The 70156-nt window shown below is 53.6% G+C and overlaps 1 protein-coding gene and 2 non-coding genes across 3 annotated transcripts; 2 read left to right on the forward strand and 1 right to left on the reverse strand.

Annotated features, from left to right (window-relative positions):
• Window positions 1-33907: 33907 nt before the first annotated feature.
• On the reverse strand, window positions 33908-33989 carry TRNAS-GCU (transfer RNA serine (anticodon GCU)). The gene has a single exon. It is a non-coding gene; the product is annotated as a tRNA-Ser (tRNA).
• Window positions 33990-43764: 9775 nt separating this feature from the next.
• On the forward strand, window positions 43765-43846 carry TRNAS-GCU (transfer RNA serine (anticodon GCU)). Its single transcript has one exon. It is a non-coding gene; the product is annotated as a tRNA-Ser (tRNA).
• A 12-nt stretch (window positions 43847-43858) lies between these two features.
• Window positions 43859-58737, forward strand: LOC128150645 (ubiquitin carboxyl-terminal hydrolase 42-like). Its single transcript, XM_052807004.1, has 13 exons — window positions 43859-43903; window positions 44001-44102; window positions 45084-45272; window positions 54004-54190; window positions 54627-54737; window positions 54813-54915; window positions 55063-55130; window positions 55293-55363; window positions 55923-56005; window positions 56258-56369; window positions 56704-56844; window positions 57063-57158; window positions 58666-58737. The coding sequence occupies exons 1-13, from the start codon at window positions 43859-43861 to the stop codon at window positions 58735-58737; spliced, it is 1380 nt and encodes a 459-aa protein (XP_052662964.1).
• Window positions 58738-70156: the final 11419 nt, after the last annotated feature.

Raw genomic sequence — 70156 nt, forward strand, 5'->3', positions numbered from 1 at the left:
CTCTCCTGAGGAGAAGCAACGGCTCAACGTGGCCCTGGAGAGCAGTGAAGGAGCCTGCTGACTCGTGCCTGAAAGTGAGCCATCACCAAGTGGACCGGTTTGCTTCGGCGCAGTCTTCCCAAACAACACTCATCTTTGCATCGTTGCTGGGTGCTCGTTCAGGTCACTGACCCAGAGGGTCTGGCTTGTTTTTCCTGGCTCAGGGACGGATTGGCACATTTAATTGCAAGGTGGCACCAGCAGAACACCTCGGAGTCACCTGTGAGTCACCAAAAAGTGCCGAGGCACTATGAGAGACCTCAGCTCCACCTCGGTGCGAATCATCCGTGCACTGGCGTGAGGGGCTCTGGGGGAAATGGATTCAGACGTGCAGAGGACCCTAGGCGCAACCTCATGTCCGCATTCCTGCAGAAATGCAGCTTTTTGTACAGTGTTGTCATCACATCATGGCTGTTAGCATCTTGCCCAACCGCTTGGTGACTCCTTGAAATCCTGTCATGCTCCTTGGTGAAACTGCAGCCAAAGGAGGACATCATGGACGTGCCCTGACGTTCCCACTCCCGGACAATTCTGGAGCACAGACCAAATTGAGGGAAGTTGCCGCCCCTATGTGTCCAGGGCCTGGGGAGCCTGCTTTTTTGACGGACCGGTGTGACAGACCACCGGACTGAGGCTGCAGCCACTGAGTGGCACCAGATGGTGCTCCCTGCTGCCCTATGAGACATAGAGGAGACTGGGCCAGTCGGTCTGGGAAGGTTGGGGGGGAGCTCAAAGGCCAGGCACGTGTCGCCAGCCCTGAGAGCTGCCTGGAAAAGGCCTCTGACTACCCACGCTGCTTGGGAAGGTGGGCCACGCTCTCACCCGGGCGGCTGTGCTGTTTGGGGGAAGGGTCTTGGGAGGGGATCGTTGTTTTGTCCTGCAGAGGACAGATGGCTCTGTCTCGCTTCTGCTGTCATTTCCAGCAGGGCCATGCTCTGGGGCTGTTGTGCCATCCTGCCAGGACGGTCAACCCAGTGCCGCAGCTCACAGCAGAAACGCACTCACTGCGTACAGGCAGAAACAGGTCCCAGGAGTCAGTATGGCACCAGAGCCAAGGAGTGATCAGCAAAACCCGCTCACCTTTTAATAGTCCCATATGGCCCGTGTGAAAGTCTAATGGGGAGTGGAGACTAACAGTTGACTATCGCGGCCTGAATGAAGTTATGCCACCGCTGAGTGCTGCCGTTCCAGATATGCTAGAACTTCAATACGAACTAGAGTCAAAGGCAGCCAAGTGGTATGCTACAATTGACATTGCTAATGCGTTTTTCTCAATCCCTCTGGCAGCAGAGTGTCGTCCACCATTTGCCTTTACTTGGAGGGGTGTCCAGTACACTTGGAATCGATTGCCCCAGGGGTGGAAACACAGCCCCACCATTTGCCATGGACTAATCCAGACTGCACTGGAAAAAGGTGAAGCTCCGGAACACCTGCAATACATTGATGACATCATCGTATGGGGCAACACGGCAGAAGAAGTCTTTGAGAAAGGGAAGAAAATAATCCAAAACCTTCTGAAAGCCGGTTTTGCCATAAAAGAAAGTAAGGTCAAGGGACCTGCACGGGAGATCCAGTTTTTAGGAATAAAATGGCAAGATGGGCGTCGTCAGATCCCAATGGATGTGATTAACAAAATAGCAGCTATGTCTCCACCAACTAATAAAAAGGAAACACAGGCCTTCTTAGGTGTCGTGGGGTTTTGGAGAATGCATATTCCAAATTACAGTCTGATTGTAAGCCCTCTCTATCAAGTGACCCGAAAGAAGAATGATTTTCAATGGGGCCCTGAGCAACAACAAGCCTTTGAACAAATTAAACGGGAGATTGTCCACGCAGTAGCCCTTGGACCAGTCCGGACAGGACAAGATGTTAAAAATGTGCTCTATACTGCAGCTGGGGAGAATGGCCCTACCTGGAGCCTCTGGCAGAAAGCACCTGGGGAGACCCGAGGCCGACCCCTGGGGTTTTGGAGTTGAGGATATCGGGGATCCGAAGCTCGCTATACTCCAACTGAAAAAGAGATATTGGCAGCATATGAAGGAGTTCGAGCTGCCTCAGAAGTGGTTGGTACTGAAACACAGCTCCTCTTAGCACCCCGACTGCCAGTGCTGGGCTGGATGTTCAAAGGGAGGGTCTCCTCTACACATCACGCGACTGATGCCACGTGGAGTAAGTGGATTGCACTGATCACACAACGGGCTCGCATAGGAAACCCCAGTCGCCCAGGAATTTTGGAATTGATCACGGACTGGCCAGAAGGCAAAGATTTTGGAATGTCGCCAGAGGAGGAGGTGGCACGTGCTGAAGAGGCCCCGCTGTATAATAAACTGCCAGAAAATGAGAGGCAATATGCCCTGTTCACTGACGGATCCTGTCGCATCGTGGGAAAGCATCGGAGGTGGAAAGCTGCCGTATGGAGTCCTACACGACAAGTTGCAGAAACTGCTGAAGGAGAAGGTGAATCGAGTCAGTTTGCAGAGGTGAAAGCCATCCAGCTAGCATTAGATATTGCTGAAAGAGAAAAGTGGCCAGTGCTCTATCTCTATACTGACTCATGGATGGTGGCAAATGCCCTGTGGGGGTGGCTACAGCAATGGAAGCAGAGCAACTGGCAGCGCAGAGGTAAACCCATCTGGGCTGCCGCACTGTGGCAAGATATTGCATCCCGGCTAGAGAATCTGGTTGTAAAAGTACGTCATGTAGATGCTCACATACCCAAGAGTCGGGCCACTGAAGAACATCAAAACAACCAACAGGTGGATCAGGCTGCCAAGATTGAAGTGGCTCAGGTGGACCTGGACTGGCAACATAAGGGTGAGCTATTTATGGCTCGGTGGGCCCATGATGCTTCAGGCCATCAGGGAAGAGATGCAACATATAGATGGGCTCGTGATCGAGGGGTGGACTTGACCATGGACACTATCGCACAGGTTATCCATGAATGTGAAACATGTGCTGCAATTAAGCAAGCCAAGCGGTTAAAGCCCCTGTGGTATGGAGGGCGATGGCTGAAATATAAATATGGAGAAGCCTGGCAGATTGACTATATCACACTCCCACAAACTCGCCAAGGCAAGCGCTATGTGCTTATGATGGTGGAAGCAACCACTGGATGGCTGGAAACATATTCTGTGCCCCATGCCACCGCCCGGAACACTATCCTGGGCCTAGAAAAGCAAGTCTTGTGGCGACATGGCACCCCAGAACGAATTGAGTCAGACAACGGGACTCATTTCCGAAACAACCTCATAGACACCTGGGCCAAAGAGCATGGCATTGAGTGGGTGTATCATATCCCCTATCATGCACCAGCCTCTGGGAAAATTGAGCGATACAATGGACTGTTAAAGACTACATTGAGAGCAATGGGGGGTGGAACTTTCAAACATTGGGATACACATTTAGCAAAAGCCACCTGGTTAGTCAACACCAGAGGATCTGCCAATCGGGGTGGCCCTGCCCAGTCAGAATTTTTACATACTGTAGAAGGGGATAAAGTCCCTGTAGTGCACATAAAAAATATGTTAGGGAAGACAGTCTGGGTTACTCCTGCCTCAGGCAAAGGTAAACCCATTCGTGGGATTGCTTTTGCTCAAGGGCCTGGGTGCACTTGGTGGGTGATGCGAAAAGATGGGGAAGTCCGATGTGTGCCTCAAGGGGATTTAATTTTAGGTGAGAACAGCCAGAATTAAACTGTACATTAGTTGCTATATAACCCTGCTACTGTATGTTATCCTTACTATAATTATGTGCTATATCCATAGTACTATAGTAAGAATCACTTAGATCAAGCAAGAAAAGAACTGTGATAAAACTGAGCAAAGCGCAGTAGTGATGGAACCAGAACTGACTCCAGCATGCAACAATCCAACGGTGCACACCATCCTCCTGCTGCGCCAAATGTCACCTGCTTGTCACACTGCACTGAAGCCCAATTCTGCTCTACCGACTGAGAGGACTTTGCACCATCCCTCCTGCCCAGAAAGACTGGTATGACAGATGGAGCCCAGAGTCGGAAACTAAATGAACTCAATGAACGTTTTATGAACATGACCCATGAACTAAAGGAATGATATCTCTGTGTGTGTATACATATATATATATCATTGCTCATATGTCTTAAAGGAATGGAAAGGTGATGATTGATCAGGATGTAACTAAAGGTATGGGAACTGTGCATGATGTCAATGGTATAGAATAAGGGGTGGATACTGTCCTGGTTTCAGCCGGGATAGAGTTAACTGTCTTCCTAGTAGCTGGTACAGTGCTATGTTTTGAGTTCAGAGCGAAGAATGTTGATAACACTGATGTTTTCAGTTGTTGCTCGGTAGTGTTTAGACTAATGTCAAGGATTTTTCAGCTTCTCATGCCCAGCCAGTGAGAAACCTGGAGGGGCACAAGAAGTTGGCACAGGACACAGCCAGGGCACCTGACCCAAACTGGCCAACGGTGTATTCCATACCATGTGACGTCCCATCCAGTATAGGAACGGGGAAGTGGGGGCGGGGAATCGCTGCTCGGCTCTTTTCCAGGTGGAACTGGAAGCGCACTGACAAAGCAGCCAGTGATGCTCCCTCCTGAAAGGCTCCGAGAGGAACTTGCGAGGCACATGCGAGGCACTCAAGCCCCAGCGTGTCCTCAGCTGAAGGGCAGGAAGCAGCTGCCTATCTCTTCCAGCCCCCAGAGCCCCAAGGTGTGGCCCTTTGAGATGTGGCCCAGCCCTGCAGAAGAGGCACGGGTTGCCCACAGCAATCTCCACGGGGGAAGCCGCCAGCAGGAACCAGCCACGAGGGGAACTCCCCGAATGGGACGACCTGCCTGTCGTGGCTTAACCCTAGCCGGCAACTGAGCACCACGCAGCTGCTCACTCACCTCCCTCACAGTGGCATGGGGGAGAGAATCAGAAGGGTAAAAGTGAGAAAACTCGTGGGCTGAGATAAAGGCAGTTTAATAGGTAAAGCAAAAGCCGTGCACGCAGGCAAAGCAAAACAAGGGATTCATTCACTACTTCCCATCGGCAGGCAGGTGTTCCGCCTCCATCTCCAGGAAAGCAGGGCTCCATCACGCATAACGGTTACTTGGGAAGACAAACGCCATCACTCCGAACGTCCCCCCCTTCCTTCTTCTTCCCCCAGCTTTATATGCTGAGCATGACGTCATATGGTCTGGATTATCCCTTTTGTCAGTTGGGGTCAGCTGTCCCAGCTGTGTCTCCTCCCAACTTCTTGTGCACCCCCAGCCTACTCGCTGGTGGGGTGGGGTGAGAAGCAGAAAAGGCCTTGACTCTGTAGAAGCACTGCTCAGCAGTAACGAAAGCATCTCAGCATTATCAACGCTGTTTTCAGCACAAATCCAAAACATAGCCCCATAGTAGCTACTATGAAGAAAATTAACTCTATCCCAGCCAAACCCAGCACACTGCCCTACGGCTGCTCTGTTCCGGGATGGTGCACTAATGGAGGAGCGCTCAAACTACTGATGTGCACCAGCACGTGCCAAAGGCCACGGTGGGTGAGGGGAGAAGTTGAGTACAGCCTTGCTGTTCGTCCCTCCCTGCTCTCCCTTCTGGCAATTGAGAGGCCATGCAAAGAGGAGCAGACGCCAGGACAGACACTCTGCTCCTCACGTAGCCTCCTTTGCCACCAGACAGGAGCATGACACAGCCCGTCACACCTCCGCTACAGCAGGCAGTGAGTACCATTGCTGGGCTGCTCTCCTCCTTGGCCTGCCACCCTGCCCCGCTGCTGGATGCGGGAAGGGTGGCGAGGCATTCCTCTGCCGCATGAGGAGCCTGGCATTTGCTGTGCCTGAGCAAAGCTGAGGCAGCGGGAGAGGGCACATGCATCCACCTGCCTCAGCAGCCATGTGGTAACACCTGAGGGCAGGAAGCGGACAGCACAGGCCCATCCTTGCTCCGCAAGATGCCTTCTGCTTTGAACTGCAGCCACAAGAGGACATGTCCTTCCCAGGGCTGGCAAGGCAACCGAAAGTGAAGAGCACCCTCAGTCAAATGCCTATGAGTTTACTCCTCAGCCACTTTGACCTTGCACCCTTGGGGCTGACTACCCACTTTGAGAATGACAGTTTTGAGAACGAGAATTGACAGATTTCCACAGAACAAGATTCCCCCCCCCCGCCCCCTTCCCCTTTTTTCCTTTGTTTTGGGGCCACCGGGCCACCTCTAGGAATGCTCCCAGTGCCCCCACCCCTTCACACAGCGGCGCTTCTCTCCATCTCACAGAGGGTCCTTCCTTGGCCTTCACCTTCCAACCACCTCTGGGCTTCTGAGTCCCCTCCTTTCCGTCTCCCTCGGCCAGACAAGCATCCAGCTGGGGCTTGGCTGATTGCTGAGCCCTTCCGTGGCCCTGCGGGGCCTTGTGTTTCTCAGGGTCAGCCTCAGCCCTTCAACAGGAGACCCACGTGAGTGGCCTTCATCAGGAGTGCTCCGCAGCTGAAGGCCTGACTGAGAGTGGTAGTCACGTTCCCCAGCAAGGATGTGCACAACCCACACACAGGCCCTGGAGCTACTGAAACCCTTTCCTGGGAACTGGCATGGGACCTCAAATGACCCTTGCTTTGAGGAGCCAGCATCTAATGCATCACTGTGCTCTCGCCCAATAGGGAAATGCAAGCCAGACCTTTCAGATGAAAGAGACAAGCTCTTCATCTCTTGGCTGCGCTTTGCAAGCCTCAAATTGCTGTTGGTCAAAGTGCTTCACGCAGAAGGTGTGTTCCAGCTCTCCTGAGGCGCTGGCTCGCCATATAAAAAGCCTGTGCCACTCCGGGCCCTTCCATCCAAATCTCTTCCCTTGCTCTCCACGGTGAACGTGGTAAGTCTGAACTCACTCCTCTTCCTGCTGCTAGGATTTCTGTCACGGGAACTGCTTCCCTTCTGTGCGTGGTCCTTCTGATATGTGGTCCAGGCTTGAAAACACATTGTGCTTCCCTCTTCCGGGAGGTGAGGTGGTGAGGGAAGAGGGCAGGCTTCAGTCCCTTCCGAGGGGGACTGGGCTCTTTTGTAGCAGCGGCTCGGCTGAAGCCTGAGGCTGAACGACCAGTACCATCTAACCGGTCGTCAGGTACTTCCTCCCCCAACGACAGTGCAGCGACATGCCTTGGTCACCCTTGGCGTGGAAAGGAACTTTGCAGGGAGATCTGGCCCTATGCAGGCGCTGCCCGTTTTCAGGGGAGCCGAGCTGGGGGTCCGAAAGGGCCCAACAGCTAATGCCCTCTGCTCCCTCCCGGTCTTACAGGGTCGCCTCCCTCCGCGAGACATGTCGTGCTACAGCCCCTGCCTGCCAGCCGCCTGCGGCCCAACCCCGCTTGCCAACAGCTGCAACGAGCCGTGCGTCATCCGGTGCGCCGACTCCAGCGTTGCGATCCAGCCCTCGCCAGTCCTGGTGACGCTGCCGGGCCCAATCCTCAGCTCCTTCCCTCAGAGCACAGCTGTGGGATCCACCGCGTCGGCTGCCGTGGGGAGCTCTCTCAGCGCTGGCAGTGTGCCCATCGCTTCTGGGGGCTCCCTGGGGCTGGGGGGCTTTGGGTGGTCCGGTCTGGGCCGTGGGCTCTGTGGGCCTCTGGGACGGGGCAATCTCTTATGCTGAAGCCTGTGGATTGCCTGCCCGTGGCCGAGCGCCAGGAGCCTCGAGGAAAGCCCTGAGAGCGTGGCCATGGTCTGCAGAGGAGCTGAGCTCCCGCTTCTCCGCCTGCGCTGGGAGGAAGGGGCCTGCGCTGGCCTTCCGTCTCTTCCAAGGAAGCCTCTCTCTTTCCCCCTCTTGCTCTGCTTTACCTCATGCTCCCCATGAAATACCTCCTCCTTCCTTCTGTAGCAACGGGTCCAGGTGATACGATACATGATTGCCAGAGCCTTGAAGGGGAATTGGAAAAGAAGCATCCCTGCCGTGGAGGTTTTCCTTCAGATGGCAGCACTCCTCGGAGCTTTACTCAGCCTCCCAAATGCTCTCGTCTTTTCCTTTCTCCTTTGATTTTTCTCATTAAAGACATTGGGCATCAGCTTTGCAAGGGAGTCGTGTTTCATTCTCCCCTCTTCTCCAGTCCCAGCCAGCTGAGTATCCAAAAGAGTTCCTCCCTTGGTAAAACTACGGTTTTCTCCGTAGTTCCTGGGCTTGAGAGGGCCTCGTCGTTTGCCCCTGACATCCCATAGCAATGGAGACAAGGCCGGTTTGGGGCGAGAGCTCTTGTGGAAGGAGCCCCATTACCCATCGGGACACCTCGAAAGCCACAAAACAAAGAATGAAGGAAGGCCAAGTTTTCATGGAATCGTAGAATCACCCCGACTGGTAGGAACCTCAGCAGATCATCTGGTCCAACCTTTTGTGGGAAAGGGAGCCTACATGAGATTACCTAGCGCCCTGTCCAATCGCACCTTGAAAACCTTCAGTCTTGGGGACTCTACCGCGGCTCTGGGGAGGTCGTTACGGTGAAGGATTGTTCTCACTGTAAAAAAAGTCTTTCTTATATCGAGGCGAAGCCTCTCCCGGTTGCTCCCTGTCCTCTCCATGTGTCTCACTGTTAAGAGAGAGTCTCCGTCGTCTTTGTAGTGGCCTTTAAGTACTGGAAAACTGTGATGAGTGCAGGAACAGAGCACCACAGGACAGCACGAGACTCAGTATGGGATGTTTTGGGGGAGGAACCAGAGGTGGGGGAAGGGAGGGTTCAGGGCAGCCCTGGGAGGAAGAAACGTGAGAAAACTAGAGGGAAGATGGGATAACATGGCTGTCACTCAGGAAATGGTTGCTGTTTGGGATGCTTGCCTGGCCATGCCCTGCTTCTGATCAGTGCAGCCCGTCCTGGCTTCTTCTCAAGTTCTATTCCTAACTAATTTCCCTGGCGAGGGGCTCTCTATTTTGTGTGTATGTGTGTGCGCGTGCGCGTGTGTGTGTATGGAAGTCTAGGGGCCAGCAACTGGAGTCAAACCACAGGTCGCCGTGGTTCCTGTGTTGGTGGTGCCAGTCACTGGAGTGGGACCAGAGGTCATTGGGAGTGTTTGTCTGGGGTGCCGGCACCTGGACAGACCAGGGTGAGTGGAAATAATGTGCCAGCAAGTGGAGCATGTCTGGGTATGCAAGTCAGTGTGCCCGTCTACCCTGTAGCTGCTCCCTGGCGCCAGTTGGCCTGGACACCGTGGTCCTTCTGGTAGCCAGCTCCTCCAGTTCTCTCGCCCCTCGAGACTCGCACACAGACACAAACAGGCTCTATGGTGTCTCTGGCAGTTGGCCAGGACTCTCTGGTACCTCTTGTAGCCAACTCCTTCTGTGACCTCACCCTTAGAGGCACACACCCGTTCCCCCAGAGCTGCTGTCCCCAGTGCTTAACAGGCAAACTGCCCAGTCTGTGTGCAGCAGTGGCGTGTCGAGCAGCACCAGACTGAGGGGCAGCTGAGGCAGGAGAGCAACCCTGCATTCAGCAGGATCAGGCTGCTCTTTCCTCTGCCGCCATCAGCAGCACTGGCAGGATGAGCCCTCCCCAGCCTCTGGCTCAGCTGCACCTGGCAGCCAGCAAGGGTGGGAAAAGGGAAATGGGTTTGTGCTGCTCTTACCAGGGGTGTCCTGAATCAGGCTGGGAACAGGTTTCAGCTGGTGAGCCAGGAGAGCAGGAGAACTGCAGTAAAACCAAGTGAAAACAGCTTCCCCCAGCCCCGCACTTCCCAGGCACAGCCTCACTCCTCCCATTCTGACTCTTTGGCCCCCTCTCACCTCCAGGTGGCACAGGGGGATGGGGAATGGGGCTGCAGGTGGCCCACAGCACCTCGTCTCTGCCACCCTGTCCTCCTCCCGCCATTCCCCTGCTCCTGCCTGGGCCCTGTGGGCCACAGCTTTGGCCAGAGAACCTGCTGCTGAGTGGGCTCCTCCCTAGGGACTGCAGCTCCTGCCAGGAGCCTGCTCCAGCCTGGGCTCCTCTCCACAGCCTGCAGCTTCCTGGTGGAGTGGTAGATGGCCGCCTGAGGGTGACAGCGGCGGTGGCTGGATCCTCTTGTAGGCAGCCATTTCAGAGAATGACAGGCTACTTGAAGCTGGCCAGGAGATCACCTGGAGGGTGAAGTCACCTGGCCCCAGCCCCCTGCTCAAGCAGGACCACCTGCAGCTGGTTGTCTACGACCATGTCGAGAGGGCTGTGGAACATCCCCAAGGATGGAGACTCCACAGGCTCCCTGGGCAGCCTGTGCTGGTGCTCGTCACCCGCACAGTACCCTTTGCACTTCCCCTTGCTGAACTGCATGAGGTCCCTGTCAGCCCATCTCTCCAGCCTGCCCAGGTGCCTTAGGATGGCAGCACGACCCCCTGGCCTAGGCGCCACTCCTCCCACTTTGGTGTCATCTGCCAACTGTCACATCCCAATTTCTCGGGACGATGACTCAGGTTTGCTGATTCCCAGGTCAGGATTAAGGTGAAACGACACCAGGGATCCTTTAACTCACAAACCTCAACTTTTATTCGCTCACAACAAGAATTGCCATGGTCACAAGAATTGGCATGAAACTACATCAGTAAACTTTGTAACACGCTAACCACACGTCACCAAACATATACTACAGGCCTTGCTTATTTGGGGATCAGTTCAGGGAAGAAAATAAGGAAAGCACTCCTGTTGAGTCACAAGGTTCGGAGTGGACCCCCTTGCTTTCTAGACTCCTTCTCAGAGAGGAGCCCAGGGGTGGCTGGATCCACTCCTAGTCCCAGACTTGGACAACGGTTTATGTCGAAAGGATGAGGTATAGGGATTATGGAAAAGAGAGAGAGGGAAGAAAGATTTCACCAGTCCTGGGTCCAGTGTTGGTCCAGCCAGCCTAAGGGTCCAGTTCTGGAGAGCGCACGCAACCGGGGCTTCAGTTTGTTTCCTTTTATAATCTCCTTGCCCCTCCTTCGGGCGGGCACTTGAACTCATTAGGCTAATTAGGTATCATGCACGGTTTGTGCTTCCAGAACCTTCAGGAAATGGGTCGGTGGGCTCGAGGGTCATTTGGGGAGTAACTTCTCCCTCCCAGCAGGTACGACTGTTCTTTGACCTTTGGCCATATATGGTGAGCTGCCCCGCTCGGGCTCGGCGTATCAGAACACAGAACTGCCTACCCTCTGGCACGCCCTCCATGCCCTGTTGCTAATGGACTTCTCACCTGCCTGCAGTTCATTGCTATGCAGGGTTCGTTGTTATGCAGAGTGCACCATTAAGCAGAACTTGCCCCACCACAATGGTTGAGACATTAACTCCTTCAGTCTCTGACACCAACTTGCTGAGGGTGCACTCTGCCCCATCATCCAGGCCGTTCATTAAGGAAGATGTGCAACAGGATCGGACCCAGTGCTGGCCGCTGGGTGACACCGCTAGTTTGTAGCCTCGCACTAGACTTGCTGCCACCGAGCAGCACCCTCTGGGCCCAGGTGCTCAGCTGGTTTTCAGTCCAGCTCGCTGTTGGCTCATCCAGCCCATTTCCTTTCGAGTGACTTGAACTCCATATTTAAAAAGAAGAGATTGCAAGATGGGCATATGCAAGCGCACTGCTTTCAAAATCCCAAGACATAAACCTCCCACACCGGGTATTTCCACCAATTGCCCCAAAACCTACAGAGAAGGAAACACCCCATAAATTACACATGCAAGGCCAACAAGTGTTTTTAATTCTGGCTTTGGCTTTTCTGCCTATTGGCTCCAAATGAGTGCTGGTTTAGCAAGGTGATCCCAAAAGCAGAAAACAGATTGAAGCTCTTCCTTGACACCAGCTGGCAGAGCTGTCCGAGTCTCTGGAAGGTCTCTCTGAGCTCCTCCTGGCCAGAGGCAGCACTGGGAGGAGGGACAGGGTGGGCTGCTGGTGCCCTTTGTGCAGCTTGGTCCCTGAGGGGGGCAGTTTTGGTACTTCCTGGATTCTTCTTCCTCCTCCTCCTCCTCCTCCTCCTCTCCAGCATTGCAGAAGTCAGATGCTGTGCTTCTCCCTCATCCAGGGTCACAATCTGGCCCTGTCACCACCACAGTGCCCTGAGTGTTTGTCTGACCTGTATCTCTGGGGCACTGAAACCCTCCTCCTCCTCCTCCTCCTCCCTGCTGAGGGGTCATAGTCTGTGGTGTCCACAAACCGGCTGCAGACATCATAACCCTGCCACAGGGATCTGCTCCGCTCTCTCTGCCTTGCCAGGGTTTGGTCCTGAGCAGCCCTGAGTGCTGGAGCCTGCCTGGAGCCGGCACTGGAGGGCCCTGGAGCTGCATCATCCCTTGGGCCTCGGTCACAACGTGGAGGACTTGTTTTCACATCTCCTCCTCCTCCTCCTCGCTGAGCAATGGTAGTCTGTGTACTCCACAAACCGGCTGCGGAGATCATAGCCCCGCCGCGGCGATCTGCTCCGCTCTCTCTGGCGCAGCTGAGTTTGCTCCTGGGCAGCCCTGGGTGCGGGAGCCTGCTTGCAGCTGGCGTTGGAGGGCCCTGCAGCTGCATCATCAATTGAGGCTCGGTCACAATATGGAGGACTTGTTCTCCACCTCCTCCTCGCTGAGCGATGGTAGTCCGTGTACTGCACAAACTGGCTGCGGAGATCATAGCCCTGCCGTGGGGATCTGCTCCGCTCTCTCTGCCTCAGCAGGGTTTGCTCCCGAGCAGCACTGGGTGCGGGAGCCAACTGGGAGCTGCCGTAGGAGGGCCCTGGAGCTGAGGCATCCCTGGGGGCTTGTACATGACTTGGAGGACTATTTCTCCTCCTGCTCCCTGCTGAGAGGTTGTAGTCTGTGTTGACCATGAGCCAGCTGTGGAAATCATTGCCCCACTGCGGCGATCTGCTCCGTGTCCTCTCCCTGGCCCCATTCCTCTGGCAGCAGGAAGAAGAGCTGAATCCGTGCTCCTCCTTGTCTTGTTGCACGGTGTGCAGCACACGGTCAAATGGTTGACAGCAGAACGGGAAGTCAGGTTGCGTTCTGGACACATTAGAGGTGATGCTGAGCCTGCCTGGCCAGATGGGGCACGGCCTGCCTGCAGATGCCTCTTGTGCACCTGCCCAGGTTAGCCGGCTGGTGCTGGCTCTTGCAGAGGAGCTGCTGTCCTCTGGAGAGTCCTCCATGTCCACTGCCATGTCCTGCAAAAAAAGCTGTGAAAAGGTCCTGACCTTTCCTCATGAAAGGACCAGAACAGTGGGGAACCCCCAGAAGCTGTGGCAGGGGACAGCTAAGGGCCTCCCAAAGACTCTCCTGGAGGGCTGCAAAGGCAGAAGGGCCAAAGGCGGACAAATGGGATGACTCTACGTGGGATGCTTTGAGAGGGAGCAGCGTTGCAGCTTTGAAGAAAGCTGCAGTGTGGGAGGGAAAAGAGAGCAATGCCAAGATCCCAGAAAGAAATCCAGTGTCCAGCTGGTGCCCTGATCCATCTCCCCAGAGTTACCTTAGTCCAATGAGGCAGACCCCATGGTCCCACAGGACCTGCCTGCTTACTGCCGGCTGCCCGCTGACTGAGGAAGGCACGGGCATATGATGGTACCTGTGAGGAAGAAGGCCTTTCTCCAATTGAATCAGAGCTCCTGGAAAAAAAAAGAGTGATTTCCATTTAGGGCTGTTCTTGCAGCTTTCTCTGGGGTTCAGTCATTTTCTTGGAGCGGTTTCTATGACAGAGAGAAGATGTATCCAAAACTACAAATTTGAACTTTGATTGGGGTCTTCCCACCAGCTCTGCCCTTGTCGGAGCAAGATCTCATCTTTATACCCCCTACGGCCTCTGTTTCATAGAATTATAGAATCATAAAATGGTTTGGGTTGGCAGGCACCTTAAAGATCATCTAGTTCCGTCTCCCCTGCCATGGGCAGGGACACCTTCCACTTGCTCAAAGACCCATCCAATCTGGCCTTGGACACTTCCATGGAGGGGGCATCCACAACTTCTCTGGGCAACCTCTTCCAGTGTCTCACCATCCTCACCGTAAAGAATTTCTTCCTAACAGCTAATCTAAACCTACCCTCTTTCAATTTAAAACCATTCCGCCTCGTCCTATCACTACACTCCCATCTTTCCTTTAGGCCCCCTTTAAGTACCTTTCTGTTATTACCTGGCATAAAACAGCAAATAGGCTTCCTGCTGGAGAACTGTGTCGATGTCACAACGATCCACAGATGTATCATCTATCTCGTACCACAGTCCATTGCTGGCCTGTAAAAAAAGGCAACGATATCTGGAGATGAAATGCATGGTTTCTCCACAAAAACACAGGCAGAGAACTACAGAACCAAGCGTATGCCAGAACAAACCCAACCCAGCCCCAAAGGAGACCTTCTTCCCCAAACCCTTGGCTGCCAGTATCACTGCCGTGAAAGTTTGTCTTCCTCAGCACACATTCTTCTCTTGTGCGGAAGGAAGTTGCTCTTTACCTTTGTGTAGCAGAAATAGTGTCCTGAACGACAGCTGTCACCACTATGCACCAGGACAGCATATAAGGAGTAGAGGAGCGGTTCTCCAGCTGTCTGAGACATGTACGGGCGAAGATCCAAGTACTCGGGATACACCACAACCTACGGAGAGACCAAGAGGGCTCAGAAATGATCCTGAAATACTACACGAAATAGCCTTCCAAGACCAGGGGCCAGAGGTGTATAAATACATCGTCGGGGCTCATGAACACTTGGTTTTCCCTAAAGCAACAGGTAATGGTTTGGGTGGCAGGAAACTGTTCCCGGCCAAAGCAGCTCTGTCAGAGCAGAGTGCATGCTTGTCTTCCCATGACAACTCTCCTCTCCCCAGAAGGGAACACGAAAAACTCAACATGAACAGCTTGTGAAAGAGCGTACGGCTTTGGGAAATCTCCTGCTCCAGGAAGAGAACATTGCACTCCAGTTGCGTACACACCTTGCTGATCTTCCCACCAGTGAAATCTTCAAACCTTTTCAGACACACCGTAAGAACCTTGGGCGCGCGATGGATTGTAAACCTCTTGGAGGCGGCAACCACCTTGTCGCACCTTGAAACCAAGCACAGAGCCAAGTGCTGAAATGCACCCTTCAAATACACCCTATCTTGCCCCAAGAAGGCCAGACATCCTTTCACGTCTCACACACCCTTACACTGTTTTAAGGCTGCATAAAGCCATATTAAAATATCTGTTTCTCATTATTGTGCATCTAACCTATGAGAAAAGATGACTTTATGTTCAGGTATGCGCAGCACCTTCACACAGGATCTAGTATTAACATGTTGTTAATAAGCATCTTACCGGCTACATTTAAAGCCGTTTTCACCATCCAGCTGCTCAGGTTTCACGAAGTCCTCCAGAGCTGCGGTGACAGATGAGGCTGCCTGGAGGAGTGAGAAAGGAGAGGACTGATCTCGGGGAAATGCCCTTGCCCAAACACTTACTAGGAGTTGACAAGAAGGCCCAGGTAGCTCATGCTGAGGAGAGCCACTGTGAACCCGCAAGCAGTGCCCACAAGGAGGCAGAAAGAAGGTATGATGCTGAACATTTCCCTCACTTCCCAGGGATTCCCAGGGCTATCAAGAGCTACCTCTCTGTGCCACTGCTCAGTTCAGCTACCAATGCTGTACAGGGCCATCAATAATGAAAACAATACAACCTGTCAGCCTAGGAGTCAGACAGGTGTTGAGGGAGGGCAAAAGGAAGAAGGATGAGAGTACATCAGGGGTGCAGAGGGGATAACATGTACTTGTCCAGCTTAAAGCCGGCACCTACAGGGAGACCGCTGCCATGGCCTCCCCAGAAGGGCACTGTCCATTCCACTTCCCACCCACCACCAAGCTCTCTTTTGTTCGCACTATGCATTTTTAAAGCAAATGTGTTGATTCTGGAAAGCTAAAGGGGCCTTGGGATGTCTTGAAGCACAATTACAATCGCTCTTACTTTGATATCCAAAGGAACATCCAGGAAGGCCTCGTAGGAATCAGAAACCGCTTTGCAGCTCAAGCATGTGACTGGAAGGAAAATCAAAAGGCTCAGTGACAGGGGAAGTCGACTTGGCTGTGCCGCTTTAAGTCCTTCATACCTACTACACCAGTCACACGACCGGCTGTTTATCACAGGCAGACAGAAGGACACAGACAATTCCAAGGAAAGCAATAGTTATGGAAAAGTACCTCTGGATCTCAGAAAGCCCCCAAATATTTGATGGACAATGGTAGTTGATTGAGAAGAGATGTCCAAGCTGGAAATAAATGGTAAGGCAGAGAGTTATCTCCTCCAGGAGTTTTGCTTTGTGTGAAAGCCCTGGGCATAGTTTTTCCTTGATGGCACTACACCAAGGAGTCCAAAGGGCTTGGGAACATTGCAAAGATAATTTGCTTGTGCTTACTCGCTGGTTCCGCTCAGACAAGCTCTCTGCATGGCATCGACAGTATAACGTAAGAACTCATGGGCGTCTTCCTGCATGCCAAGCTGGAAATGTTCTCCTATTCCTAAGAAAGAAGAAGTTAGTAGCTCTCTCCTACAAGAACAGAAGAAAACTTGTCAAAGCACCTGAAATGACTCACGTGTGAGAACACTGATGACAGCCCAAGGATGGATGGCACTGTTTGAGGAATGCAGGACCTTGTTAACATGATCTTCCATTCTACACATCATGCAGAAGCCTTGCTGATGACCTGAAGAGGAAGGGAGGGAAGCAAGATCCTTAGGTGAGCAAAACATCCATAGCAAGGGGAAACCTAGTGGGGATTTTGAAGTTATAAGAACAGTCTCCACTCCTCCCAAGGTGACAGCATCCCAACAAGCCCAGGACATTTTAGTGCAGAGAAAACTTTCTTCAGAGGACGTTAAACTGACAGAATATTTCTGTGCGATAAGCACAGAGGGTTTAACCTGCAGGAATAGGGACCAAGACCTGGGGCTAGAAAGGGGTGCCCTTCTGAAGATGAACACAGCTAGATATGACAAGTGGCTTCTAGGCTTGAGTGTTCAAAGAAGACCAACTTGGGGGTTGGCAAAGAAGGGCTGCTTTTCTCTTAAAACAAATTCCAGATTCTTGGAATCCTTGGGAAGTGCCTGACATATTTACAAGGTGTTCATAAAAGTACTCACATGACTGGCTGTGCTCACGAGAGAGCAGATAGTTGGCCAGAGGGGGTGTGTACGTCAGGCACTGCAGGATGGAGTTGAGGAAGCACATATTGCCCAGATTGTGGAGTCCTGCTCCAGCTCTCTGTCGTTGCTGCCAGTCCATGCAAATCTTCTCCGGGGGAAAGAGGATCCTTTGTGGCGGAGCCATTCCCTCAACAATGACTGCAGGGAAATGACATTTGAAAAGAGATGAGACAATATTGTTGCATGAAAGCACGTGTAAAAGTTGAGTTCACTACAGGAGCACCCAGTACAACCAGCTTAAACATCCAACCCAGAAGCATCAGGGGAAGCCTAACACTGCCATTGAAATTTACTGGTCAAGAAAGAGTTTTGGAAAATAATGTGTTCCCCTGCTTACTTTGCCAAAAGTCCAACAAACGCACACTCTGACTTCTGGGCCTTGGGCTACCTTCCTTTCCCTCTAGAGTCTTGAATTGCATTATCAACTCAAGTCTTCCATTTTTCTGACTGTAACGTCACGAAAACAAGCAAGTACCTAGCCCAGAAGGTAACCCTACTGATGTCAGATCTTTCTATGAGCAATGTCATCTTTCAAAGATTGTACATAGTGGCAAATCAGTGACAAAACATGTCTTCCTGTGTCTAATCAAAAACACCTGGGTAAGTCTGGGTGCTATCAGGAAATGCCCCAGAATTCCCTCTAGGTTGTCAGCACCTCAACATTCAGGGAGGGAGCACCAACCACTTCTGTTGCCTTTGGGGATTCACAAAGTCCAAGACTGCTGCTGAAGCTGTTACTCACAGGAGTCGTTCCCCATTGCAGCCATCGCTCCTCTCAGGAACAGAGGGGAAAGTTTTGGATGACAAAGTATGTCAGGACACGCTGCAGAAAGGCAAGATCAGCGCAAATCCCGTCACCTGATCACAACAAAGAAATAACTGTAGCTCAACAAAATTATTAAAAAAAAACCCAAATGCCATGCACAGAACAGGATCCATCATCAAAAGTGCTTCCGTGGTACTTAGAACTGCTGCAGAGCTGCATTCTGATGGCCCTGCTGTCCCTGTCACAGGACTCCAACTGACATCAATTACAAAGGCCTTTTTGAAAGACTGCATTGCATGTCACCTTCTCTGAAGAGGACCTGCTGCTTACCTGTGGCTAGCATTAACAGCACTCCTCTGGCTCTCCAGCCCACACTTTCCCACCTTGTGTGCAGCAGGAGTGACCAGCTTTCAGCTGCTACTTTAACATCTGCCTTTGCCATGCTCCTTTTCTGTCTCCCTTCCTGCCACATCAGTCAGGGCAGGCTTCTTGTCATTCTAGGCTAAGCCCAACACCTCAGACTACACTGCCACCCCCCCCTTCTTACCTATCCTAGGATATGATAAAGAAATAAGAATTAGCAAACAGGAACTCTACCCATAGCCCATCTCTGGCCAGCCTATCAAGGTGCAATAGCTCAGCCTACGGCTTGGAAGGTGTAGACCAGGCTATACTTTTATCCCGTATCTACCTACTCTATGATCTGTCCTGAAAGTCAAATCATAATTACCTTTGCACAAGGATGGAAGTTGAGGAGAAGCGGGCAGTAAACAATAAATGGTTGGAAAAAAGTAGGCATGCAAGTAGCAGAGGAAGGAGCTGAGTTATCCCGAAGGCCAGCTCAGCCCAACTAGCTTTCTCTGGCCCGCTTTTCAGGATCCCAAGCCCTGGCCAGGTGAGCTCACAAGCGCCGGGCGGGTGCCACATGACTGCCCCTTTGTGACACGGGGCCACGCAGGGGTGCACGGGGACACACTGCAGCGACGCAGCTGCCACAGCCAGGGCACCTCACGTAGCCAGCAGCTGGCAGCCACTGGGCTTCCCCATGCACTGCTGGCAAAGGGCTGTTCGTCTGCTGGCAGAACTCCCACCTCTTCCCTGAGCCGCACCAGCCAGGTGAATAAAAAGCTGCCCAGGGCTGTAAGCGTGCCTGTTCATGGCTTTGCTGGCACATTCAGGTTGCTGAGGGTTTCTTTTCCACTCTTCCCAGGTACAGGACTGCGTCTGAGAGACTCATGTAGCAAAGCGCCTGGTCCCTTGCAGGTTCACTTCCAATGAATTTTATCTGCCCCCCAAGATACAGCTACATGCTGACTCTGAACTAGCGCTACCAAAGAAACACCTTCAGCACCTGCATTGAGTTGACCTTGGCTGGCTGCCAGGCCTCCACCTAGCTGCTCTCTCACCCCTGAGCTCCAAAAAATGTTTGTGCATGGCTTTTTAGCATCTTCACATTTTCTCCTGCCTCCAGGGATTGTCAGCTTTCTATCAATCAGCCACAGCTTTGCCAGATTCCCACTTGAGGTGGCTGGAGGCAGATTTGTTCCTGCCCCACTTGGCTTATGTGGTTTTGTGCTGTCCCCACTCGGGACATCTGGTATAACCCCTTGTTCCTGCTCAAAACGTAGCCCCATGCCAGCTATTGTGAAGAAAATTAACTCTATCCCAGCCCAAACCAGCACACCTCCCCTGTAAAAGAGAGGGTTTTGATGTCAGGACAAATGACGATTTGCCAGCTTGGCAGAGCACGGGTGCCTTTGCGTGCCCTGAGATGTCTCAGGAGGGGCAGGCTGGGCTAAAGCTTCTCTCCTTCTCCCCTCCGGGTTCTGTGGTCTAGCGGGGTAGCTGTGGCTTTGCTGCAAGGACACCCTGGGTCCTGGTGTGCTGTCCTGCAGGCAGCAGCACAAGCCAGGAATGTCACTGTCTGCTCAGCACACTCTGGGTGGTCTCCATGGGAAGGACAGCATGGGACTGGGCTTGTTGTTCCAGCTTTATTCAAAAAAATGATTTATTTGAATACAGCAGTCTTCTAGAGGGAAATTTCACTTCTGCAGGGGTCACCGGGGCCAGCAGCACAGTGACCGCAGGCTCCATCCTGATCTTGTCATCTCTCTTGTCAGGACGAAGATCACCTCAGCTGCCAGAGTCCTGACCAAGAGTTCAGTGTCTTTCCCCAAGGGCAGGAGGGCTGCAAGAGAAGGAAGCGGAGCATGAACCCCCACTGCCTGCAGAGACCCCCAGGAGTCCCCTCCAGACCACGGCACCCTGCCCAGGCCCTGTCCCCTGTCCCACCAGCCGCGGACAGCACAGCACTGCCCCTACTCACTATTGCAGGTATCCCACAGCTTCTGCCTGCTCAGGTTCCTCAGGTGCCATGCAGCAAGCCCTAGGCACAGAGCTCCTGTCAGACCTCTGCTCCCCAGCACGCTCCCAGCAGCCCTGCCAGCTTGGCTGCACACCGTCCTACCCCTCAGCAGGCCTGACCCCAGGGAAGGACAGTAGCCGAGGGCGGTGGGACTGAGCAAGGCTCTCAGAGAGCTCACCTGCACCGAGGACCCTCCTTGGGGCAGCTGGGGCTCTGGCAGCCACAGGGCTGCCCCTTGCTGCCAATGCAGTGGCGGGGACTGGGGCCAGGCTGCCACAAGAGGGACCCTGGGGGTTGTGGCTCACTGATGAACCTGGAAGCCGTGGCTTGAGTGTCCTGCAGGTATGGCAGGCTCTGCCACAGGTATTTTTCCACCCTCCTCCTGTTGTGCACTAACTAGAGAGAGCACAAGGGCACAGGGCTGGTACAGACCCTCCCAAGTCACAGAATCATAGAATCATTTAGGTTGGAAAAGACCTTCAAGATCATCGAGTCCAACCATCAACGATGCCCACTAAACCATGTCCTGAAGTGCCTTGTCTACCCACTTTTTGAATACCTCCAGGGATGGTGACTCAACCACTTCCCTGGGCAGCCTGTTCCAATACCTGACAACCTCTCAGTAAAGAAATTTTTCCTAATATCCAATCTAAACCTCCCCTGCCGCAACTTGAGGCCATTTCCTCTCGTCCTATCTCCAGCCACCTGACAGAAGAGACCAGCACCCATCTCACTACAACCTCCTGTGACGGTCTGACAAATTACAGTCAATGTCTCAAACATTCGTTAAGGAACTTTGGTGGAAGAAACGGCCTCTGTAAAAATGCTGGAGTTTTGTGAACAGGACAATGTGGCCGGAGGAGAGGGCCCCACGGAGGGTGGGACCGTACTTCTCCAAAGCCGCAATTCCTTATCTTAAGTGACCAGGAGAAGGAGCACAGCATATGTGCCTGGAGGAGGAGGCCCCGCGGAGGATGGGACTGTGCTTCTATCTTAAGCGGTCATGCCACCAGGGAAAAAGAGGCAACTCCACAATGAACCCCCCCGAAGCTCACCAACCGATTCCAGAGAACCCTGGGAATGGGAACTGCGCATGTCGAGACCATCAACTAACACACTATAAAAGAAGGGAGAACAAGTTCTCAGTGCGCGCTCTCTGGAACTGGATCTCTACGCTGGCTGGACCAACACTGGACTGAGGACTGGTGAAACCCTTTTCTTCTCTCTCTCTTTCTTTCTTTCTTTCTTTCTTTCTTTCTCTCTCTCCCTCTTTTCCTTCTGTCTTTTCCACAGTGCCTACACCTCATCCTTTTAAACATAAACTGTTGACCAAGTCTGACACTAGGAGTGGATCTAGCCGCCCCTGGGCTCCTCTTTGAGAAGGAGTTCAGAAAGCAAGGGGTCTGCTCTGAACCTCGTGACTCAACGGGAGGGCTCTCCTTCTGATACAGTTTCATGTTCCTTTTTCCATTTCTTTTTCTATACCTCCCTTGTCTTTTCAAACAGCAGCTTAATGACATGTTGCAAGGTTCATATTGATAAGTTCACGTGTACTTGGGCAAGGTTAGCTAGGTTGAATAAATGTTCATTGTTGTTTGAAGTCCCCTGGTGTCGTTTCACCTTAATTCTGACAAAGGAAATCCACAAACCTGAGATGCTCCAACTTTGGGACACGACACCTCCTTTCCGGTAGTTGTGAAGAGCAATATGGTGCTGGAAACAGTGTGGATAACCCAGGGGTGTTTTCGTTACTGCTGAGCAGTGCTTACACAGCGTCAAGGCCTTTTCTGCTTCTCACCCCACCCCACCAGTGCGCAGGCTGGGGGTGCACGAGAAGTTGGGAGGGGACACAGGTTGGACAGCTGACCCCAACTGACCAAATGCATATTCCAGACCATATGTTTTCATGCTTAGCAATAAAGCTGGGGGGGGAGGTTGGCCGGGGGGCCGCTGCTCGGGGACTGGCTGGGCATTGGTCAGTTGGTGGTGAGCAATTGTTTTCATTTCCATCACTCATCTTTCTTGGGTTTTATTTCTCCCTCTTTGTTATTTTCCTTTTCATTACCATGTATTATTGTTACTGTTCTTTTATTTTATTTTATTTTATTTCAATTCTTAAACTGTTTTTACCTGAACCCATGAGTCTTCTCACTTTTACCCTTTCAGTTCTCTCCCCCCATCCCACTGAGGGGAGCGAGCGAGTGGCTGTGTGGTGCTCAGTTACCGGCTGGGGTTAAACCACGACAGGCCTTTCTCCACCCCTTATTCCATACCCCATTGACATCACGCTCCGGCCCCACACTATCCAATACATCCTCATGACCCACCACTCCCCTTCCCATCCTTGCTTATAATTCACAGATAGCATTCCCTCAGCCTATGGACCGCCCCTGTAAGAAGTCAATAAAATGTCCACAAATGTCCATGGACTTCATTTGGTCCATGACTTTGGGCTCCATCTCTTAGGCTGGGCACTCAGGACAGGAGAGGCGGTCTGTTGCATGGAGTTACTGGGCACCAAAGCCAGCTCAGGTCAGAACCAAGAGGTTCCCCTCGTTTTCAGTGTCCAAAGCATCACTTGTAGCATCTAGGCCACCCTTTCAGTGCCCAAAGCCTCCTTTTTAGGGCCCAAATCCTCATTTTTAGGGGCCCAAGCCCATCTTTCATTTCCCATAGACTTTTCTTTGGGCCCATAGTTCCACCTTGAGGGTCTAAACCCTAAAGGCGGAGCTCGACGCGTGGCAACGTCTGCCAAGAAGTCTGTGGGGAGACAGGAATGAAGAGGGAGCTGAGGGGCACCAGCCCCACTGCACACAACTCCTCTTTTTACCTGCCAGAGCTCCAGTGCTGCAGAGAGTTGAAACCACTGCACTGGTCCCCTGAGCCCAAGCCTCTCTGTGCCTTGAAGGTCAGACCTTGAGCTGGGGGAAACGGTGCAGAGGCCAGGCTTGCTGCCCCTGGTGGATAACAGGAAGGTGGGTAGGGGATTGCGCACTGTGGGATGGACACCGATGGCAGGGCCCTGGGATCCTCTCTTTCTGCTCTGCCCGGTTAATTCCTGTCCTGGACAAAAGGGAGCACTGCACAGCCTTGGGGGCTGGGACCAGAACCACTTGCACCCTGGTCACTCCGAGTAGTTTCCCCAGCCCGAGCCAACCCCATGGGCCTGTAATGGCAGAGATATGTGAACAAGGAGGACCGGCAGATTCAACATTGCCGCTGGGGCAGGAGTCCACAGCAGGAGGGACGACTGGCCTGGGAAACACAATGCTCTGCCGACCTCCTTCCCCAGACTGATGGCACTCCCTGTTGTGGATATGAAAAATTCCTGGGATTCACTTTCTGAGTTCTTAACAGAGACGTTCCTGACAAAGTAGCCAGCGCCACCATTGGCTCTCATTCATCCAGCAGCCTGTTGAGTCGCTGCCGTAACCAATGCAGCACAGGGAGATTCAACAGAAAATTCGGGCTTCCCTCATACTTTGTTTTGTGGCTTTCGAGGTGTCCCGATGGGTAATGGGGCTCCTTCCACAAGAGCTCTCGCCCCAAACCGGCCTTGTCTCCATTGCTATGGGATGTCAGGGGCAAATGACGAGGCCCTCTCAAACCCAGGAACTACGGAGAAAACCGTAGTTTTACCAAGGGAGGAACTCTTTTGGATACTCAGCTGGCTGGGACTGGAGAAGAGGGGAGAATGAAACACGACTCCCTTGCAAAGCTGATGCCCAATGTCTTTAATGAGAAAATCCAAGGAGAAAGGAAAAGACGAGAGCATTTGGGAGGCTGAGTAAAGCTCCGAGGAGTGCTGCCATCTGTAGGAAAACCTCCACGGCAGGGATGCTTCTTTTCCAATTCCCCTTCAAGGCTCTGGCAATCATGTATCGTATCACCTAGACCCGTTGCTACAGAAGGAAGGAGGAGGTATTTCATGGGGAGCATGAGCTAAAGCAGAGCAAGAGGGGGAAAGAGAGAGGCTTCCTTGGAAGAGACGGAAGGCCAGTGCAGCCCCCTTCCTCCCAGCGCAGGCGGAGAAGCGGGAGCTCGGGTCCTCTGCAGACCATGGCCACGCTCTCAGGGCCCGCTCCAGGGCTTTCCTCGAGGCTCCTGGCGCTCGGCCACGGGCAGGCAATCCACGGGCTTCAGCATAAGAGATTGCCCCGTCCCAGAGGCCCACAGAGCCCACGGCCCAGACCGGACCACCCAAAGCCCCCCAGCCCCAGGGAGCCCCCAGAAGCGATGGGCACACTGCCAGCGCTGAGAGAGCTCCCCACGGCAGCCGACGCGGTGGATCCCACAGCTGTGCTCTGAGGGAAGGAGCTGAGGATTGGGCCCGGCAGCGTCACCAGGACTGGCGAGGGCTGGATCGCAACGCTGGAGTCGGCGCACCGGATGACGCACGGCTCGTTGCAGCTGTTGGCAAGCGGGGTTGGGCCGCAGGCGGCTGGCAGGCAGGGGCTGTAGCACGACATGTCTCGCGGAGGGAGGTGACCCTGTAAGACCGGGAGGGAGCAGAGGGCATTAGCTGTTGGGCCCTTTCGGACCCCCAGCTCGGCTCCCCTGAAAACGGGCAGCGCCTGCGTAGGGCCAGATCTCCCTGCAAAGTTCCTTTCCACGCCAAGAGTGACCAAGGCATGTCGCTGCACTGTCTTTGGGGGAGGAAGTACCTGATGACCGGTGAGATGGTACTGGTCGTTCAGCCTCAGGCTTCAGCCGAGCCGCTGCTACAAAAGAGCCCAGTCCCTCTCGGAAGGGACTGAAGCCTGCCCTCTTCCCTCACCACCTCACCTCCCGGAAGAGGGAAGCACAATGTGTTTTCAAGCCTGGACCACATATCAGAAGGACCACGCACAGAAGGGAAGCAGTTCCCGTGACAGAAATCCTAGCAGCAGGAAGAGAAGGAGTGAGTTCAGACTTACCAAGTTCACCGTGGAGAGCAAGGGAAGAGATTTGGATGGAAGGGCCTGGAGTGGCACAGGCTTTTTATATGGCGAGCCAGCGCCTCAGGAGAGCTGGAACACACCTTCTGCGTGAAGCACTTTGACCAACAGCAATTTGAGGCTTGCAAAGCGCAGCCAAGAGATGAAGAGCTTGTCTCTTTCATCTGAAAGGTCTGGCTTGCATTTCCCTATTGGGCGAGAGCACAGTGATGCATTAGATGCTGGCTCCTCAAAGCAAGGGTCATTTGAGGTCCCATGCCAGTTCCCAGGAAAGGGTTTCAGTAGCTCCAGGGCCTGTGTGTGGGTTGTGCACATCCTTGCTGGGGAACGTGACTACCACTCTCAGTCAGGCCTTCAGCTGCGGAGCACTCCTGATGAAGGCCACTCACGTGGGTCTCCTGTTGAAGGGCTGAGGCTGACCCTGAGAAACACAAGGCCCCGCAGGGCCACGGAAGGGCTCAGCAATCAGCCAAGCCCCAGCTGGATGCTTGTCTGGCCGAGGGAGACGGAAAGGAGGGGACTCAGAAGCCCAGAGGTGGTTGGAAGGTGAAGGCCAAGGAAGGACCCTCTGTGAGATGGAGAGAAGCGCCGCTGTGTGAAGGGGTGGGGGCACTGGGAGCATTCCTAGAGGTGGCCCGGTGGCCCCAAAACAAAGGAAAAAAGGGGAAGGGGGCAGGGGGGGGAATCTTGTTCTGTGGAAATCTGTCAATTCTCGTTCTCAAAACTGTCATTCTCAAAGTGGGTAGTCAGCCCCAAGGGTGCAAGGTCAAAGTGGCTGAGGAGTAAACTCATAGGCATTTGACTGAGGGTGCTCTTCACTTTCGGTTGCCTTGCCAGCCCTGGGAAGGACATGTCCTCTTGTGGCTGCAGTTCAAAGCAGAAGGCATCTTGCGGAGCAAGGATGGGCCTGTGCTGTCCGCTTCCTGCCCTCAGGTGTTACCACATGGCTGCTGAGGCAGGTGGATGCATGTGCCCTCTCCCGCTGCCTCAGCTTTGCTCAGGCACAGCAAATGCCAGGCTCCTCATGCGGCAGAGGAATGCCTCGCCACCCTTCCCGCATCCAGCAGCGGGGCAGGGTGGCAGGCCAAGGAGGAGAGCAGCCCAGCAACGGTACTCACTGCCTGCTGTAGCGGAGGTGTGACGGGCTGTGTCATGCTCCTGTCTGGTGGCAAAGGAGGCTACGTGAGGAGCAGAGTGTCTGTCCTGGCGTCTGCTCCTCTTTGCATGGCCTCTCAATTGCCAGAAGGGAGAGCAGGGAGGGACGAACAGCAAGGCTGTACTCAACTTCTCCCCTCACCCACCGTGGCCTTTGGCACGTGCTGGTGCACATCAGTAGTTTGAGCGCTCCTCCATTAGTGCACCATCCGGGAACAGAGCAGCCGTAGGGCAGTGTGCTGGGTTTGGCTGGGATAGAGTTAATTTTCTTCATAGTAGCTACTATGGGGCTATGTTTTGGATTTGTGCTGAAAACAGCGTTGATAATGCTGAGATGCTTTCGTTACTGCTGAGCAGTGCTTCTACAGAGTCAAGGCCTTTTCTGCTTCTCACACCACCCCACCAGCGAGTAGGCTGGGGGTGCACAAGAAGTTGGGAGGAGACACAGCTGGGACAGCTGACCCCAACTGACAAAAGGGATAATCCAGACCATATGATGTCATGCTCAGCATATAAAGCTGGGGGAAGAAGAAGGAAGGGGGGGACGTTCGGAGTGATGGCGTTTGTCTTCCCAAGTAACCGTTATGCGTGATGGAGCCCTGCTTTCCTGGAGATGGAGGCGGAACACCTGCCTGCCGATGGGAAGTAGTGAATGAATCCCTTGTTTTGCTTTGCCTGCGTGCACGGCTTTTGCTTTACCTATTAAACTGCCTTTATCTCAGCCCACGAGTTTTCTCACTTTTACCCTTCTGATTCTCTCCCCCATGCCACTGTGAGGGAGGTGAGTGAGCGGCTGCGTGGTGCTCAGTTGCCGGCTAGGGTTAAGCCACGACAGGCAGGTCGTCCCATTCGGGGAGTTCCCCTCGTGGCTGGTTCCTGCTGGCGGCTTCCCCCGTGGAGTTTGCTGTGGGCAACCCGTGCCTCTTCTGCGGGGCTGGGCCACATCTCAAAGGGCCACACCTTGGGGCTCTGGGGGCTGGAAGAGATAGGCAGCTGCTTCCTGCCCTTCAGCTGAGGACACGCTGGGGCTTGAGTGCCTCGCATGTGCCTCGCAAGTTCCTCTCGGAGCCTTTCAGGAGGGAGCATCACTGGCTGCTTTGTCAGTGCGCTTCCAGTTCCACCTGGAAAAGAGCCGCGGGTGGCTGCCTCCCACCCTGGTGCCATACTGACTCCTGGGACCTGTTTCTGCCTGTACGCAGTGAGTGCGTTTCTGCTGTGAGCTGCGGCACTGGGTCGACCGTCCTGGCAGGATGGCACAACAGCCCCAGAGCATGGCCCTGCTGGAAATGACAGCAGAAGCGAGACAGAGCCATCTGTCCTCTGCAGGACAAAACAACGATCCCCTCCCAAGACCCTTCCCCCAAACAGCACGGCCGCCCGGGTGAGAGCGTGGCCCACCTTCCCAAGCAGCGTGGGTAGTCAGAGGCTTTTTCCAGGCAGCTCTCAGGGCTGGCGACACGTGCCTGGCCTTTGAGCTCCCCCCCAACCTTCCCAGACCGACTGGCCCAGTCTCCTCTATGTCTCGTAGGGCAGCAGGGAGCACCATCTGGTGCCACTCAGTGGCTGCAGCCTCAGTCCGGTGGTCTGTCACACCGGTCCGTCAAAAAAGCAGGCTCCCCAGGCCCTGGACACATAGAGGTGGCAACTTCCCTCAATTTGGTCTGTGCTCCAGAATTGTTCGGGAGTGGGAACGTCAGGGCACGTCCATGATGTCCTCCTTTGGCTGCAGTTTCACCAAGGAGCATGACAGGATTTCAAGGAGTCACCAAGCGGTTGGGCAAGATGCTAACAGCCATGATGTGATGACAACACTGTACAAAAAGCTGCATTTCTGCAGGAATGCGGACATGAGGTTGCGCCTAGGGTCCTCTGCACATCTGAATCCATTTCCCCCAGAGCCCCTCACGCCAGTGCACGGATGATTCGCACCGAGGTGGAGCTGAGGTCTCTCATAGTGCCTCGGCACTTTTTGGTGACTCACAGGTGACTCCGAGGTGGTCTGCTGGTGCCACCTTGCAATTAAATGTGCCAATCCGTCCCTGAGCCAGGAAAAACAAGCCAGACCCTCTGGGTCAGTGACCTGAACGAGCACCCAGCAACGATGCAAAGATGAGTGTTGTTTGGGAAGACTGTGCCGAAGCAAACCGGTCCACTTGGTGATGGCTCACTTTCAGGCACGAGTCAGCAGGCTCCTTCACTGCTCTCCAGGGCCACGTTGAGCCGTTGCTTCTCCTCAGGAGAGTAATGAGTAAAGTCCTGGCAGGCGAGGCAAGGGCTGTGCAGTTCCCAAAGAAAACACTCTGGCCTTTCCTGACTGAAGACGACAGCTCAACTGCTGGGCTCCCTTTGCATGGCTGGCAAGTGTGTGCATCACCGAGGCCCGGGGGGGGAGCAGAGATCGGCCACCGAGTACCCTCATCCACTCCAGCAACGGCCTCAGCGTCCCCATCCCTGTACACAACGGGGTTTCTCTCCAGACTGCAGGAGGGCCTTGTTTGACCACCACCTTCCAGTCACCCCGCGGATCTGAGTCTCCTCCGTTCTCTGTCCCTCAGCGGAACAGCCATCCTGCAGAGGCTTGGCTGGGCGCTGAGCAGCTCCACAGCCTGCAGGCACTGGTGTTGCTCCGGGTCAGCCTCAGCCCATCAAAGAGAGACCCTTCTGAGTGGCCTTCAGGCGTGCTCCACAGGCAAAGTCCTAAGTGAGTGGTGGCCGTGTTCCCCAGGAAGGGCAGGACGTGCACAACACCTACTCGTGACCTGAATCTGCTGCTGGAATGAGACCTCAAACGAGCCTTGGTCTGGGGAAGAAACATAATTGCTATCAACAAAATCACTTCAGTGCTACCCAGGATGAAAGGGGAGCCAAGCATTTCAGGCAAAGGAGGCATGTCTTTCATCTACCGGCAGAGCTTTGAGAAGCCAAAATTGCTGTTTCTCAACATGCTTCATGTTTGTGTCATTTTTCAGCTCCCCTGGGGCTCTGGCCCGCTGTATAAAAGTGTGCCCAACTCCCAGCTCCTCTGTCCTCTCCTCGTGCCTTCCTCTGCTCTGGGAAGTTGGTAAGTCTCAGTTCATTTTGCCTCTCGTCTCCTCGGTTGGCAGGACAGTTTTTGTGGAGAGGGCTGCATGCATTTTGCCTCCCTTGTCCTCGGTGAATGGTCTAGGATGTGAAACAGGGCATGGGTTGGTTTCTTTGCCAGCAGCGGTTCTTTCCAAGGCTCAGGACGTACGGCCAGCACTCTCTAACCAATGACTGGGCACTTCCTCTGCCATCCGCAGTTCGGCAATGCTCCCTTTGCACTATTGGCCTGACGAGGAGCTTCCTCAGGAGAGCTAGTCCCACCATAGACGTCTTCTGCCGTAGTGGCTGCTGTCTTCAGGAGCCCTGTTGCGTTTTACTCAGACATGTCCCCTCCTGAGAGAAGTGGGCGAGAGGAGCCTGACCTGACAAGAGTAGGGGTCTCGAGGGCGGGGAGGGGGGAGAAGGAGACCTGTTTGTCTGAGTGAACACACTGATGCTGGTACAAGGGCTGATGATCAGGAGGTAGGTACACAGCCTGACGCCAAGAGGAGGGGGAGCCTCTTGGTCTGCAGTAGGAAATCTTTCCCTGACTAAGGCCATGGCATCAAGGCTACGCTCAACCCATCTGAAAAACCTGGCATCCAGTTCCTCATACTGGGAGGGGGCTTACTGAGGGCTCTCTCTGGAGCGCCTTCCCTACCAAGCCTTCAAGGCTGAGCAGAAGGACTGTTGTGAAATAGCCTCACAGCCTGCAGATGCACCCTTGGTAATGGAGCAACCGGAGGTAGCAGAGTGCCTCCATGGGTCAGGCATGCCTGGGAGCGGCAAGGCCGGCTGAGGTATAGGCTGCGAAGGAGCTTGACTTGGACAGGAGGAGCTTCCTTGTGTTTGGACGGACCCTCTCGGATCACCCTTCAATTACAAACAAATACCCACTGCAGGCCCAGAAACCCCCTCTCTGCAGACACTGGAGGTCCATCAACTGTTGGGCCATGCCACTGCTTCCGCCTTTGAGAATGGTTACCAAGTGGGACCCTGCATTTCATGGGGGTGTTGCAAGTAACTCTGGCCACGTTAGCCCAGGTCCCTGTGGGTGAGACATCCCAGGCGGCTGAGAGAAGAGGTCTTCAGATAGGGCAGGGTGTGACCAGGCAGCGGGGAGGTTAAGGCAGAGGAGAGGAGGGTGCGTTGTGGTGTTCGGCCAAAAGCACATCAGGGCACCGTTGTGAGCCCTGCTGCTGGACACAGCTTTCTTGACTCATGCCCCATCCCAAATCTCTCCCCGCTGAGCTCCCAGGCGCTGCCCGTTTTCAGGGGAGCCGAGCTGGGGGTCCGAAAGGGCCCAACAGCTAATGCCCTCTGCTCCCTCCCGGTCTTACAGGGTCGCCTCCCTCCGCGAGACATGTCGTGCTACAGCCCCTGCCTGCCAGCCGCCTGCGGCCCAACCCCGCTTGCCAACAGCTGCAACGAGCCGTGCGTCATCCGGTGCGCCGACTCCAGCGTTGCGATCCAGCCCTCGCCAGTCCTGGTGACGCTGCCGGGCCCAATCCTCAGCTCCTTCCCTCAGAGCACAGCTGTGGGATCCACCGCGTCGGCTGCCGTGGGGAGCTCTCTCAGCGCTGGCAGTGTGCCCATCGCTTCCGGGGGCTCCCTGGGGCTGGGGGGCTTTGGGTGGTCCGGTCTGGGCCGTGGGCTCTGTGGGCCTCTGGGACGGGGCAATCTCTTATGCTGAAGCCCGTGGATTGCCTGCCCGTGGCCGAGCGCCAGGAGCCTCGAGGAAAGCCCTGAGAGCGTGGCCATGGTCTGCAGAGGAGCCGAGCTCCTGCTTCTCCGCCTGCGCTGGGAGGAAGGGGCCTGCGCTGGCCTTCCGTCTCTTCCAAGGAAGCCTCTCTCTTTCCCCCTCTTGCTCTGCTTTACCTCATGCTCCCCATGAAATACCTCCTCCTTCCTTCCGTAGCAACGGGTCTAGGTGATACGATACATGATTGCCAGAGCCTTGAAGGGGAATTGGAAAAGAAGCATCCCTGCCGTGGAGGTTTTCCTTCAGATGGCAGCACTCCTCGGAGCTTTACTCAGCCTCCCAAATGCTCTCGTCTTTTCCTTTCTCCTTTGATTTTCTCATTAAAGACATTGGGCATCAGCTTTGCAAGGGAGTCGTGTTTCACTCTGCCCTCTTCTCCAGTCCCAGCCAGCTGAGTATCCAAAAGAGTTCCTCCCTTGGTAAAACTACGGTTTTCTCCGTAGTTCCTGGGCTTGAGAGGGCCTCGTCGTTTGCCCCTGACATCCCATAGCAATGGAGACAAGGCCGGTTTGGGGCGAGAGCTCTTGTGGAAGGAGCCCCATTACCCATCGGGACACCTCGAAAGCCACAAAACAAAGAATGAAGGAAGGCCAAGTTTTCATGGAATCGTAGAATCACCCCGACTGGTAGGAACCTCAGCAGATCATCTGGTCCAACCTTTTGTGGGAAAGGGAGCCTACATGAGATTACCTAGCGCCCTGTCCAATCGCACCTTGAAAACCTTCAGTCTTGGGGACTCTACCGCAGCTCTGGGGAGGTCGTTACGGTGAAGGATTGTTCTGACTGTAAAAAAAGTCTTTCTTATATCGAGGCGAAGGCTCTCCCGGTTGCTCCCTGAACTCTCCATGTGTCTCGCTGTTAAGAGAGAGTCTCCGTTGTCTTTGTAGTGGCCTTTAAGTACTGGAAAACTGTGGTGAGTGCAGGAACAGAGCACCACAGGACAGCACGAGACTCAGTATGGGACGTATACATGGATTTGTGTGTGTGTGTGTGTGTGTGCCTCCTGGGAGGCATGCTCAGCCTCGCTGCTGGCTGGGCCTGGGGGCGTGGAGCTGTGGCAGCCTGAGCTCTGCTGGGCTCCTGGGTTCAGCAGCCACTGAAGAGAAAGGGATCCTTCTGGGCTGTCCAAACCACCAAGCTCATCTGTCGATGAGAAAGAGTTCTGCTCTTCTTCTCTTCCCTGAGGCTGGCCAGGTGAGTTTAAGGTGCCCATGAAGAAGCTGACCTCTCCGCAGCAGGCAGCCCCTTTCTCATCTCCCACAGGCTCTGCCTCTGGATTCAGACCCAACTGGGCTGGCAGTGGGGGCAGTGGTCCCCTTTACCTGGCTCACAGGCCTTAGGGATATGCGAGGCTGGCGGCGGGGTGGGGTCAGCAGCATTCTGAGCTCTGAGCCCCTTGGCCAAACCCCAGTCTCTTCTTCTCGTATCTTGTTTGCCTGCTGGCGCGTGCGGGCACGCTGCTCACAGGTGCTGATCAGCAGGAGCCACGAGGCATCCTTGGAAGTGCAAACCTACTGGGAAGGGCACCCAGAGGAGAGCAGGGTGGGGAGAGCAAGAAGCCCACGGTCGTGGGGAAGAGATATCCGAAGGAAATTGGGAGAGGGAGGCAGGTGGCCAGGGAGGCAGAAGTGCAAATGTGTGTAAGAGAGGGGAGGTCGTGTGGGCAGGAAGAGGCTCCAGCCAGCTCTGTGCCTTTCACAACCACGCTGGATCGTCCCTGTTCCTCTGACCCCTGCCAAGTCGCTCCTGACCCCCCGGGACAGCACATCCCTTGGTGGCATGGCTGGCTGCTCCTGCCTCCACACGGGTCTTCCCTGCAGATCCCTGCTTTGTCACAAAACCGGTTAAGGGCTTGGCGAGTCTGAAATAGGAGGGGAGGCTGTGAGAGCTGGGATTCTTCCCACACCTGATGGAAGGGAATGAAGAGGGAGCCAGACTCTTCTCAGTAGTACCAACTGGCAGCGCAAGAGTCAATGGGCACAAATTAAAACACGTGAAATTCCATCGCAAGGCAAGAAACCACTTTCTTACCGTGAGGGTGGTCAAACAGTGGACCAGGTTGCCCAGAGAGGTTGTGGAGTCTCCATCCTTGGAGATACTCAAAACCCAACCCGACTATGTCCTAAGCAACCAGCTCAAGTTGACCTTGCTGGAGCAGTTGGCTTGGACTAAAGGATCTCAGGAGGTCCCTTGCAACCCCAACGATTCTGAGATTCTGTGAACAGATAAGAGCAATGTCTCCCATAGCAAAATACCTTACCTGAAATGTTCTGTGACTGGAAGTGCTTTACGCCTATTTTGGTTTTCATTCCCATGGCTGGTTGAGCCTTACCGAAGGCAAGGTAAACAACATCCACCGCTCTTCCCTTCCCCACCAAGCTAGTCACCTCGCTGTAGAAGGCTACCAGCTTGGTTAAGCATGACTTCTCCTTTGTAAATCCATGCTTGCTACTCCCAGCCACCTTCCTGTGCTACCTATGTTTGGAAACTACTTCCAAGATGTTCTGCTCTATCGTCTTCCCAGGGACTGCGGAGAGGCTGACCATCCTGTGAGTTCCCTGGATCTTCGTCCTCTCCCTTCTTGTTCCTCTTGCCTATGTGGAGACAGAAGAGGTTGAGGTGTGTCCTGAGCCACTTCAAACCCTTGCAAGTTTCTTTTCAGGCCACTCTCATCTCAAAACAAAGGCTTACTTGGGGGCACACATCGAGCTGCTCACACTCAGAAACTCTGACCATTGTTGGGCTGACCGACGAGGATGGGATTCGAACCCATGCGTGCAGAGCACAATGGATTAGCAGTCCATCGCCTTCACCACTCGGCCACCTCGTCAGCATGCTGCTGCTGCTCCTGCCACTGCTGCCGCTGCTCCTGCTGCTGCTTCTCCTGCTCCTGCTCCTGCTCCTGCCACTGCTGCTGCCACTGCTCCTGATCTTGCTGTTCCTGCTCCTGCTCCTGCTCCTGCTCCTGACACCTACACCTTTTTAACCTGCTTCTTGACATGGCAGAGAAGGAGCCAGCCTCCAGCTTTTGCCTTTTGGGACTGGTCCACTCTCCCGACAGCTGGGCTCAGCTCCAGGGACCTTTCGGAAATAGGTCTCAGCATTCACATCAGAAAATGACTGAACAGCGGAGCCCCCACGCTCCTTCCCGGGAAGGAACACGGGAGAGCGACCCCGGCGTGGCTCAGCGCCTCCAAAGGACTTGAGCCTGGCTTTGAGATTAATTTGTCACCAGCCACGTTCCCCTCGCACTCTGGAAGGATACCACCAGCTCATACGGACAAGAGTCACTCACACTTGACTGGTGGACTTTTCACCAGGACAGAGCATGTGCCTCAGGCTTGGCTGCGGTGTCTCTGTGCTGTTCCCCCTGGCGCTCACCCAGGATCCCGTCACAGGCTGCTTCTCTCCCAGCACAGCTAACAGTCAGGAATGAAGAGGGAGCTGAAGGGCACCAGCCCCACTGCACACAACTCCTCTTTTTACCTGCCAGAGCTCCAGTGCTGCAGAGAGTTGAAACCACTGCACTGGTCCCCTGAGCCCAAGCCTCTCTGTGCCTTGAAGGTCAGACCTTGAGCTGGGGGAAACGGTGCAGAGGCCAGGCTTGCTGCCCCTGGTGGATAACAGAAAGGTGGGTAGGGGATTGCGCACTGTGGGATGGACACCGATGGCAGGGCCCTGGGATCCTCTCTTTCTGCTCTGCCCGGTTAATTCCTGTCCTGGACAAAAGGGAGCACTGCACAGCCTTGGGGGCTGGGACCAGAACCACTTGCACCCTGGTCACTCCGAGTAGTTTCCCCAGCCCGAGCCAACCCCATGGGCCTGTAATGGCAGAGATATGTGAACAAGGAGGACCGGCAGATTCAACATTGCCGCTGGGGCAGGAGTCCACAGCAGGAGGGACGACTGGCCTGGGAAACACAATGCTCTGCCGACCTCCTTCCCCAGACTGATGGCACTCCCTGTTGTGGATATGAAAAATTCCTGGGATTCACTTTCTGAGTTCTTAACAGAGACGTTCCTGACAAAGTAGCCAGAGCCACCACTGGCTCTCATTCATCCAGCAGTCTGTTGAGTCGCTGCCGTAACCAATGCAGCACAGGGAGATTCAACAGAAAATTCAGGCTTCCCTCATACTTTGTTTTGTGGCTTTCGAGGTGTCCCGATGGGTAATGGGGCTCCTTCCACAAGAGCTCTCGCCCCAAACCGGCCTTGTCTCCATTGCTATGGGATGTCAGGGGCAAACGATGAGGCCCTCTCAAGCCCAGGAACTACGGAGAAAACCGTAGTTTTACCAAGGGAGGAACTCTTTTGAATACTCAGCTGGCTGGGACTGGAGAAGAGGGCAGAGTGAAACACAACTCCCTTGCAAAGCTGATGCCCAATGTCTTTAATGAGAAAATCAAAGGAGAAAGGAAAAGACGAGAGCATTTGGGAGGCTGAGTAAAGCTCAGAGGAGTGCTGCCATCTGAAGGAAAACATCCACGGCAGGGATGCTGCTTTTCCAATTCCCCTTCAAGGCTCTGGCAATCATGTATCGTATCACCTAGACCCGTTGCTACGGAAGGAAGGAGGAGGTATTTCATGGGGAGCATGAGGTAAAGCAGAGCAAGAGGGGGAAAGAGAGAGGCTTCCTTGGAAGAGACGGAAGGCCAGCGCAGGCCCCTTCCTCCCAGCGCAGGCGGAGAAGCAGGAGCTCGGCTCCTCTGCAAGACCATGGCCACGCTCTCAGGGCTTTCCTCGAGGCTCCTGGCGCTCGGCCACGGGCAGGCAATCCACGGGCTTCAGCATAAGAGATTGCCCCGTCCCAGAGGCCCACAGAGCCCACGGCCCAGACCGGACCACCCAAAGCCCCCCAGCCCCAGGGAGCCCCCAGAAGCGATGGGCACACTGCCAGCGCTGAGAGAGCTCCCCACGGCAGCCGACGCGGTGGATCCCACAGCTGTGCTCTGAGGGAAGGAGCTGAGGATTGGGCCCGGCAGCGTCACCAGGACTGGTGAGGGCTGGATCGCAACGCTGGAGTCGGCGCACCGGATGACGCACGGCTCGTTGCAGCTGTTGGCAAGCGGGGTTGGGCCGCAGGCGGCTGGCAGGCAGGGGCTGTAGCACGACATGTCTCGCGGAGGGAGGCGACCCTGTAAGACCGGGAGGGAGCAGAGGGCATTAGCTGTTGGGCCCTTTCGGACCCCCAGCTCGGCTCCCCTGAAAACGGGCAGCGCCTGGGAGCTCAGCGGGGAGAGATTTGGGATGGGGCATGAGTCAAGAAAGCTGTGTCCAGCAGCAGGGCTCACAACGGTGCCCTGATGTGCTTTTGGCCGAACACCACAACGCACCCTCCTCTCCTCTGCCTTAACCTCCCCGCTGCCTGGTCACACCCTGCCCTATCTGAAGACCTCTTCTCTCAGCCGCCTGGGATGTCTCACCCACAGGGACCTGGGCTAACGTGGCCAGAGTTACTTGCAACACCCCCATGAAATGCAGGGTCCCACTTGGTAACCATTCTCAAAGGCGGAAGCAGTGGCATGGCCCAACAGTTGATGGACCTCCAGTGTCTGCAGAGAGGGGGTTTCTGGGCCTGCAGTGGGTATTTGTTTGTAATTGAAGGGTGATCCGAGAGGGTCCGTCCAAACACAAGGAAGCTCCTCCTGTCCAAGTCAAGCTCCTTCGCAGCCTATACCTCAGCCGGCCTTGCCACTCCCAGGCATGCCTGACCCATGGAGGCACTCTGCTACCTCCGGTTGCTCCATTACCAAGGGTGCATCTGCAGGCTGTGAGGCTATTTCACAACAGTCCTTCTGCTCAGCCTTGAAGGCTTGGTAAGGAAGGCGCTCCAGAGAGAGCCCTCAGTAAGCCCCCTCCCAGTATGAGGAACTGGATGCCAGGTTTTTCAGATGGGTTGAGCGTAACCTTGATGCCATGGCCTTAGTCAGGGAAAGATTTCCTACTGCAGACCAAGAGGCTCCCCCTCCTCTTGGCATCAGGCTGTGTACCTACCTCCTGATCATCAGCCCTTGTACCAGCATCAGTGTGTTCACTCAGACAAACAGGTCTCCTTCTCCCCCCTCCCCGCCCTCGAGACCCCTACTCTTGTCAGGTCAGGCTCCTCTCGCCCACTTCTCTCAGGAGGGGACATGTCTGAGTAAAACGCAACAGGGCTCCTGAAGACAGCAGCCACTACGGCAGAAGACGTCTATGGTGGGACTAGCTCTCCTGAGGAAGCTCCTCGTCAGGCCAATAGTGCAAAGGGAGCATTGCCGAACTGCGGATGGCAGAGGAAGTGCCCAGTCATTGGTTAGAGAGTGCTGGCCGTACGTCCTGAGCCTTGGAGAGAACCGCTGCTGGCAAAGAAACCAACCCATGCCCTGTTTCACATCCTAGACCATTCACCGAGGACAAGGGAGGCAAAATGCATGCAGCCCTCTCCACAAAAACTGTCCTGCCAACCGAGGAGACGAGAGGCAAAATGAACTGAGACTTACCAACTTCCCAGAGCAGAGGAAGGCACGAGGAGAGGATAGAGGAGCTGGGAGTTGGGCACACTTTTATACAGCGGGCCAGAGCCCCAGGGGAGCTGAAAAATGACACAAACATGAAGCATGTTGAGAAACAGCAATTTTGGCTTCTCAAAGCTCTGCCGGTAGATGAAAGACATGCCTCCTTTGCCTGAAATGCTTGGCTCCCCTTTCATCCTGGGTAGCACTGAAGTGATTTTGTTGATAGCAATTATGTTTCTTCCCCAGACCAAGGCTCGTTTGAGGTCTCATTCCAGCAGCAGATTCAGGTCACGAGTAGGTGTTGTGCACGTCCTGCCCTTCCTGGGGAACACGGCCACCACTCACTTAGGACTTTGCCTGTGGAGCATGCCTGAAGGCCACTCAGAAGGGTCTCTCTTTGATGGGCTGAGGCTGACCCGGAGCAACACCAGTGCCTGCAGGCTGTGGAGCTGCTCAGCGTTCAGCCAAGCCTCTGCAGGATGGCTGTTCCGCTGAGGGACAGAGAACGGAGGAGACTCAGATCCGCAGGGTGACTGGAAGGTGGTGGTCAAACAAGGCCCTCCTGCAGTCTGGAGAGAAACCCCGTTGTGTACAGGGATGGGGACGCTGAGGCCATTGCTGGAGTGGATGAGGGTACTCGGTGGCCAATCTCTGCTCCCCCCCTGGGCCTCGGTGATGCACACACTTGCCGGCCATGCAAAGGGAGCCCAGCAGTTGAGCTGTCGTCTTCAGTCAGGAAAGGCCAGAGTGTTTTCTTTGGGAACTGCACAGCCCTTGCCTCGCCTGCCAGGACTTTACTCATTACTCTCCTGAGGAGAAGCAACGGCTCAACGTGGCCCTGGAGAGCAGTGAAGGAGCCTGCTGACTCGTGCCTGAAAGTGAGCCATCACCAAGTGGACCGGTTTGCTTCGGCGCAGTCTTCCCAAACAACACTCATCTTTGCATCGTTGCTGGGTGCTCGTTCAGGTCACTGACCCAGAGGGTCTGGCTTGTTTTTCCTGGCTCAGGGACGGATTGGCACATTTAATTGCAAGGTGGCACCAGCAGAACACCTCGGAGTCACCTGTGAGTCACCAAAAAGTGCCGAGGCACTATGAGAGACCTTAGCTCCACCTCGGTGCGAATCATCCGTGCACTGGCGTGAGGGGCTCTGGGGGAAATGGATTCAGATGTGCAGAGGACCCTAGGCGCAACCTCATGTCCGCATTCCTGCAGAAATGCAGCTTTTTGTACAGTGTTGTCATCACATCATGGCTGTTAGCATCTTGCCCAACCGCTTGGTGACTCCTTGAAATCCTGTCATGCTCCTTGGTGAAACTGCAGCCAAAGGAGGACATCATGGACGTGCCCTGACGTTCCCACTCCCGGACAATTCTGGAGCACAGACCAAATTGAGGGAAGTTGCCACCTCTATGTGTCCAGGGCCTGGGGAGCCTGCTTTTTTGACGGACCGGTGTGACAGACCACCGGACTGAGGCTGCAACCACTGAGTGGCACCAGATGGTGCTCCCTGCTGCCCTACGAGACATAGAGGAGACTGGGCCAGTCGGTCTGGGAAGGTTGGGGGGGAGCTCAAAGGCCAGGCACGTGTCGCCAGCCCTGAGAGCTGCCTGGAAAAGGCCTCTGACTACCCACGCTGCTTGGGAAGGTGGGCCACGCTCTCACCCGGGCGGCCGTGCTGTTTGGGGGAAGGGTCTTGGGAGGGGATCGTTGTTTTGTCCTGCAGAGGACAGATGGCTCTGTCTCGCTTCTGCTGTCATTTCCAGCAGGGCCATGCTCTGGGGCTGTTGTGCCATCCTGCCAGGACGGTCGACCCAGTGCCGCAGCTCACAGCAGAAACGCACTCACTGCGTACAGGCAGAAACAGGTCCCAGGAGTCAGTATGGCACCAGAGCCAAGGAGTGATCAGCAAAACCCGCTCACCTTTTAATAGTCCCATATGGCCCGTGCGAAAGTCTAATGGGGAGTGGAGACTAACAGTTGACTATCGCGGCCTGAATGAAGTTACGCCACCGCTGAGTGCTGCCGTTCCAGATATGCTAGAACTTCAATACGAACTAGAGTCAAAGGCAGCCAAGTGGTATGCTACAATTGACATTGCTAATGCGTTTTTCTCAATCCCTCTGGCAGCAGAGTGTCGTCCACAATTTGCCTTTACTTGGAGGGGTGTCCAGTACACTTGGAATCGATTGCCCCAGGGGTGGAAACACAGCCCCACCATTTGCCATGGACTAATCCAGACTGCACTGGAAAAAGGTGAAGCTCCGGAACACCTGCAATACATTGATGACATCATCGTATGGGGCAACACGGCAGAAGAAGTCTTTGAGAAAGGGAAGAAAATAATCCAAAACCTTCTGAAAGCCGGTTTTGCCATAAAAGAAAGTAAGGTCAAGGGACCTGCACGGGAGATCCAGTTTTTAGGAATAAAATGGCAAGATGGGCGTCGTCAGATCCCAATGGATGTGATTAACAAAATAGCAGCTATGTCTCCACCAACTAATAAAAAGGAAACACAGGCCTTCTTAGGTGTCGTGGGGTTTTGGAGAATGCATATTCCAAATTACAGTCTGATTGTAAGCCCTCTCTATCAAGTGACCCAAAAGAAGAATGATTTTCAATGGGGCCCTGAGCAACAACAAGCCTTTGAACAAATTAAACGGGAGATTGTCCACGCAGTAGCCCTTGGACCAGTCCGGACAGGACAAGATGTTAAAAATGTGCTCTATACTGCAGCTGGGGAGAATGGCCCTACCTGGAGCCTCTGGCAGAAAGCACCTGGGGAGACCCGAGGCCGACCCCTGGGGTTTTGGAGTTGAGGATATCGGGGATCCGAAGCTCGCTATACTCCAACTGAAAAAGAGATATTGGCAGCATATGAAGGAGTTCGAGCTGCCTCAGAAGTGGTTGGTACTGAAACACAGCTCCTCTTAGCACCCCGACTGCCAGTGCTGGGCTGGATGTTCAAAGGGAGGGTCTCCTCTACACATCACGCGACTGATGCCACGTGGAGTAAGTGGATTGCACTGATCACACAACGGGCTCGCATAGGAAACCCCAGTCGCCCAGGAATTTTGGAATTGATCACGGACTGGCCAGAAGGCAAAGATTTTGGAATGTCGCCAGAGGAGGAGGTGGCACGTGCTGAAGAGGCCCCGCTGTATAATAAACTGCCAGAAAATGAGAGGCAATATGCCCTGTTCACTGACGGATCCTGTCGCATCGTGGGAAAGCATCGGAGGTGGAAAGCTGCCGTATGGAGTCCTACACGACAAGTTGCAGAAACTGCTGAAGGAGAAGGTGAATCGAGTCAGTTTGCAGAGGTGAAAGCCATCCAGCTAGCATTAGATATTGCTGAAAGAGAAAAGTGGCCAGTGCTCTATCTCTATACTGACTCATGGATGGTGGCAAATGCCCTGTGGGGGTGGCTACAGCAATGGAAGCAGAGCAACTGGCAGCGCAGAGGTAAACCCATCTGGGCTGCCGCACTGTGGCAAGATATTGCATCCCGGCTAGAGAATCTGGTTGTAAAAGTACGTCATGTAGATGCTCACATACCCAAGAGTCGGGCCACTGAAGAACATCAAAACAACCAACAGGTGGATCAGGCTGCCAAGATTGAAGTGGCTCAGGTGGACCTGGACTGGCAACATAAGGGTGAGCTATTTATGGCTCGGTGGGCCCATGATGCTTCAGGCCATCAGGGAAGAGATGCAACATATAGATGGGCTCGTGACCGAGGGGTGGACTTGACCATGGACACTATCGCACAGGTTATCCATGAATGTGAAACGTGCTGCAATTAAGCAAGCCAAGCGGTTAAAGCCCCTGTGGTATGGAGGGCAATGGCTGAAATATAAATATGGAGAAGCCTGGCAGATTGACTATATCACACTCCCACAAACTCGCCAAGGCAAGCGCTATGTCCTTATGATGGTGGAAGCAACCACTGGATGGCTGGAAACATATTCTGTGCCCCATGCCACCGCCCGGAACACTATCCTGGGCCTAGAAAAGCAAGTCTTGTGGCGACATGGCACCCCAGAACGAATTGAGTCAGACAACGGGACTCATTTCCGAAACAACCTCATAGACACCTGGGCCAAAGAGCATGGCATTGAGTGGGTGTATCATATCCCCTATCATGCACCAGCCTCTGGGAAAATTGAGCGATACAATGGACTGTTAAAGACTACATTGAGAGCAATGGGGGGTGGAACTTTCAAACATTGGGATACACATTTAGCAAAAGCCACCTGGTTAGTCAACACCAGAGGATCTGCCAATCGGGGTGGCCCTGCCCAGTCAGAATTTTTACATACTGTAGAAGGGGATAAAGTCCCTGTAGTGCACATAAAAAAATATGTTGGGGAAGACAGTCTGGGTTACTCCTGCCTCAGGCAAAGGTAAACCCATTCGTGGGATTGCTTTTGCTCAAGGGCCTGGGTGCACTTGGTGGGTGATGCGAAAAGATGGGGAAGTCCGATGTGTGCCTCAAGGGGATTTAATTTTAGGTGAGAACAGCCAGAATTAAACTGTATATTAGTTGCTATATAACCCTGCTACTGTATGTTATCCTTACTATAATTATGTGCTATATCCATAGTACTATAGTAAGAATCACTTAGATCAAGCAAGAAAAGAACTGTGATAAAACTGAGCAAAGCGCAGTAGTGATGGAACCAGAACTGACTCCAGCATGCAACAATCCAACGGTACACACCATCCTCCTGCTGCGCCAAATGTCACCTGCTTGTCACACTGCACTGAAGCCCAATTCTGCTCTACCGACTGAGAGGACTTTGCACCATCCCTCCTGCCCAGAAAAGACTGGTATGACAGATGGAGCCCAGAGTCGGAAACTAAATGAACTCAATGAACGTTTTATGAACATGACCCATGAACTAAAGGAATGATATCTCTGTGTGTGTATACATATATATATATCATTGCTCATATGTCTTAAAGGAATGGAAAGGTGATGATTGATCAGGATGTAACTAAAGGTATGGGAACTGTGCATGACGTCAATGGTATAGAATAAGGGGTGGATACTGTCCTGGTTTCAGCCGGGATAGAGTTAACTGTCTTCCTAGTAGCTGGTACAGTGCTATGTTTTGAGTTCAGAGCGAAGAATGTTGATAACACTGATGTTTTCAGTTGTTGCTCAGTAGTGTTTAGACTAAAGTCAAGGATTTTTCAGCTTCTCATACCCAGCTGGAGGGGCACAAGAAGTTGGCACAGGACACAGCCAGGGCACCTGACCCAAACTGGCCAACGGGGTATTCCATACCATGTGACGTCCCATCCAGTATAGGAACGGGGAAGTGGGGGGCAGGGATTCGCCGCTCCGGGACTGGCTGGGTGTCGGTCGGCGGATGGTGAGCAATTGCACTGTGCATCATTTGTACATTCCAATCCTTTCATTATTGCTGTTGTCATTTTATTAGTGTTATCATTATCATTATTAGTTTCTTCTTTTCTGTTCTATTAAACCGTTCTTATCTCAACCCACGGGTTTTGCTTCTTTTCCCAATTTTCTCCCCCATCCCACTGGGTGGGGGGGAGTGAGTGAGCGGCTGCGTGGTGTTTAGTTGCTGGCTGGGGTTAAACCACGACACCTGGTGAAAAGTCCACCAGTCAAGTGTGAGTGACTCCTGTCCGTATGAGCTGGTGGTATCCTTCCAGAGTGCGAGGGGAACGTGGCTGGTGACAAATTAATCTCAAAGCCAGGCTCAAGTCCTTTGGAGGCGCTGAGCCACGCCGGGGTCGCTCTCCCGTGTTCCTTCCCGGGAAGGAGCGTGGGGGCTCCGCTGTTCAGTCATTTTCTGATGTGAATGCTGAGACCTATTTCCGAAAGGTCCCTGGAGCTGAGCCCAGCTGTCGGGAGAGTGGACCAGTCCCAAAAGGCAAAAGCTGGAGGCTGGCTCCTTCTCTGCCATGTCAAGAAGCAGGTTAAAAAGGTGTAGGTGTCAGGAGCAGGAGCAGGAGCAGGAGCAGGAACAGCAAGATCAGGAGCAGTGGCAGCAGCAGTGGCAGGAGCAGGAGCAGGAGCAGGAGAAGCAGCAGCAGGAGCAGCGGCAGCAGTGGCAGGAGTGGCAGCAGCATGCTGACGAGGTGGCCGAGTGGTGAAGGCGATGGACTGCTAATCCATTGTGCTCTGCACGCATGGGTTCGAATCCCATCCTCGTCGGTCAGCCCAACAATGGTCAGAGTTTCTGAGTGTGAGCAGCTCGATGTGTGCCCCCAAGTAAGCCTTTGTTTTGAGATGAGAGTGGCCTGAAAAGAAACTTGCAAGGGTTTGAAGTGGCTCAGGACACACCTCAACCTCTTCTGTCTCCACATAGGCAAGAGGAACAAGAAGGGAGAGGATGAAGATCCAGGGAACTCACAGGATGGTCAGCCTCTCCGCAGTCCCTGGGAAGACGATAGAGCAGAACATCTTGGAAGTAGTTTCCAAACATAGGTAGCACAGGAAGGTGGCTGGGAGTAGCAAGCATGGATTTACAAAGGAGAAGTCATGCTTAACCAAGCTGGTAGCCTTCTACAGCGAGGTGACTAGCTTGGTGGGGAAGGGAAGAGCGGTGGATGTTGTTTACCTTGCCTTCGGTAAGGCTCAACCAGCCATGGGAATGAAAACCAAAATAGGCGTAAAGCACTTCCAGTCACAGAACATTTCAGGTAAGGTATTTTGCTATGGGAGACATTGCTCTTATCTGTTCACAGAATCTCAGAATCGTTGGGGTTGCAAGGGACCTCCTGAGATCCTTTAGTCCAAGCCAACTGCTCCAGCAAGGTCAACTTGAGCTGGTTGCTTAGGACATAGTCGGGTTGGGTTTTGAGTATCTCCAAGGATGGAGACTCCACAACCTCTCTGGGCAACCTGGTCCACTGTTTGACCACCCTCACGGTAAGAAAGTGGTTTCTTGCCTTGCGATGGAATTTCACGTGTTTTAATTTGTGCCCATTGACTCTTGCGCTGCCAGTTGGTACTACTGAGAAGAGTCTGGCTCCCTCTTCATTCCCTTCCATCAGGTGTGGGAAGAATCCCAGCTCTCACAGCCTCCCCTCCTATTTCAGACTCGCCAAGCCCTTAACCGGTTTTGTGACAAAGCAGGGATCTGCAGGGAAGACCCGTGTGGAGGCAGGAGCAGCCAGCCATGCCACCAAGGGATGTGCTGTCCCGGGGGGTCAGGAGCGACTTGGCAGGGGTCAGAGGAACAGGGACGATCCAGCGTGGTTGTGAAAGGCACAGAGCTGGCTGGAGCCTCTTCCTGCCCACACGACCTCCCCTCTCTTACACACATTTGCACTTCTGCCTCCCTGGCCACCTGCCTCCCTCTCCCAATTTCCTTCGGATATCTCTTCCCCACGACCGTGGGCTTCTTGCTCTCCCCACCCTGCTCTCCTCTGGGTGCCCTTCCCAGTAGGTTTGCACTTCCAAGGATGCCTCGTGGCTCCTGCTGATCAGCACCTGTGAGCAGCGTGCCCGCACGCGCCAGCAGGCAAACAAGATACGAGAAGAAGAGACTGGGGTTTGGCCAAGGGGCTCAGAGCTCAGAATGCTGCTGACCCCACCCCGCCGCCAGCCTCGCATATCCCTAAGGCCTGTGAGCCAGGTAAAGGGGACCACTGCCCCCACTGCCAGCCCAGTTGGGTCTGAATCCAGAGGCAGAGCCTGTGGGAGATGAGAAAGGGGCTGCCTGCTGCGGAGAGGTCAGCTTCTTCATGGGCACCTTAAACTCACCTGGCCAGCCTCAGGGAAGAGAAGAAGAGCAGAACTCTTTCTCATCGACAGATGAGCTTGGTGGTTTGGACAGCCCAGAAGGATCCCTTTCTCTTCAGTGGCTGCTGAACCCAGGAGCCCAGCAGAGCTCAGGCTGCCACAGCTCCACGCCCCCAGGCCCAGCCAGCAGCGAGGCTGAGCATGCCTCCCAGGAGGCACACACACACACACACACACAAATCCATGTATACGTCCCATACTGAGTCTCGTGCTGTCCTGTGGTGCTCTGTTCCTGCACTCACCACAGTTTTCCAGTACTTAAAGGCCACTACAAAGACAACGGAGACTCTCTCTTAACAGCGAGACACATGGAGAGTTCAGGGAGCAACCGGGAGAGCCTTCGCCTCGATATAAGAAAGACTTTTTTTACAGTCAGAACAATCCTTCACCGTAACGACCTCCCCAGAGCCGCGGTAGAGTCCCCAAGACTGAAGGTTTTCAAGGTGCGATTGGACAGGGCGCTAGGTAATCTCATGTAGGCTCCCTTTCCCACAAAAGGTTGGACCAGATGATCTGCTGAGGTTCCTACCAGTCGGGGTGATTCTACGATTCCATGAAAACTTGGCCTTCCTTCATTCTTTGTTTTGTGGCTTTCGAGGTGTCCCGATGGGTAATGGGGCTCCTTCCACAAGAGCTCTCGCCCCAAACCGGCCTTGTCTCCATTGCTATGGGATGTCAAGGGCAAACGACGAGGCCCTCTCAAGCCCAGGAACTACGGAGAAAACCGTAGTTTTACCAAGGGAGGAACTCTTTTGGATACTCAGCTGGCTGGGACTGGAGAAGAGGGCAGAGTGAAACACGACTCCCTTGCAAAGCTGATGCCCAATGTCTTTAATGAGAAAATCAAAGGAGAAAGGAAAAGACGAGAGCATTTGGGAGGCTGAGTAAAGCTCCGAGGAGTGCTGCCATCTGAAGGAAAACCTCCACGGCAGGGATGCTTCTTTTCCAATTCCCCTTCAAGGCTCTGGCAATCATGTATCGTATCACCTAGACCCGTTGCTACGGAAGGAAGGAGGAGGTATTTCATGGGGAGCATGAGGTAAAGCAGAGCAAGAGGGGGAAAGAGAGAGGCTTCCTTGGAAGAGACGGAAGGCCAGCGCAGGCCCCTTCCTCCCAGCGCAGGTGGAGAAGCAGGAGCTCGGCTCCTCTGCAGACCATGGCCACGCTCTCAGGGCTTTCCTCGAGGCTCCTGGCGCTCGGCCACAGGCAGGCAATCCACGGGCTTCAGCATAAGAGATTGCCCCGTCCCAGAGGCCCACAGAGCCCACGGCCCAGACCGGACCACCCAAAGCCCCCCAGCCCCAGGGAGCCCCCGGAAGCGATGGGCACACTGCCAGCGCTGAGAGAGCTCCCCACGGCAGCCGACGCGGTGGATCCCACAGCTGTGCTCTGAGGGAAGGAGCTGAGGATTGGGCCCGGCAGCGTCACCAGGACTGGCGAGGGCTGGATCGCAACGCTGGAGTCGGCGCACCGGATGACGCACGGCTCGTTGCAGCTGTTGGCAAGCGGGGTTGGGCCGCAGGCGGCTGGCAGGCAGGGGCTGTAGCACGACATGTCTCGTGGAGGGAGGCGACCCTGTAAGACCGGGAGGGAGCAGAGGGCATTAGCTGTTGGGCCCTTTCGGACCCCCAGCTCGGCTCCCCTGAAAACGGGCAGCGCCTGGGAGCTCAGCGGGGAGAGATTTGGGATGGGGCATGAGTCAAGAAAGCTGTGTCCAGCAGCAGGGCTCACAACGGTGCCCTGATGTGCTTTTGGCCGAACACCACAACGCACCCTCCTCTTCTCCGCCTTAACCTCCCCACTGCCTGGTCACACCCTGCCCTATCTGAAGACCTCTTCTCTCAGCCGCCTGGGATGTCTCACCCACAGGGACCTGGGCTAACGTGGCCAGAGTTACTTGCAACACCCCCATGAAATGCAGGGTCCCACTTGGTAACCATTCTCAAAGGCGGAAGCAGTGGCATGGCCCAACAGTTGATGGACCTCCAGTGTCTGCAGAGAGGGGGTTTCTGGGCCTTTTGGTGGGCCTGCAGTGGGTATTTGTTTGTAATTGAAGGGTGATCCGAGAGGGTCCGTCCAAACACAAGGAAGCTCCTCCTGTCCAAGTCATGCTCCTTCGCAGCCTATACCTCAGCCGGCCTTGCCGCTCCCAGGCATGCCTGACCCATGGAGGCACTCTGCTACCTCCGGTTGCTCCATTACCAAGGGTGCATCTGCAGGCTGTGAGGCTGTTTTCCCAATTTTCTCCCCCATCCCATTGGGTGGGGGGGAGTGAGTGAGCGGCTGCGTGGTGCTTAGTTGCTGGCTGGGGTTAAACCACGACAGGGGGGAAGGGGGGCCTCGGGCCTGGGCCAGGGGCTGCTGACCCTCAGGGCAGGCCCTACCTGCGCCATGTTGAAGCTTGGCCTAGCCACCGACAGAGCCCGCCTTCTTCTCACTTTAGTCTTCACCCGCATAGGTCGGGAGGGCTGTCAGTCTCCTCCCCTTAGGTGATGCTGCCTCTGATTGGCCCCTATGTGGTCAGGCTGCTGTGCTAGAGTGCCCGCCCTTCACCAGAGGTGATGATGTCTGATTGGTCATCTGGGCTGTCACTCTGCCCTGGTTTGGGGCCCACCCTCCCCTGGGTGATGCCCTCTCTGATTGGCTGCCTGAGGGGTCACTCCCCTCCCATCAGTGCCTGCCTTTCCCCGTGGCAATGCTTCCTCTGATTGGCTGCCTGGTTGCATAGCAGTCTCATGCCTTGCCCCCACCTCCTCAAATGCGATTGGCTGTGCTGGCTCCACTGTCTCCCCACAGACTTCTTGGCAGACGTTGCCACGTGACAAGCTCCGCCTTTAGGGTTTAGACCCTCAAGGTGGAACTATGGGCCCAAAGAAAAGGCTATGGGAAATAAAAGATGGGCTTGGGCCCCTAAAAATGAGGATTTGGGCCCTAAAAAGGAGGCTTTGGGCACTGGAAGGGTGGCCTAGATGCTACAAGTGATGCTTTGGACACTGAAAACGAGGGGAACCTCTTGGTTCTGACCTGAGCTGGCTTTGGTGCCCAGTAACTCCATGCAACAGACCGCCTCTCCTGTCCTGAGTGCCCAGCCTAAGAGATGGAGCCCAAAGTCATGGACCAAATGAAGTCCATGGACATTTGTGGACATTTTATTGACTTCTTACAGGGGCGGTCCATAGGCTGAGGGAATGCTATCTGTGAATTATAAGCAAGGATGGGAAGGGGAGTGGTGGGTCATGAGGATGTATTGGATAGTGTGGGGCCGGAGCGTGATGTCAATGGGGTATGGAATAAGGGGTGGAGAAAGGCCTGTCGTGGTTTAACCCCAGCCGGTAACTGAGCACCACACAGCCACTCGCTCGCTCCCCTCAGTGGGATGGGGGGAGAGAACTGAAAGGGTAAAAGTGAGAAGACTCATGGGTTCAGGTAAAAACAGTTTAAGAATTGAAATAAAATAAAATAAAAGAAAAGAACAGTAACAATAATACATGGTAATGAAAAGGAAAATAACAAAGAGGGAGAAATAAAACCCAAGAAAGATGAGTGATGGAAATGAAAACAGTTGCTCACCACCAACTGACCAATGCCCAGCCAGTCCCCGAGCAGCGGCCCCCCGGCCAACCTCCCCCCCCAGCTTTATTGCTAAGCATGAAAACATATGGTCTGGAATATGCATTTGGTCAGTTGGGGTCAGCTGTCCAACCTGTGTCCCCTCCCAACTTCTCATGCACCCCCAGCCTGCGCACTGGTGGGGTGGGGTGAGAAGCAGAAAAGGCCTTGACGCTGTGTAAGCACTGCTCAGCAGTAACGAAAACACCCCTGGGTTATCCACACTGTTTCCAGCACCATATTGCTCTTCACAACTACCGGAAAGGAGGTGTCGTGTCCCAAAGTTGGAGCATCTCAGGTTTGTGGATTTCCTTTGTCAGAATTAAGGTGAAACGACACCAGGGGACTTCAAACAACAATGAACATTTATTCAACCTAGCTAACCTTGCCCAAGTACACGTGAACTTATCAATATGAACCTCGCAACATGTCATTAAGCCGCTGTTTGAAAAGACAAGGGAGGTATAGAAAAAGAAATGGAAAAAGGAACATGAAACTGTATCAGAAGGAGAGCCCTCCCGTTGAGTCACGAGGTTCAGAGCAGACCCCTTGCTTTCTGAACTCCTTCTCAAAGAGGAGCCCAGGGGCGGCTAGATCCACTCCTAGTGTCAGACTTGGTCAACAGTTTATGTTTAAAAGGATGAGGTGTAGGCACTGTGGAAAAGACAGAAGGAAAAGAGGGAGAGAGAGAAAGAAAGAAAGAAAGAAAGAAAGAGAGAGAGAAGAAAAGGGTTTCACCAGTCCTCAGTCCAGTGTTGGTCCAGCCAGCGTAGAGATCCAGTTCCAGAGAGCGCGCACTGAGAACTTGTTCTCCCTTCTTTTATAGTGTGTTAGTTGATGGTCTCGACATGCGCAGTTCCCATTCCCAGGGTTCTCTGGAATCGGTTGGTGAGCTTCGGGGGGGTTCATTGTGGAGTTGCCTCTTTTTCCCTGGTGGCATGACCGCTCTAAGATAGAAGCACAGTCCCATCCTCCGCGGGGCCTCCTCCTCCAGGCACATATGCTGTGCTCCTTCTCCTGGTCACTTAAGATAAGGAATTGCGGCTTTGGAGAAGTACGGTCCCACCCTCCGTGGGGCCCTCTCCTCCGGCCACATTGTCCTGTTCACAAAACTCCAGCATTTTTACAGAGGCCGTTTCTTCCACCAAAGTTCCTTAACGAATGTTTGAGACATTGACTGTAATTTGTCAGACCGTCACAGGAGGTTGTAGTGAGATGGGTGCTGGTCTCTTCTGTCAGGTGGCTGGAGATAGGACGAGAGGAAATGGCCTCAAGTTGCGGCAGGGGAGGTTTAGATTGGATATTAGGAAAAATTTCTTTACTGAGAGGTTGTCAGGTATTGGAACAGGCTGCCCAGGGAAGTGGTTGAGTCACCATCCCTGGAGGTATTCAAAAAGTGGGTAGACAAGGCACTTCAGGACATGGTTTAGTGGGCATCGTTGATGGTTGGACTCGATGATCTTGAAGGTCTTTTCCAACCTAAATGATTCTATGATTCTGTGACTTGGGAGGGTCTGTACCAGCCCTGTGCCCTTGTGCTCTCTCTAGTTAGTGCACAACAGGAGGAGGGTGGAAAAATACCTGTGGCAGAGCCTGCCATACCTGCAGGACACTCAAGCCACGGCTTCCAGGTTCATCAGTGAGCCACAACCCCCAGGGTCCCTCTTGTGGCAGCCTGGCCCCAGTCCCCGCCACTGCATTGGCAGCAAGGGGCAGCCCTGTGGCTGCCAGAGCCCCAGCTGCCCCAAGGAGGGTCCTCGGTGCAGGTGAGCTCTCTGAGAGCCTTGCTCAGTCCCACCGCCCTCGGCTACTGTCCTTCCCTGGGGTCAGGCCTGCTGAGGGGTAGGACGGTGTGCAGCCAAGCTGGCAGGGCTGCTGGGAGCGTGCTGGGGAGCAGAGGTCTGACAGGAGCTCTGTGCCTAGGGCTTGCTGCATGGCACCTGAGGAACCTGAGCAGGCAGAAGCTGTGGGATACCTGCAATAGTGAGTAGGGGCAGTGCTGTGCTGTCCGCGGCTGGTGGGACAGGGGACAGGGCCTGGGCAGGGTGCCGTGGTCTGGAGGGGACTCCTGGGGGTCTCTGCAGGCAGTGGGGGTTCATGCTCCGCTTCCTTCTCTTGCAGCCCTCCTGCCCTTGGGGAAAGACACTGAACTCTTGGTCAGGACTCTGGCAGCTGAGGTGATCTTCGTCCTGACAAGAGAGATGACAAGATCAGGATGGAGCCTGCGGTCACTGTGCTGCTGGCCCCGGTGACCCCTGCAGAAGTGAAATTTCCCTCTAGAAGACTGCTGTATTCAAATAAATCATTTTTTTGAATAAAGCTGGAACAACAAGCCCAGTCCCATGCTGTCCTTCCCATGGAGACCACCCAGAGTGTGCTGAGCAGACAGTGACATTCCTGGCTTGTGCTGCTGCCTGCAGGACAGCACACCAGGACCCAGGGTGTCCTTGCAGCAAAGCCACAGCTACCCCGCTAGACCACAGAACCCGGAGGGGAGAAGGAGAGAAGCTTTAGCCCAGCCTGCCCCTCCTGAGACATCTCAGGGCACGCAAAGGCACCCGTGCTCTGCCAAGCTGGCAAATCGTCATTTGTCCTGACATCAAAACCCTCTCTTTTACAGGGGAGGTGTGCTGGTTTGGGCTGGGATAGAGTTAATTTTCTTCACAATAGCTGGCATGGGGCTACGTTTTGAGCAGGAACAAGGGGTTATACCAGATGTCCCGAGTGGGGACAGCACAAAACCACATAAGCCAAGTGAGGCAGGAACAAATCTGCCTCCAGCCACCTCAAGTGGGAATCTGGCAAAGCTGTGGCTGATTGATAGAAAGCTGACAAACCCTGGAGGCAGGAGAAAATGTGAAGATGCTAAAAAGCCATGCACAAACATTTTTTGGAGCTCAGGGGTGAGAGAGCAGCTAGGTGGAGGCCTGGCAGCCAGCCAAGGTCAACTCAATGCAGGTGCTGAAGGTGTTTCTTTGGTAGCGCTAGTTCAGAGTCAGCATGTAGCTGTATCTTGGGGGGCAGATAAAATTCATTGGAAATGAACCTGCAAGGGACCAGGCGCTTTGCTACATGAGTCTCTCAGACGCAGTCCTGTACCTGGGAAGAGTGGAAAAGAAACCCTCAGCAACCTGAATGTGCCAGCAAAGCCGTGAACAGGCACGCTTACAGCCCTGGGCAGCTTTTTATTCACCTGGCTGGTGCGGCTCAGGGAAGAGGTGGGAGTTCTGCCAGCAGACGAACAGCCCTTTGCCAGCAGTGCATGGGGAAGCCCAGTGGCTGCCAGCTACATGAGGGCTACATGAGGTGCCCTGGCTGTGGCAGCTGCGTCGCTGCAGTGTGTCCCCGTGCACCCCTGCGTGGCCCCGTGTCACAAAGGGGCAGTCATGTGGCACCCGCCCGGCGCTTGTGAGCTCACCTGGCCAGGGCTTGGGATCCTGAAAAGCGGGCCAGAGAAAGCTAGTTGGGCTGAGCTGGCCTTCGGGATAACTCGGCTCCTTCCTCTGCTACTTGCATGCCTACTTTTTTCCAACCATTTATTGTTTACTGCCCGCTTCTCCTCAACTTCCATCCTTGTGCAAAGGTAATTATGATTTGACTTTCAGGACAGATCATAGAGTAGGTAGATACGGGATAAAAGTATAGCCTGGTCTACACCTTCCAAGCCGTAGGCTGAGCTATTGCACCTTGATAGGCTGGCCAGAGATGGGCTATGGGTAGAGTTCCTGTTTGCTAATTCTTATTTCTTTATCATATCCTAGGATAGGTAAGAAGGGGGGGGTGGCAGTGTAGTCTGAGGTGTTGGGCTTAGCCTAGAATGACAAGAAGCCTGCCCTGACTGATGTGGCAGGAAGGGAGACAGAAAAGGAGCATGGCAAAGGCAGATGTTAAAGTAGCAGCTGAAAGCTGGTCACTCCTGCTGCACACAAGGTGGGAAAGTGTGGGCTGGAGAGCCAGAGGAGTGCTGTTAATGCTAGCCACAGGTAAGCAGCAGGTCCTCTTCAGAGAAGGTGACATGCAATGCAGTCTTTCAAAAAGGCCTTTGTAATTGATGTCAGTTGGAGTCCTGTGACAGGGACAGCAGGGCCATCAGAATGCAGCTCTGCAGCAGTTCTAAGTACCACGGAAGCACTTTTGATGATGGATCCTGTTCTGTGCATGGCATTTGGGTTTTTTTTTAATAATTTTGTTGAGCTACAGTTATTTCTTTGTTGTGATCAGGTGACGGGATTTGCGCTGATCTTGCCTTTCTGCAGCGTGTCCTGACATACTTTGTCATCCAAAACTTTCCCCTCTGTTCCTGAGAGGAGCGATGGCTGCAATGGGGAACGACTCCTGTGAGTAACAGCTTCAGCAGCAGTCTTGGACTTTGTGAATCCCCAAAGGCAACAGAAGTGGTTGGTGCTCCCTCCCTGAATGTTGAGGTGCTGACAACCTAGAGGGAATTCTGGGGCATTTCCTGATAGCACCCAGACTTACCCAGGTGTTTTTGATTAGACACAGGAAGACGTGTTTTGTCACTGATTTGCCACTACGTACAATCTTTGAAAGATGACATTGCTCATAGAAAGATCTGACATCAGTAGGGTTACCTTCTGGGCTAGGTACTTGCTTGTTTTTGTGACGTTACAGTCAGAAAAATGGAAGACTTGAGTTGATAATGCAATTCAAGACTCTAGAGGGAAAGGAAGGTAGCCCAAGGCCCAGAAGTCAGAGTGTGCGTTTGTTGGACTTTTGGCAAAGTAAGCAGGGGAACACATTATTTTCCAAAACTCTTTCTTGACCAGTAAATTTCAATGGCAGTGTTAGGCTTCCCCTGATGCTTCTGGGTTGGATGTTTAAGCTGGTTGTACTGGGTGCTCCTGTAGTGAACTCAACTTTTACACGTGCTTTCATGCAACAATATTGTCTCATCTCTTTTCAAATGTCATTTCCCTGCAGTCATTGTTGAGGGAATGGCTCCGCCACAAAGGATCCTCTTTCCCCCGGAGAAGATTTGCATGGACTGGCAGCAACGACAGAGAGCTGGAGCAGGACTCCACAATCTGGGCAATATGTGCTTCCTCAACTCCATCCTGCAGTGCCTGACGTACACACCCCCTCTGGCCAACTATCTGCTCTCTCGTGAGCACAGCCAGTCATGTGAGTACTTTTATGAACACCTTGTAAATATGTCAGGCACTTCCCAAGGATTCCAAGAATCTGGAATTTGTTTTAAGAGAAAAGCAGCCCTTCTTTGCCAACCCCCAAGTTGGTCTTCTTTGAACACTCAAGCCTAGAAGCCACTTGTCATATCTAGCTGTGTTCATCTTCAGAAGGGCACCCCTTTCTAGCCCCAGGTCCTGGTCCCTATTCCTGCAGGTTAAACCCTCTGTGCTTATCGCACAGAAATATTCTGTCAGTTTAACGTCCTCTGAAGAAAGTTTTCTCTGCACTAAAATGTCCTGGGCTTGTTGGGATGCTGTCACCTTGGGAGGAGTGGAGACTGTTCTTATAACTTCAAAATCCCCACTAGGTTTCCCCTTGCTATGGATGTTTTGCTCACCTAAGGATCTTGCTTCCCTCCCTTCCTCTTCAGGTCATCAGCAAGGCTTCTGCATGATGTGTAGAATGGAAGATCATGTTAACAAGGTCCTGCATTCCTCAAACAGTGCCATCCATCCTTGGGCTGTCATCAGTGTTCTCACACGTGAGTCATTTCAGGTGCTTTGACAAGTTTTCTTCTGTTCTTGTAGGAGAGAGCTACTAACTTCTTCTTTCTTAGGAATAGGAGAACATTTCCAGCTTGGCATGCAGGAAGACGCCCATGAGTTCTTACGTTATACTGTCGATGCCATGCAGAGAGCTTGTCTGAGCGGAACCAGCGAGTAAGCACAAGCAAATTATCTTTGCAATGTTCCCAAGCCCTTTGGACTCCTTGGTGTAGTGCCATCAAGGAAAAACTATGCCCAGGGCTTTCACACAAAGCAAAACTCCTGGAGGAGATAACTCTCTGCCTTACCATTTATTTCCAGCTTGGACATCTCTTCTCAATCAACTACCATTGTCCATCAAATATTTGGGGGCTTTCTGAGATCCAGAGGTACTTTTCCATAACTATTGCTTTCCTTGGAATTGTCTGTGTCCTTCTGTCTGCCTGTGATAAACAGCCGGTCGTGTGACTGGTGTAGTAGGTATGAAGGACTTAAAGCGGCACAGCCAAGTCGACTTCCCCTGTCACTGAGCCTTTTGATTTTCCTTCCAGTCACATGCTTGAGCTGCAAAGCGGTTTCTGATTCCTACGAGGCCTTCCTGGATGTTCCTTTGGATATCAAAGTAAGAGCGATTGTAATTGTGCTTCAAGACATCCCAAGGCCCCTTTAGCTTTCCAGAATCAACACATTTGCTTTAAAAATGCATAGTGCGAACAAAAGAGAGCTTGGTGGTGGGTGGGAAGTGGAATGGACAGTGCCCTTCTGGGGAGGCCATGGCAGCGGTCTCCCTGTAGGTGCCGGCTTTAAGCTGGACAAGTACATGTTATCCCCTCTGCACCCCTGATGTACTCTCATCCTTCTTCCTTTTGCCCTCCCTCAACACCTGTCTGACTCCTAGGCTGACAGGTTGTATTGTTTTCATTATTGATGGCCCTGTACAGCATTGGTAGCTGAACTGAGCAGTGGCACAGAGAGGTAGCTCTTGATAGCCCTGGGAATCCCTGGGAAGTGAGGGAAATGTTCAGCATCATAGCTTCTTTCTGCCTCCTTGTGGGCACTGCTTGCGGGTTCACAGTGGCTCTCCTCAGCATGAGCTACCTGGGCCTTCTTGTCAACTCCTAGTAAGTGTTTGGGCAAGGGCATTTCCCCGAGATCAGTCCTCTCCTTTCTCACTCCTCCAGGCAGCCTCATCTGTCACCGCAGCTCTGGAGGACTTCGTGAAACCTGAGCAGCTGGATGGTGAAAACGGCTTTAAATGTAGCCGGTAAGATGCTTATTAACAACATGTTAATACTAGATCCTGTGTGAAGGTGCTGCGCATACCTGAACATAAAGTCATCTTTTCTCATAGGTTAGATGCACAATAATGAGAAACAGATATTTTAATATGGCTTTATGCAGCCTTAAAACAGTGTAAGGGTGTGTGAGACGTGAAAGGATGTCTGGCCTTCTTGGGGCAAGATAGGGTGTATTTGAAGGGTGCATTTCAGCACTTGGCTCTGTGCTTGGTTTCAAGGTGCGACAAGGTGGTTGCCGCCTCCAAGAGGTTTACAATCCATCGCGCGCCCAAGGTTCTTACGGTGTGTCTGAAAAGGTTTGAAGATTTCACTGGTGGGAAGATCAGCAAGGTGTGTACGCAACTGGAGTGCAATGTTCTCTTCCTGGAGCAGGAGATTTCCCAAAGCCGTACGCTCTTTCACAAGCTGTTCATGTTGAGTTTTTCGTGTTCCCTTCTGGGGAGAGGAGAGTTGTCATGGGAAGACAAGCATGCACTCTGCTCTGACAGAGCTGCTTTGGCCGGGAACAGTTTCCTGCCACCCAAACCATTACCTGTTGCTTTAGGGAAAACCAAGTGTTCATGAGCCCCGACGATGTATTTATACACCTCTGGCCCCTGGTCTTGGAAGGCTATTTCGTGTAGTATTTCAGGATCATTTCCGAGCCCTCTTGGTCTCTCCGTAGGTTGTGGTGTATCCCGAGTACTTGGATCTTCGCCCGTACATGTCTCAGACAGCTGGAGAACCGCTCCTCTACTCCTTATATGCTGTCCTGGTGCATAGTGGTGACAGCTGTCGTTCAGGACACTATTTCTGCTACACAAAGGTAAAGAGCAACTTCCTTCCGCACAAGAGAAGAATGTGTGCTGAGGAAGACAAACTTTCACGGCAGTGATACTGGCAGCCAAGGGTTTGGGGAAGAAGGTCTCCTTTGGGGCTGGGTTGGGTTTGTTCTGGCATACGCTTGGTTCTGTAGTTCTCTGCCTGTGTTTTTGTGGAGAAACCATGCATTTCATCTCCAGATATCGTTGCCTTTTTTTACAGGCCAGCAATGGACTGTGGTACGAGATAGATGATACATCTGTGGATCGTTGTGACATCGACACAGTTCTCCAGCAGGAAGCCTATTTGCTGTTTTATGCCAGGTAATAACAGAAAGGTACTTAAAGGGGGCCTAAAGGAAAGATGGGAGTGTAGTGATAGGACGAGGCGGAATGGTTTTAAATTGAAAGAGGGTAGGTTTAGATTAGCTGTTAGGAAGAAATTCTTTACGGTGAGGATGGTGAGACACTGGAAGAGGTTGCCCAGAGAAGTTGTGGATGCCCCCTCCATGGAAGTGTCCAAGGCCAGATTGGATGGGTCTTTGAGCAAGTGGAAGGTGTCCCTGCCCATGGCAGGGGAGACGGAACTAGATGATCTTTAAGGTGCCTGCCAACCCAAACCATTTTATGATTCTATAATTCTATGAAACAGAGGCCGTAGGGGGTATAAAGATGAGATCTTGCTCCGACAAGGGCAGAGCTGGTGGGAAGACCCCAATCAAAGTTCAAATTTGTAGTTTTGGATACATCTTCTCTCTGTCATAGAAACCGCTCCAAGAAAATGACTGAACCCCAGAGAAAGCTGCAAGAACAGCCCTAAATGGAAATCACTCTTTTTTTTTCCAGGAGCTCTGATTCAATTGGAGAAAGGCCTTCTTCCTCACAGGTACCATCATATGCCCGTGCCTTCCTCAGTCAGCGGGCAGCCGGCAGTAAGCAGGCAGGTCCTGTGGGACCATGGGGTCTGCCTCATTGGACTAAGGTAACTCTGGGGAGATGGATCAGGGCACCAGCTGGACACTGGATTTCTTTCTGGGATCTTGGCATTGCTCTCTTTTCCCTCCCACACTGCAGCTTTCTTCAAAGCTGCAACGCTGCTCCCTCTCAAAGCATCCCACGTAGAGTCATCCCATTTGTCCGCCTTTGGCCCTTCTGCCTTTGCAGCCCTCCAGGAGAGTCTTTGGGAGGCCCTTAGCTGTCCCCTGCCACAGCTTCTGGGGGTTCCCCACTGTTCTGGTCCTTTCATGAGGAAAGGTCAGGGCCTTTTCACAGCTCTCTTTGCAGGACATGGCAGTGGACATGGAGGACTCTCCAGAGGACAGCAGCTCCTCTGCAAGAGCCAGCACCAGCCGGCTAACCTGGGCAGGTGCACAAGAGGCATCTGCAGGCAGGCCGTGCCCCATCTGGCCAGGCAGGCTCAGCATCACCTCTAATGTGTCCAGAACGCAACCTGACTTCCCGTTCTGCTGTCAACCATTTGACCGTGTGCTGCACACCGTGCAACAAGACAAGGAGGAGCACGGATTCAGCTCTTCTTCCTGCTGCCAGAGGAATGGGGCCAGGGAGAGGACACGGAGCAGATCGCCGCAGTGGGGCAATGATTTCCACAGCTGGCTCATGGTCAACACAGACTACAACCTCTCAGCAGGGAGCAGGAGGAGAAATAGTCCTCCAAGTCATGTACAAGCCCCCAGGGATGCCTCAGCTCCAGGGCCCTCCTACGGCAGCTCCCAGTTGGCTCCCGCACCCAGTGCTGCTCGGGAGCAAACCCTGCTGAGGCAGAGAGAGCGGAGCAGATCCCCACGGCAGGGCTATGATCTCCGCAGCCAGTTTGTGCAGTACACGGACTACCATCGCTCAGCGAGGAGGAGGTGGAGAACAAGTCCTCCATATTGTGACCGAGCCTCAATTGATGATGCAGCTGCAGGGCCCTCCAACGCCAGCTGCAAGCAGGCTCCCGCACCCAGGGCTGCCCAGGAGCAAACTCAGCTGCGCCAGAGAGAGCGGAGCAGATCGCCGCGGCGGGGCTATGATCTCCGCAGCCGGTTTGTGGAGTACACAGACTACCATTGCTCAGCGAGGAGGAGGAGGAGGAGATGTGAAAACAAGTCCTCCACGTTGTGACCGAGGCCCAAGGGATGATGCAGCTCCAGGGCCCTCCAGTGCCGGCTCCAGGCAGGCTCCAGCACTCAGGGCTGCTCAGGACCAAACCCTGGCAAGGCAGAGAGAGCGGAGCAGATCCCTGTGGCAGGGTTATGATGTCTGCAGCCGGTTTGTGGACACCACAGACTATGACCCCTCAGCAGGGAGGAGGAGGAGGAGGAGGAGGGTTTCAGTGCCCCAGAGATACAGGTCAGACAAACACTCAGGGCACTGTGGTGGTGACAGGGCCAGATTGTGACCCTGGATGAGGGAGAAGCACAGCATCTGACTTCTGCAATGCTGGAGAGGAGGAGGAGGAGGAGGAGGAGGAAGAAGAATCCAGGAAGTACCAAAACTGCCCCCCTCAGGGACCAAGCTGCACAAAGGGCACCAGCAGCCCACCCTGTCCCTCCTCCCAGTGCTGCCTCTGGCCAGGAGGAGCTCAGAGAGACCTTCCAGAGACTCGGACAGCTCTGCCAGCTGGTGTCAAGGAAGAGCTTCAATCTGTTTTCTGCTTTTGGGATCACCTTGCTAAACCAGCACTCATTTGGAGCCAATAGGCAGAAAAGCCAAAGCCAGAATTAAAAACACTTGTTGGCCTTGCATGTGTAATTTATGGGGTGTTTCCTTCTCTGTAGGTTTTGGGGCAATTGGTGGAAATACCCGGTGTGGGAGGTTTATGTCTTGGGATTTTGAAAGCAGTGCGCTTGCATATGCCCATCTTGCAATCTCTTCTTTTTAAATATGGAGTTCAAGTCACTCGAAAGGAAATGGGCTGGATGAGCCAACAGCGAGCTGGACTGAAAACCAGCTGAGCACCTGGGCCCAGAGGGTGCTGCTCGGTGGCAGCAAGTCTAGTGCGAGGCTACAAACTAGCGGTGTCACCCAGCGGCCAGCACTGGGTCCGATCCTGTTGCACATCTTCCTTAATGAACGGCCTGGATGATGGGGCAGAGTGCACCCTCAGCAAGTTGGTGTCAGAGACTGAAGGAGTTAATGTCTCAACCATTGTGGTGGGGCAAGTTCTGCTTAATGGTGCACTCTGCATAACAACGAACCCTGCATAGCAATGAACTGCAGGCAGGTGAGAAGTCCATTAGCAACAGGGCATGGAGGGCGTGCCAGAGGGTAGGCAGTTCTGTGTTCTGATACGCCGAGCCCGAGCGGGGCAGCTCACCATATATGGCCAAAGGTCAAAGAACAGTCGTACCTGCTGGGAGGGAGAAGTTACTCCCCAAATGACCCTCGAGCCCACCGACCCATTTCCTGAAGGTTCTGGAAGCACAAACCGTGCATGATACCTAATTAGCCTAATGAGTTCAAGTGCCCGCCCGAAGGAGGGGCAAGGAGATTATAAAAGGAAACAAACTGAAGCCCCGGTTGCGTGCGCTCTCCAGAACTGGACCCTTAGGCTGGCTGGACCAACACTGGACCCAGGACTGGTGAAATCTTTCTTCCCTCTCTCTCTTTTCCATAATCCCTATACCTCATCCTTTCGACATAAACCGTTGACCAAGTCTGGGACTAGGAGTGGATCCAGCCACCCCTGGGCTCCTCTCTGAGAAGGAGTCTAGAAAGCAAGGGGGTCCACTCCGAACCTTGTGACTCAACAGGAGTGCTTTCCTTATTTTCTTCCCTGAACTGATCCCCAAATAAGCAAGGCCTGTAGTATATGTTTGGTGACGTGTGGTTAGCGTGTTACAAAGTTTACTGATGTAGTTTCATGCCAATTCTTGTGACCATGGCAATTCTTGTTGTGAGCGAATAAAAGTTGAGGTTTGTGAGTTAAAGGATCCCTGGTGTCGTTTCACCTTAATCCTGACCTGGGAATCAGCAAACCTGAGTCATCGTCCCGAGAAATTGGGATGTGACAGCTGGCAGATGACACCAAAGTGGGAGGAGTGGCGCCTAGGCCAGGGGGTCGTGCTGCCATCCTAAGGCACCTGGGCAGGCTGGAGAGATGGGCTGACAGGGACCTCATGCAGTTCAGCAAGGGGAAGTGCAAAGGGTACTGTGCGGGTGACGAGCACCAGCACAGGCTGCCCAGGGAGCCTGTGGAGTCTCCATCCTTGGGGATGTTCCACAGCCCTCTCGACATGGTCGTAGACAACCAGCTGCAGGTGGTCCTGCTTGAGCAGGGGGCTGGGGCCAGGTGACTTCACCCTCCAGGTGATCTCCTGGCCAGCTTCAAGTAGCCTGTCATTCTCTGAAATGGCTGCCTACAAGAGGATCCAGCCACCGCCGCTGTCACCCTCAGGCGGCCATCTACCACTCCACCAGGAAGCTGCAGGCTGTGGAGAGGAGCCCAGGCTGGAGCAGGCTCCTGGCAGGAGCTGCAGTCCCTAGGGAGGAGCCCACTCAGCAGCAGGTTCTCTGGCCAAAGCTGTGGCCCACAGGGCCCAGGCAGGAGCAGGGGAATGGCGGGAGGCGGACAGGGTGGCAGAGACGAGGTGCTGTGGGCCACCTGCAGCCCCATTCCCCATCCCCCTGTGCCACCTGGAGGTGAGAGGGGGCCAAAGAGTCAGAATGGGAGGAGTGAGGCTGTGCCTGGGAAGTGCGGGGCTGGGGGAAGCTGTTTTCATTTGGTTTTACTGCAGTTCTCCTGCTCTCCTGGCTCACCAGCTGAAACCTGTTCCCAGCCTGATTCAGGACACCCCTGGTAAGAGCAGCACAAACCCATTTCCCTTTTCCCACCCTTGCTGGCTGCCAGGTGCAGCTGAGCCAGAGGCTGGGGAGGGCTCATCCTGCCAGTGCTGCTGATGGCGGCAGAGGAAAGAGCAGCCTGATCCTGCTGAATGCAGGGTTGCTCTCCTGCCTCAGCTGCCCCTCAGTCTGGTGCTGCTCGACACGCCACTGCTGCACACAGACTGGGCAGTTTGCCTGTTAAGCGCTGGGTACAGCAGCCCTGGGGGAATGGGTGTGTGCCTCTAAGGGTGAGGTCACAGAAGGAGTTGGCTACAAGAGGTACCAGAGAGTCCTGGCCAACTGCCAGAGACACCATAGAGCCTGTTTGTGTCTGTGTGCGAGTCTCGAGGGGCGAGAGAACTGGAGGAGCTGGCTACCAGAAGGACCACGGTGTCCAGGCCAACTGGCGCCAGGGAGCAGCTACAGGGTAGACGGGCACACTGACTTGCATACCCAGACATGCTCCACTTGCTGGCACATTATTTCCACTCACCCTGGTCTGTCCAGGTGCCGGCACCCCAGACAAACACTCCCAATGACCTCTGGTCCCACTCCAGTGACTGGCACCACCAACACAGGAACCACGGCGACCTGTGGTTTGACTCCAGTTGCTGGCCCCTAGACTTCCATACACGCGCACGCGCACACACATACACACAGAATAGAGGGCCCCTCGCCAGGGAAATTAGTTAGGAATAGAACTTGAGATTGGCGGACAGAGAGGCAAAAGAAGTGGCCAAAACAAAGGTAAAAACAGAAGGGGCCTTAATACCTGATAGGCAGATTTCCCTAGAAGGTAAGCCAGAATACACCAAGGAAGATCAGAAGCTCATTACAGATTTAGAAGGGTCATATAATGAGGAGGGGTGGGCTCATACGCCACAAGGAAAGTTAATCATTCCCTCTTGCTTATTATGGCATTTGATACGGGAGGAACATAGGAAAAGACATTGGGGAACAGAGGCTCTGTATAATCATTTGATAAGAGAAATTATGGCTAGAAATTTATACACCACGGTGAGACAGGTGACTCAACAGTGTGATCTTTGCCTCCAGACTAATCCTAAGAATACCCCCAAGGCGGAAATGGGCCAGATTGGAAAAGGGAACGGGCCTGGACAACAATGGCAAATTGATTTTACAGAACTTCCAAGAAAAAGGGGGGTATCGATATTTATTGGTATTAACTGATACCTTTTCAGGTTGGCCAGAAGCATTCCCAACAAGAACGGCTAAAGCTCGGGAGGTAACTAAAATATTGGTGCAAGAGATAATACCACGTTTTGGGGTTCCAGCAACCATATCCTCTGACAGAGGACCACATTTTGTCTCAAAAATAGTACAACAAATTAGCCGCCATTTGGGTATAGATTGGCAGCTTCATACTCCATATCACCCCCAGTCGAGTGGTCAAGTAGAAAACATGAACCACTTAATCAAACAGCAAATTGTGAAATTAGGACAAGAAGCAAATTTGACATGGCCTCAGTCTCTCCCTTTAGCCCTTCTGCGTATACGAACAAGACCAAGGGCAAAAGAAGGACTGAGCCCCTTTGAAATTCTGTATGGACAACCCTATGGGATACAGAGAGGGGTGTCTGTACAAGCGGGGGATGAAATTATGTCTTCTTACATGGTAGCATTAGGTAAGCAACTTAATAAAATTAGGAAGCATGTGGTAGGGACTCGAGGGAGAGGTTTGGATGGGCCTGTACATAATATACAACCAGGAGATTATGTGTATATAAAGTCTCTTACAGAAAAAACTCTGGAGCCGCAGTGGGAAGGACCATTTCAAGTATTACTTACCTCCTTCACCGCGATTAGGATCAAGGAACGGAACGCTTGGATTCATCACACCAGAGTGAAAAGACACCCAAAACTCCATGGAAAGTCACCACAAAATCCAATGGACACTTAGTTTTTACGCGGTAATATGGGCAACTATGGGGACAAGGAGTGTAGCATGGGATGGGAACGTGTTTGTTCAACTCCACGAGAGTATCGCAAAAATAGTGAATCAAACTGATTGCTGGATATGTTCACGTTTTCCTAAGGGTCTCGGACAGGGCTACCCCGTAATTGCTACAGTTTTTTCTAACACCTCGGTGATAGCAGCAGCTTTTAATAACATGTCCCTCACAATGTACACTGAAATACCCTCTGAGAACCTTCAATGGCAAACAGATCTGAGCGAATTGTGGAATGAAACCCAAAGGGTTCCGTGTGTTCAAAGATGCCATCTGAAAAATACAACTAAGAATTCTGGAGGTAATAGCACGGACCCTAGATGTGGATCAGTCAAGGTGTTTGTTGGGAGTTACCCCAATTGTACTGAATATATTAAATATGGTAGCGCAAACATGTGGAACTTCAATCAAACCCGGATTGCAAGAACCCGGGGGCATAATTCTACTAGACCCAGGGGATGGCCCACTCCAGTAGGACTAGGATGGTATTGGATTTGTGGACAGACAGGATATAAAGTGCTGCCTCTAGGCTGGACTGGCCAATGTGCCGTAGGAACCATAGTCCCTAATACCATTGTGGTTAAAAATTTGACTGACAATGATTCAAAAAAATTTTTACGGACTTATATGAAACCAGTAATAAGGCAAAAACGCACCAGCAATCCCCTAGTGGAAAGACCAACTAGATTTCATAGTTTTGTACGATGGCTCATTCCATCATTGGGAGTTAGTGAGTTAGAGAAAGCTCTGTTAAATCTTTCTGCCACTATGGAAATTATTAATAATGCCACAATCGATGCTATAAAGACCCTCCAGGAAGAAACCACTTCCCTAGGAAAAATGGTGCTCCAGAATCGACTAGGTCTAGATATGCTCTTCGCTCAACAAGGGGGCCTGTGTACTGTAATTAATGAACGCTGCTGCACCTATGTTAACCAAAAAAGATGAATAGAAACAGATCTCTCTCAAATTTGGAAACAAACCCAGCTTTTACATTTAATGTCACAAGATGACACTTCATGGGAATTCACTGAGATATGGGAAAAATTAACCTCCTGGTTGCCAAATTTGGCATGGTTGAAGCAATTGTTTGTCACTATAATAATCATTATTCTCTCGTCTGTGGTCCTTTGCATAATGGTTCGGTGTGGCTTCTTGTGCTGTAAGAGTACAGGAGACTCTTACAGTGAATGGAAAAAGAATCAGTTACGACGAAAACTCGAGACCAACAAATACTTTGAGAGGATGCTAGATAGGGAAACAATGTATTAGAAGTACTAGGATTAGATATAGTAAAAGAATTTACTATTTTCTAGAAAAGGGGGGACTGAGACAAGGGGAGTCAAAAGAATCTCAGTAGACATAATAAGGGGGGATGAAGGATGATGTTTAGCGCTTACATTGTTGAAATTAGCTGAGGCAAAGACAGTCTTTGATAAGAAGAGCTAGTCCCAAGGACCAGCCAATGAGGTAAAGACAGCTCCTGATAAGAAGCAGGAGCAGGCCCCAAGAGCCAGCTAAGACTGGTCCTGCGGCTTGGGTGAATACCAAGAAATCACTGAGCCTGCGCAAGGAAAAAGGTTACTAGCGGTGACGAAGAGGAGTCATCTATCTTCATCTCTGCGACCACCAGACGACCACCATAAAGAGGCACTGCGCAAGCGCAGTTGAGAGGAGACTATGGAAATGACCTCTCGGAGCTAATTTTAATATGGAGCGGGGATAGGTCATGCATATGTATAGGTGTATTGTGAATATGTAACACTTGACTGTATAAACTTGAGACAAACTGCCGAGTGCGGCGCGCACAACTTTGGTGGGACTACCCCCCGTGCGGCCCAGCGCTGAATAAACATACCTACTTTACAATCTCACTGATTGTGGAGTCTGTTTTCCGCACGTCAAGCCTGATTCAGGACACCCCTGGTAAGAGCAGCACAAACCCATTTCCCTTTTCCCACCCTTGCTGGCTGCCAGGTGCAGCTGAGCCAGAGGCTGGGGAGGGCTCATCCTGCCAGTGCTGCTGATGGCGGCAGAGGAAAGAGCGGCCTGATCCTGCTGAATGCGGGGTTGCTCTCCTGCCTCAGCTGCCCCTCAGTCTGGTGCTGCTCGACACGCCACTGCTGCACACAGACTGGGCAGTTTGCCTGTTAAGCGCTGGGGACAGCAGCCCTGGGGGAACGGGTGTGTGCCTCTAAGGGTGAGGTCACAGAAGGAGTTGGCTACAAGAGGTACCAGAGAGTCCTGGCCAACTGCCAGAGACACCATAGAGCCTGTTTGTGTCTGTGTGCGAGTCTCGAGGGGCGAGAGAACTGGAGGAGCTGGCTACCAGAAGGACCACGGTGTCCAGGCCAACTGGCGCCAGGGAGCAGCTACAGGGTAGACGGGCACACTGACTTGCATACCCAGACATGCTCCACTTGCTGGCACATTATTTCCACTCACCCTGGTCTGTCCAGGTGCCGGCACCCCAGACAAACACTCCCAATGACCTCTGGTCCCACTCCAGTGACTGGCACCACCAACACAGGAACCACGGCGACCTGTGGTTTGACTCCAGTTGCTGGCCCCTAGACTTCCATACACACGCACGCGCACGCGCACACACATACACACAGAATAGAGGGCCCCTCGCCAGGGAAATTAGTTAGGAATAGAACTTGAGAAGAAGCCAGGACGGGCTGCACTGATCAGAAGCAGGGCATGGCCAGGCAAGCATCCCAAACAGCAACTATTTCCTGAGTGACAGCCATGTTATCCCATCTTCCCTCTAGTTTTCTCATGTTTCTTCCTCCCAGGGCCGCCCTGAACCCTCCCTTCCCCCACCTCTGGTTCCTCCCCCAAAACATCCCATACTGAGTCTCGTGCTGTCCTGTGGTGCTCTGTTCCTGCACTCATCACAGTTTTCCAGTACTTAAAGGCCACTACAAAGACGACGGAGACTCTCTCTTAACAGCGAGACACATGGAGAGGACAGGGAGCAACCGGGAGAGGCTTCGCCTCGATATAAGAAAGACTTTTTTTACAGTGAGAACAATCCTTCACCGTAACGACCTCCCCAGAGCCGCGGTAGAGTCCCCAAGACTGAAGGTTTTCAAGGTGCGATTGGACAGGGGGCTAGGTAATCTCATGTAGGCTCCCTTTCCCACAAAAGGTTGGACCAGATGATCTGCTGAGGTTCCTACCAGTCGGGGTGATTCTACGATTCCATGAAAACATGGCCTTCCTTCATTCTTTGTTTTGTGGCTTTCGAGGTGTCCCGATGGGTAATGGGGCTCCTTCCACAAGAGCTCTCGCCCCAAACCGGCCTTGTCTCCATTGCTATGGGATGTCAGGGGCAAACGATGAGGCCCTCTCAAGCCCAGGAGCTACGGAGAAAACCGTAGTTTTACCAAGGGAGGAACTCTTTTGGATACTCAGCTGGCTGGGACTGGAGAAGAGGGGAGAATGAAACACGACTCCCTTGCAAAGCTGATGCCCAATGTCTTTAATGAGAAAAATCAAAGGAGAAAGGAAAAGACGAGAGCATTTGGGAGGCTGAGTAAAGCTCCGAGGAGTGCTGCCATCTGAAGGAAAACCTCCACGGCAGGGATGCTTCTTTTCCAATTCCCCTTCAAGGCTCTAGCAATCATGTATCGTATCACCTAGACCCGTTGCTACGGAAGGAAGGAGGAGGTATTTCATGGGGAGCATGAGGTAAAGCAGAGCAAGAGGGGGAAAGAGAGAGGCTTCCTTGGAAGAGACGGAAGGCCAGCGCAGGCCCCTTCCTCCCAGCGCAGACGGAGAAGCGGGAGCTCGGCTCCTCTGCAGACCATGGCCATGCTCTCAGGGCTGGCTCCAGGGCTTTCCTCGAGGCTCCTGGCGCTCGGCCACAGGCAGGCAATCCACGGGCTTCAGCATAAGAGATTGCCCCGTCCCAGAGGCCCACAGAGCCCACGGCCCAGACCGGACCACCCAAAGCCCCCCAGCCCCAGGGAGCCCCCAGAAGCGATGGGCACACTGCCAGCGCTGAGAGAGCTCCCCACGGCAGCCGACGCGGTGGATCCCACAGCTGTGCTCTGAGGGAAGGAGCTGAGGATTGGGCCCGGCAGCGTCACCAGGACTGGCGAGGGCTGGATCGCAACGCTGGAGTCGGCGCACCGGATGACGCACGGCTCGTTGCAGCTGTTGGCAAGCGGGGTTGGGCCGCAGGCGGCTGGCAGGCAGGGGCTGTAGCACGACATGTCTCGCGGAGGGAGGCGACCCTGTAAGACCGGGAGGGAGCAGAGGGCATTAGCTGTTGGGCCCTTTCGGACCCCCAGCTCGGCTCCCCTGAAAACGGGCAGCGCCTGGGAGCTCAGCGGGGAGAGATTTGGGATGGGGCATGAGTCAAGAAAGCTGTGTCCAGCAGCAGGGCTCACAACGGTGCCCTGATGTGCTTTTGGCCGAACACTACAACGCACCCTCCTCTCCTCCGCCTTAACCTCCCCGCTGCCTGGTCACACCCTGCCCTATCTGAAGACCTCTTCTCTCAGCCGCCTGGGATGTCTCACCCACAGGGACCTGGGCTAACGCGGCCAGAGTTACTTGCAACACCCCCATGAAATGCAGGGTCCCACTTGGTAACCATTCTCAAAGGCGGAAGCAGTGGCATGGCCCAACAGTTGATGGACCTCCAGTGCCTGCAGAGAGGGGGTTTCTGGGCCTTTTGGTGGGCCTGCAGTGGGTATTTGTTTGTAATTGAAGGGTGATCCGAGAGGGTCCGTCCAAACGCAAGGAAGCTCCTCCTGTCCAAGTCAAGCTCCTTCGCAGCCTATACCTCAGCCGGCCTTGCCACTCCCAGGCATGCCTGACCCATGGAGGCACTCTGCTACCTCCGGTTGCTCCATTACCAAGGGTGCGTCTGCAGGCTGTGAGGCTATTTCACAACAGTCCTTCTGCTCAGCCTTGAAGGCTTGGTAGGGAAGGTGCTCCAGAGAGAGCCCTCAGTAAGCCCCCTCCCAGTATGAGGAACTGGATGCCAGGTTTTTCAGATGGGTTGAGCGTAGCCTTGATGCCATGGCCTTAGTCAGGGAAAGATTTCCTACTGCAGACCAAGAGGCTCCCCCTCCTCTTGGTGTCAGGCTGTGTACCTACCTCCTGATCATCAGCCCTTGTACCAGCATCAGTGTGTTCACTCAGACAAACAGGTCTCCTTCTTCCCCCTCCCCGCCCTCGAGACCCCTACTCTTGTCAGGTCAGGCTCCTCTCGCCCACTTCTCTCAGGAGGGGACATGTCTGAGTAAAACGCAACAGGGCTCCTGAAGACAGCAGCCACTACGGCAGAAGACGTCTATGGTGGGACTAGCTCTCCTGAGGAAGCTCCTCGTCAGGCCAATAGTGCAAAGGGAGCATTGCCGAACTGCGGATGGCAGAGGAAGTGCCCAGTCATTGGTTAGAGAGTGCTGGCCGTACGTCCTGAGCCTTGGAAAGAACCGCTGCTGGCAAAGAAACCAACCCATGCCCTGTTTCACATCCTAGACCATTCACCGAGGACAAGGGAGGCAAAATGCATGCAGCCCTCTCCACAAAAACTGTCCTGCCAACCGAGGAGACGAGAGGCAAAATGAACTGAGACTTACCAACTTCCCAGAGCAGAGGAAGGCACGAGGAGAGGATAGAGGAGCTGGGAGTTGGGCACACTTTTATACAGCGGGCCAGAGCCCCAGGGGAGCTGAAAAATGACACAAACATGAAGCATGTTGAGAAACAGCAATTTTGGCTTCTCAAAGCTCTGCCGGTAGATGAAAGACATGCCTCCTTTGCCTGAAATGCTTGGCTCCCCTTTCATCCTGGGTAGCACTGAAGTGATTTTGTTGATAGCAATTATGTTTCTTCCCCAGACCAAGGCTCGTTTGAGGTCTCATTCCAGCAGCAGATTCAGGTCACGAGTAGGTGTTGTGCACGTCCTGCCCTTCCTGGGGAACACGGCCACCACTCACTTAGGACTTTGCCTGTGGAGCATGCCTGAAGGCCACTCAGAAGGGTCTCTCTTTGATGGGCTGAGGCTGACCCGGAGCAACACCAGTGCCTGCAGGCTGTGGAGCTGCTCAGCGCCCAGCCAAGCCTCTGCAGGATGGCTGTTCCGCTGAGGGACAGAGAACGGAGGAGACTCAGATCCGCGGGGTGACTGGAAGGTGGTGGTCAAACAAGGCCCTCCTGCAGTCTGGAGAGAAACCCCGTTGTGTACAGGGATGGGGACGCTGAGGCCATTGCTGGAGTGGATGAGGGTACTCGGTGGCCGATCTCTGCTCCCCCCCCCGGGCCTCGGTGATGCACACACTTGCCAGCCATGCAAAGGGAGCCCAGCAGTTGAGCTGTCGTCTTCAGTCAGGAAAGGCCAGAGTGTTTTCTTTGGGAACTGCACAGCCCTTGCCTCGCCTGCCAGGACTTTACTCATTACTCTCCTGAGGAGAAGCAACGGCTCAACGTGGCCCTGGAGAGCAGTGAAGGAGCCTGCTGACTCGTGCCTGAAAGTGAGCCATCACCAAGTGGACCGGTT

This window comes from Harpia harpyja, chromosome 14, assembly GCF_026419915.1.
Source record: "Harpia harpyja isolate bHarHar1 chromosome 14, bHarHar1 primary haplotype, whole genome shotgun sequence".
NCBI lineage: Eukaryota > Metazoa > Chordata > Aves > Accipitriformes > Accipitridae > Harpia > Harpia harpyja.

Bases quoted from the DNA above. Each gene is read 5' to 3' on its own strand.
- LOC128150645 (XM_052807004.1), top strand. From the start codon at position 43,859: ATGGTCAGAGTTTCTGAGTGTGAGCAGCTCGATGTGTGCCCCCAA. The intron at 44,103-45,083 runs GTAGTTTCCAAA...CCTTCCCAGTAG, and splicing joins TAGAGCAGAACATCTTGGAA to GTTTGCACTTCCAAGGATGC. The intron at 54,191-54,626 runs GTGAGTACTTTT...CTTCCTCTTCAG, and splicing joins TCGTGAGCACAGCCAGTCAT to GTCATCAGCAAGGCTTCTGC.